Source organism: Cornus florida, unplaced genomic scaffold (assembly GCF_030987335.1).
Source record: "Cornus florida cultivar Cherokee Brave unplaced genomic scaffold, ASM3098733v1 CherokeeBrave_3.0.0_Hap2_Chr03, whole genome shotgun sequence".
Classification (NCBI taxonomy): Eukaryota; Viridiplantae; Streptophyta; class Magnoliopsida; order Cornales; family Cornaceae; genus Cornus; species Cornus florida.
This window is the reverse complement of record NW_026775573.1, coordinates 9,911,480-9,970,446: the sequence shown is the minus strand read 5'-3', so window position 1 is coordinate 9,970,446 and position 58,967 is coordinate 9,911,480. Positions and strand designations below refer to the sequence as shown.

The window sequence follows — 58,967 nt, the reverse complement described above, 5'->3', positions numbered from 1 at the left end:
AACAATAAAGAAATAAAGGGTAAAGTAAATCAACACCCTTGAAGTTTATAAAAAAAACACACCGATACAACTTATTCCATTTTCATCCCTATCCTTAATACTGGTCTGGCTTGATGACTCACCAACTTTTTCTATATATAAAGTGTGGTAACAAATTAAAATTTAAGTGACGACCTTTTATTTTTGCAGATGTGAATAAAAAAAAATTTACCCGGGATAATACTTGGTCTGGCTTTATGACTCACGAACTTTTTATTTTCGTTTCTGTTTTTTTGTTTTTGTCCCACTCAGCAAGGACCCACTTGAGGAGACTAGCCTTTATTAATCCTTCAATTATTTGGTGTGTTGCACATGGTCTTGCGTTTTTTTTTTTCCGTCCTTGATTTGTCAGTTTCCATCACTAGACTATGAAACATTGAGTAGACTTGTCCAACGTCTCAACAAAAAAAAAAATTTATTTATCATCTACTCCATCTCTTAAAAGAATGATTGAAAAAATTCCCTGTAAGTAAATTATTACAAGCTCCTGAATTATTGGTTTTGGTAAGATCAACACTTGACACGTGTAAACAAAATGTATAAGAATGGCATAAGTTTTATTTAGATTTTATTTATGATAAAAGTTTTTTTTTTTTTTTTTTTTTTTTTTTTTTTTTTTTTTTTTTCTTGTTAGTACTCTCACACACGTTTTTTATAAGACTTGAACCCGACCTTCTTTTGAAAGGTAAGAGGCTGATTGTGCTGACATGTTGGTAAAGTATGTGTGTTTATTTTATAAGAGAATGTACCGGTAAAATTAGATCGAAGCCCTTTTTGGTTAGAAATGCTCTTGGGAGATGGGGAATTGGGCACATAAACCCCAAAAGTGCATGCAATCATAAAGAGATATGAAGATCACAAAGAGATATAAAGAGAGGGAGAAGGTAGTTAGGTTATTTTGTAATAAATTTTCATGTCGTCGTAAGTTTTTATAAAATTTTATTTATTTGAAAAATTAAAGTTTGACATTACCTTTTTGACCTTTTACTCATAAAATTTTATTTTTTTGAAATTATCCCATAGAAAAATTCATCATAAAAATAGTCAGGGAGTAGAACGGGGATTGATCACCACCACATTTTCATCCCTATGGTCTGGCTTTATGACTCACCAACTTTTTCTTTTCGTTTCTGTATTTTTGTGTTTTTCCCACTCACCAAGGACCCACTTGAGGAGACTAGTCTTTATTAATCCTTCAATTATTTGGGGAGTTGCACATGGTCTTGCCTTTTTTTCGTCCTTGAATGGTCTGTTTCCATCACTAGATTATGAAACATTGAGAAGGACTTGTCCAATATCTCAACCAAAAAAAAGTTATTTACCATCTACTCCATCTCTTACAGAACAATGGTCGAAAAAATTCCATGCAAGTAAATTATTATTAATTTTTTTTTTTTTTCCTTGTTAACACTCTCACACACGTTTCTTATAAGACTTGAACCCGAACTTTTCTTTAAAAGGTAAGAGACTCATACCACTGACCTATTGATAAAGTTGTATATTTATTTTATAAGAGACTGTAACTGTAGAATCAGATCGGAGCCCCTTTTGGTCAGAAATGCTATTGGGAGACGGGGAATTGGCATAAACCCCCAAAGTTCATGCAATCATAAAATAAAAAGTTATTTACCATCTACTCCATCTCTTAAAGAAGAATGGTCGAAACAATTCCATGCAAGTAAATTTTTTTTTTTTTTTTATTGCGTATTTGAACCCTGTAAGTAAATTATTACAAGAGCAAATTTTTGGAGACGCGTCTTACTAAGAGAGAACTTTAAAAAGGGATATAGATGATAAGGGCAATTTTGGCTTTTTCTAAATTAAAAAATAAAAAAGTAAGAACAAGGTGTTTGAAATATGAAATGAAAAATAAAAAAAATACTAATATATATTTTTTTACCAGACAATGTCAGATGAGTAGAGTTGACAGTCAGAGGTGAAAGGTTGAAGGCTTGAAGCAAGAAATGATGGACACCAAATAGAGACCACTCATTTTTTTTCGAAAATTTTCAAGCGTTTGAAACTTTCGATAGAGAGATCCGGCATATCAACCACGTTTCATTGTCATCAAAACTACAATGGTAGTTTGGGCTGTATTATGTTTCACACAATTACAAGTCAGTGAGGATTTTGCAATCAGTGAGGCAGTGGGGGTGGGGGAATAGCGATCAATTATTTGAAAAGTTTTATGTTGTTGTGAGGCCACTTGTGATTGTGGGAACTATTTATCAATTATTTGAAGAGTTTTACGTGATTGTGAGGCTACTTGTGGAGACTAGTCATCTATTATTTGAAGAGTTTCACGTGGTTGTGGGGACTAGTCATCAATTATTTGAATAGTTTTAGGTGATTTCGAGGCCATTTGTGGTGACTAGTTATAAATTATTTGAAGAGTTTTACGTGATTGTGAGGCCACTTGTGAAGACTTGCCATCAATTATTTGAAGAGTTTCACGTAGTTGTGTGTAAGGACGGATCCATATATATATATATTTTTTATAGCATTCTACCCTTACAATTTATTCATTTTCAATAATATAACCATGAAATATTATATTTGCCTCCCCTAAAATTATAAAAAAATGCACTAATGCCCTCCAAAAATTATTTTTGCCCTCCCTCACCGTACATCTTCGCTTTGTCCCGGGTTGTGTGGCCCAATTCTTATTACCTTTATTTCCATCACACTGCCTTATCTAAGAGTTTAAATTTTATACAAATAATAAATAAATAAAGAATAAAGTACGACTACACTTTGTAAAAAGAACACACAAGAATAACTTATCCCATTGTCATCCCCATCCTTAATACTGGTCTGGCTTGATGACTCACCAACTTTTTCTATATATAAAGTGTGGTAACAAATTTAAATTTAAGAGACAACCTTTTATTTTTGCAGACATGGTGGCGGGAATGTGAATAAAAAAAATTTACCCGATATAATACTTGGTCTGGCTTTATGACTCACCAACTTTTTATTTTCGTTTCTGTTTTTTTGTTTTTTTCCCACTCAGCAAGGACCCACTTGAGGAGACTAGACTTTATTAAGCATAGTGTCTGCTTATAAATTTCTCTTTCATAGTGTCTGCTTATAAATTTCTCTTTCAAAAATAATTTAATAAAATAGATTCCACTATTTCTCCGTCTCATTGGAGCTTTGTCCTTGTATAGTGTCGGCAATTTCTCCTGTATTGCAAGTCATAAGCAGACACTATGCTTAAGTGTAGCATTTTCTGAACCACACTGTAGGGAATAAGACTTGGGAGGAGATGGGGTCCATTGGATTAGATCATTGACATCCAGGTCTGGTAGAGCCATCATGGTACCCCCACTAGGCAAGTAATATTACAAATAAGTGAGACAAGGTTTTTGATTAGTTGGTACCATGAAGCAGGTTGTGCATTGAATAAGAGCTTAGAGACTTTAATGTGTTATTTTGACATTCCAATCCTGTGCATGATTAGAGTGAGTAGACAATACCATAGAGAGCCTCAAGGCAACCAATTGTCATAAAAATCTCATCACTGTACCAGTAAAAATGAATGATTGACATGACTCTCAATAAAAGTTGACATCCATAGCCGCCAACCTAGACCTATCATACCGGATGCCCTAATAGAAGCCATCTCCGGTTGCCAAGAAATCAGGTCTGTCCACCAGACGCAACTGCAGTTGTGTAAGTACTTCAACTGCTTAATTCGCCACTAAGCAGTAAAATTTAGTATATATATAGACTTGAGAGAGAGTGTGTGTTATTATTTCTAAGAATTGCAGATCAAGATCAAATGGCAGCAGATCATTTACAATTTCTCAAGGACAGATTCATCCGTGAATTCCAAGAAGCAGAGGACGAATTCCGTGGTGAATTTCCCCTCCTTCCTAAGTTCCATGATATCCAGAAGTTTTTGCAAGAGAGGACTATCAAGCCCTCGACGCCTATTGTAATGAAGAATGGGCTGTATGACCTGATACACGAGTTGAAGGAGTGCATCATGTTAGCTGAGAAGGAGAGGGACAGCCAGAAGGAGAGGACCCAAAGAATCCAGAACATGAAAAGTAGTTTTCATGTCCATACATACGAGATTCAGACAAGGATTATGATGACGATGACGAATGTGAAGAAGTGTTGGTTTATTTATACAACCGGAAAGAAACTGCTTCGAATCCAACGTAACTTAGAATTGGTGAAAGATGATGTTGCTGCTGCTGAAATCTCTTTGCTATCAGACTCTATCAAAGTGTGGAATCCTTCATGGTTACGACGACAAGCTGCAGGCGAGATTCATGGGTTCGATGACGAGTTGAGGAAGATCAAAGCATTGCTCCTCGAACAGGCTGACAATGATGGTATTAAGACAATTGGAATTGTGGGAATGAGTGGTGTTGGTAAAACCACTCTCGCCCGAATGGTTGTCAATGACCAATACTGTTGTAGATTGTTCTCACCCATAATTTGGGTCACACACTCTCAAAATTTGAGTCCGTCAGAATTTATGAGGCAATTGTTGGAAACTTTTTCTGCCAACGGCAATGATGCACAAATTATCAATATAATTCCTGATTCTCTCCCAGAGCAGCTCATAGAATTGCAGAATAGGCTATGCGGTAAAAAGTATTTGATTGTGCTAGACAACGTATGGCACCAGAATGATTGGTATTCTGATCTGGGTTCTAGTCTGCGCACGGATATGAACCGTCTATGCCACGGTTTGCCAAAGGGAGGTGGAGGGGTCGTAATTGTCACTAGTGGACTCGAAGAAGTAGCAACAAGCATGGTGGGTGAGAATAACTTATTCAGACTCCAGCCACTATTCAATCAAGAGGCACTGATCTGGTCAATGTTCATGGATTCAATTCGACGAAAGGAATTTTTAACTGATGATCATTATCAAAGGTTGGAAAGAATGAAGGATGAGATTATTCACAGGTGTGATGGCCTGCCTTTAGCAGCAAAGACACTGGCAGAGATTATTTCGATTCAAATTGGCAAGAAAGAGTAAATTTCTGGGCCTAATCTTCCTCTTTTCAGTTCATATTGACAAAACTTGGTTTATTACTAGCAGAATTTTTATCATCCATTTGCAATTTTTCTTTTTCTTTTTTTAAAATTTTCATTTCCAATGTTTTATGTCATATGCAATTAAAGATTTTCTCTCTCTTTATTACTAACTTTATTTATGCAAATAAATCCTCAGGTACTGGTCAAGTGTAGATGTACTCAAGGTTTGATTTTCTCACCTTCGTCCAAATTTTGTTACCAGGCTGGTTTTATCATCATCTTCAATTACATGTTCTATCTAGAATTAATTTGTTGTATCTTTTATCATTTTATTCAGTTTAGCTATTAAAAAAATTGACTCAAGAGTTTGAATCACTACTTTTTGGGTGTTCTGGTTTTCTCTCATTTTTCTTACAGAAGTTTTGCTTAAGACTTGATCACCTTGATAATATTTTTCATGAAGAAACCTTTACGATAGTCAGGACTCTTCCAGGTATCAAGTCAAACCTACTTAGTAGTATATATGCCTCAAGCTTGTATAAAAATGGATGTAAATTTTTCTAAATTCCGTAGGAGTTGAGGATGTTAGTGCTGGTTCTGGTGCTGATGAAATAACAGTAACTGGACGGTGCCTTCCTGTAGACATAGCAAGGGAGCTCGGAAAATTGTGGCACACAGAGCTCATCTCCGTAGAACAAATTGATTCATTTTCAAAGAAGGTTTCATTTTCACACTTCTCTCCAAACTTGCATGTTCATATGTACACATAGCCTTTTTTTTTATTTGTACACATAGAACAAATGCCGTAGAACAAATTGATGAAATACTGGTCTGGCTTGATGACTCACCAACTTTTTCTATATATAAAGTGTGGTAACAAATTAAAATTTAAGAGACAACTTTTTATTTTTGCAGACATGGTGGCGGGAATGTGAATAAAAAAAATTTACCCGATATAATACTTGGTCTGGCTTTATGACTCACCAACTTTTTATTTTCGTTTCTGTTTTTTTGTTTTTTTCCCACTCAGCAAGGACCCACTTGAGGAGACTAGACTTTATTAATCCTTCAATTATTTGGGTGGTTGCACATGGTCTTGCCTTTTTTTTTCGTCCTTTGAATTGCCTGTTTCCATTATGAAACATTGAGTAGACTTGTCCAACATTTCAAAAAAAAAAAAAAGTAATAAATAAAAAAATAATAAAAATAAAAATAAAAATTTATTGACCATCTACTCCATCTCTTAATAAAACAATTCCCTGTAAGTAAATTATTACAAGAGCAATTTTTAGAGAGATGTCTTACTAAGCAAGAGAACTTTAAAAAGAGGTATAGACGATAAGGGCAAGAATGACTTTTTCCTAAAAAAAGTATCCTTTTGCTTCACCGGTTTATAAGATCATCTTACAGGCCTACTGCAACAACTGCACAAACAAAAAACTACACAAAGAAATCACTGATATCATCATCATCTCCTTACAAGAAAATGGCTGAATCACTTATTTATAACACTGTCACTGAAATCCTAAAGAAGTTGGGTTCGTTGGTTGTCCAGGAGATCCGGCTTGTATCAGGGGTCGGCAATGAACTTGACAAACTCAAAGACACAGTTTCCACAATTAGAGCCGTGCTTCTTGATGCAGAGGAGCACAAAGCCACAAATCATGAGGTTGAAGACTGGCTCGAAAAGGCCAACGATGCATTTTATGATGCCGATGACTTGCTCGACGACTTCTCCACTGAACTTCTCCGTCGCCAGGTTACGACTCAGAACAAAAGGCTAGAGAAGGTACGCAATTTCTTGTCATGCTCAAACCAGCTTGCATACAGTAGTAAGATGGCTCGTGATATTAAGGCCGTCAGGGAGAGACTAGATGAGATTGCAGAAGATAGGAGAAATTTTCACCTCACTGAACGGACTATAGAGAATACTATAGTTCAGAGGGAGGAGACTGGCTCTTTTGTTCAGGCAGAATCTGTTATTGGGAGGGATGGTGATAAAATGAAAGTTATCCAACTTTTATTGGACAGTAATGTTCATGAGAACAGTAATGTTCAAGATAATGTGTCAGTTGTTGCAGTGGTTGGGATGGGGGGGCTAGGAAAGACCACACTTGCACAACTAGTATATAAGGATGAGAGGGTCACTAAACATTTTGAGCTTAAGATGTGGGTGTGTGTGTCTGATGACTTTGATGTGAAACTCATTGTAGAAAAGATCATAGAGTCTGCAAGATCCAAAAAGCTTGAAAAAGACCTTTCCATGGATAACTTGCAAGAAACCCTTAGGAAAGAAATTGACAGAAAGAAATTTTTGCTTGTGTTGGACGATGTGTGGAATCAGTACCGTGAAAGATGGTTAAAACTAAGAGATTTGTTGCAAGGTGGTTCAAAGGGAAGTAAGATATTAGTAACAACTCGTAGTGAATTAGTTGCAAATATTACAAGTGCAGATTCACCATATGTCTTAGAAGGCTTGTCTAAGGAAGAGTCGTGGTCTTTATTTAAGCAAATGGCATTCAAACACGTGGAGGAGTCGGAGAATCCATTTCGAGTAACAATAGGGAAGGAACTTGTACAGAAGTGTAAGGGGGTTCCTCTTGCCATAAGAGCTATAGGAAGCCTTCTATACTATAAAAATACAGAGGCTGAATGGATGCTTTTCAAAAATAATGATTTGTTGAAAATAGCTCAAGCAGAGGATGTTATTTTGCCAATACTAAAGCTAAGTTACAATTACCTCCCTCCGGATTTGAAAGGATGCTTTGCATTTTGTTCTTTATATTTGAAAGATGAAGAAATTTGTAAGGAAGAATTAATCCAAATGTGGATTGCAGAGGGATTGGTTCAATCAGTGTATGAGAATCAACAATTGGAAGATGCAGGTGATTTGTATTTTATGAATTTACTAAGGAGGTCATTTTTTCAAGACGTCCAAAGAGATAAATGGGGTGAGATAAAAAGTTGCAAAATGCATGATCTTGTGCATGACCTTGCTACAGACTGTGCAAGGCATGAGTACTCCACTTTGAATTCAGGTGCAGAAAGTATTACCGAAAGAACCCGTCATGTGTCAGTTGGTTTTCGTGTAGATTCAGAATGGGAAATTCCAACACGGTTGGTCAAAGCTAAAAAGTTGAGAACATTTATTTTGAAGGATCAAGATTTAGAACAAACAGCTTTGAAAAGAATTGTTTCAACTTATAAATGTTTACGTGTGCTGAATCTGAAGGATGGGCGAGGTTCCAGAAACAAGCTGAACACAGTGCCAAATTGTATAGCCGAGTTGAAACATTTAAGGTATCTTGATCTTAGTGGCAGTAATATCAAGATTCTTCCAAATTCCATAACCAAGTTGCAAAATTTGCAGACTCTAAAACTCAATGAATGTACAGATCTTGTAGAATTGCCCAGAGAGATTAAAAAATTGGTGAACCTTAGGCATCTTGAGCTTGACGGGTGCTTGGAATTGACTGGCATGCCATGTGGATTGGGTAAGTTGACGTCTCTTTTGACATTAACAAGATTTGAAGTGGACTCATTCAGCGGGTTGAGTGAATTACAAAGCCTAAACAATTTAAGGGGAAAGTTATGTATCCGTATACGTCGACGCGAGGACTCAAGTAGTAGCGGGTATGTGAAAAAGGTAACAGCAGCAGCAGGGGGAAGAATGCAGGGAACAAACTACTTGGAGGCCAAACAATACCTGAAGAGGCTGGAATTAGAATTTGATAGGGATGAAGAAAATGAGGCATTGTTGGAATCCCTACGTCCACACCGGAATCTGAAGGAGCTGACAATTGAGTACTATGGGGGAGTGAGTTTCCCAAGTTGGATGATGGTTGATAAAATTGGCTTATTCTCTTCATTTCTCCCAAATCTAGTCAGAATTGATATGTTCGGGTGTGAGAGATGCAAACATCTTCCACTATTTGGGCAACTTCCTTCTCTCCAATTTCTGAGTCTTCGGCATATGTTTTCCTTGGAGTACATGGAGGACAGGAGTAGTAGTGGGAGTGGTAGTGAGGATTCTCTGTGCTCTTCATCTTCATCCAGTGGAGGAGCAGCACCAACACCAACATTCTTCCCATCCCTCAAAACACTTGAACTCTATACATTGCCTAAATTGAAGGGATGGTGGAGGAGCCAAGCAGAAGAAGAAGCAACAACAACTTTACAGGACCAACAACAACAACATTTGAACAAGCTCCCATCATTTCCTTCTCTTTCCCAATTATCCATCTTAGTTTGCCCTAATCTGGCATCAATGCCTATTCTGCAACCATGTGTTGAACAACTAAAACTCTGGAACGTCAGCAAGAAGGTAGTAGAAGAAGAGTTAAAGATGACATTGGTGTCCCCAACCCCACCAACAGATACACTCGCAACCTCTTCTTCATCTTCTTCTTTGCTTTTTCCTCCTCTTTCCAATTTAAAGTCTCTGGATTTATTTGTTATTGACGATCTAGTTACTCTCCCAGAGGAGTCGTTTCTAAGCCTCACTTCTCTCCAGAATCTTGAAATTCGTTCTTGTCGAAGACTAACCTCTCTGTCCGGTGTGCTGCGGCCTCTCACCGCCCTCCTTTCTTTGAGTATTTGGGATTGCGACGAGCTTGATCTGTCAGATGATGACAACGGCATGCAATATCTTAGGAACCTAACGGATCTGTCTATCCAAAGTATTCCAAAGTTGGTATCTCTTCCCGTGGGGCTTCAACATCTTACCACGCTTCGAACTCTACGGATTCACAACTGTCACAATTTGATGCCTTTACCGGAGTGGTTAGATGGGCTCACTTCGTTACACGTTGTGCGGACGTGATAAATGATAAATGCCAGAGAGGAACAGGGGAAGATTGGCCAAAGATTGCTCACATCCCAAATGTTCATATTTCAGTGAATTGGTGACATACGAGGTAAATTCATCCTTTATGATTTGGATTTGTCGAACACCATATCTTATGCTTCTCTCTGTTCATTTCTAGAAATTATTGAATTGATTTGTTCAGATTAAGGCCCTTGTATCATATTAATTAGCTTCAAGTTTCTGCAATTTACAGGAAGAAAAGGGGCCAAGATTCTGTTTAATGGAGGTGAGTTGGTGACATACAAGGTAAATCCATCATTTAGGATCTGAATTTGTTGAACACTGTAAAACATCATCTTATTTTTCTCTCTTGTTTATTTTCTCTCTTTTTCTTTTTTTTTTTTAAGTTCAATTGGAATTTCTTTTTCTTTTTTGTATATATTTTACTTTATTTTTTATGGGACAGTTACACAAGACTGGATGGACGAATCAGTGCTAGAAACAGAAAATATTGCACATTTCATTCTACGAATTGCATCTACCTTATAGTATTATTTTAGATTTTATACTCTTTTTAAGTATTATTTTAGAGTAAAAATGTGTTGTAAAACCACATTTTCCTTTTTATTTTTATATAGATATATATGTTTTTTGCTTGTGCAGCTTCCATGAATGTAAATATAGAAAGGAGATGATTCTTTTAAAATTGGCCTTTACCCTTATTTTTTCATTTTCACCTTTTCAGGAAATGTCAAAGGTTCAATTTGTACCAGTAAACATCAAACTTGATTGATGCAAATCAAAATGCAGGTATTTGTAATTTTTGCCAGAAATCACATATGAGTCAAGAATGGGAATGCTGTTTTGTGGAGCTCGAATCTTCGAAGGTATGCTCTCAGCAACTTTTCCTTGTTTCTTTTATTCACAAGGTGCTCTTAAACTCCAGATTTTGTTAATGGTAACAATAATCCTTAAATAGCCTTCATTTTTTACTGTCATTTTACAATTTTGGGGAATTTTTTTTTTACGCAATTGATGCATAGGTAACTCGACTTAGACCAGTGCACTGCCATTGGGTAACTTGTTCACTTCACAATTTGTTGCAGGAACAATGGTGGGAGAAGAGCTGAGGGGTGGTGAAAGTCCTCCATGTGGTCTGTGATAGAGAAGCATGTACTTGAGCTTACACGAGATGCGAAACTTTTGAGAGAGGGCTCGGCAAATCAACCATCAAAAATTACTGGAAGACCAGTATGGTAGACAATCTGGAAGTTTATTTGGTGTAAATATTTCTCACTATTGTTTATTGGGGAACAAAATTCTAAGATAGAAAATAGATAGAAGTGAAACGTTTTTACAACTATTCTGTAACCGTCTATCGAACTTTGTCATCATGTTATTATAGGCTCATAATGCAATGACCTCCCCATTCAAGGTGCAATCATTATATTTCTTGATTTTTGGTAGTATTTTGATTAAATGGACAATGACTTGAAAGTGAAATCAATGGCACTTCGCATTTTAGATTGAGGTAGCACTCATTTTAGTTCTTTATACCCTATTTTCTCGGTCAAAAGTTTTTGAGAACCGTGTTACATAAAAACATGAATATAACACTAATTCAAAATGTAAAGAACCCTCGTCTTGCATATGATCCAATCTAATATTTTAATATATTATCTAAAACTAACCAGACAAGTCTTGACGCACTAGAATGTTGTTCCATTGTGACCTGAAAGTTACGGAAGAGGAAACAACCCTCTCCACATGGAGAGACCCCTGCAATGGCAAGAGGCTCGTGCATTGTTTTATTTATTTATTTTTTTTTACCCTTTTATCTAAAAATAAAAAATAAACGTATGAAGATATACACTCCAATTGAAAATGTCAAGAACCTCCAGTTTTGCATACAATCAATTTTCTTTTTCTTTTTTACAATATTTCCATGTATCATCTAAAAACAAGCACAAGAAAATACTCATGGCAGGAAATGAGATCGACATAAACCCCCCATTGGCTTATAAGCTTTTGGTCATAAAATATCAATTCTCATGCCTTTTGATCCCAAACCTCACTGTGTCAACTCAGATGACAACAATGCTATGGTCAAGTAAGGGCTTGGCTTGAACTTGATTGCTCCCTCAATGGCATCAAATGATCATCATTATGGGTTTCTCAGTTGTACAGAACTCCAGATGAGCAGTCCCAATCAGACTACTCTTCCATCTTGTCTTCTTCAGGTGCCATGCCCTTTTTGTCATCCACAAGGGCCGACTCATTTGCTTCCCCATTTGGATGGCTCTCAAGTGGCATATCTCCATTTTGATTTACAAGAGTTTCCATTTGAGTAGGTTCGGCTGACACGTCCTCATTTGCGACACCATCAACATTTTCCTGAGATTCCCCCGTTGATGGAACTTCTTGTCCCGGATGAGCTGAAAACTGATCAAACTGATGATGGGCCACCAATCGTGCCTGACAATAAGAATAAAATGCATCAAAACTTTAATTTGCCACCAACTAAATAAACATTGACACGTAGGGATAGGACCCGATAAATAGATGCATTTTTATTCATGTCACAAGATATAATTGATTAATAATTCGATAACAAAACTACATGATACTCCCTGTGCAAAGGAAGATGCCTCATAATTCGGTAATTTATGTAATCAAAGCTAACTCAGAATGGGAGAAAGCAAGGCATGGGCAGTGAAAAAGCCTTAACCTCCAAAAAGGGTCAGGCCTCAGACTTGGCCTTGAGATTTGCTAATTTGAAAAGGTATAGCTATATACAAGGCCAATATGATTTAGTTAGGTAACACAAACAGCCAAGTCCTTTATCCCCTAACCTCTACAGAACATAAGTCTCACAACTATTAAAGGCATTAAAAAAACAAGAATACAAAAATCTTCCAATACTAAAGTATGGCTGTGTTGCCTGAGTGGTGAAGGACCAGGCCTTAAGTGTCCCCCACCCTATACTCCTAGGTTTGAATCCCCTTCCCCCACTAACTAGTAACTCTCTCATCATTGCCCGGTAATAATTAAAAAATGGCAGGAAATAATTAGAAAAAACAAAAACCTTCTAATACTTGGAAGATACATGCAACAAATTGTCAACCCCCAACCAAAACCACCCCGCCCCTCCAAATAATAACAAATCTCAAAGAGATGAAAAGGCTAGCGTCCAAGGTATCCAAATATCGAAGGAAATTTCTTAAAAGAATTTGATGAAGACTAAAATGTGAAAAGGCAAAGGTGAATAATTGGTAAGCTACGTACTTTGATTGGGAAATACATCTAAAGCACACATATGTAAAATAAAACACTGCCACTCAAATGTCAAGGAGAATGATTTTTAGACTATTGTGGAGGGAAAAAACCCCACCAGTCACAACACACCACGTGGTGGCGAAAAGCAGCCCACGACCAAACTAAGATAACTACAAGCCCACAATCAGTTGGAGGCCCAACAGAAGAAGCCATATGCACGTACCAGTTCAGCCCAATTAAAGTGAAGAAAGTTCCACTTAACATAAAAGCTGAGTGGATGGCCCAGTCTTGACAAATCCCAAATTCCATAACGTTTGCCATAATGATGTATGCACGATCAGTAGACATAATTACCCACGTTTGGGAATAAAAGCCAAGAAACGGCTCCATGTAAATCTCTGAGAAAAGCTTATAAATAGAGCCTGAATGAGAATGAAGAGGCATCGAATTCCCATCATTGTTCTTCTGTTCAGAAATTGTTTTTACTTTACTAATATTCTGTGCACTCCATTTCAATTTATTTCTTTAAGTGCTCGGGGGTAAAAATTTGCACCTACAGCTATGAACTTTGATTGGGAAAAAAACATTTAAAGCAAATTTCTAAGCTCTGTACATTGATTGGTAAATGACTTTAAAGCAAACAAATGTAATCAAACACTGCCTCTAAGATGTGACTTATTGAAGGAGAATGAGAAGTCTGAGGCCACTAAAGGGAATTCAAAAGGCTGAGAAACAATGGTATATCTCACCTACCCTTTTCTCATAAAAGATAATTTGGTTCTAGGAGAGAGTGATGAGAGTAATTACAGGGCGGCATGGAAAGAGAAATGAGGGGGGGAAATAGGGAGGTAAAAAAAAAATAATGACTAGCTTACTAAGTCGTTGATCAATAAAAATAATCCACAAAATGAAATGGCGTCTAACTCACAAATCCTGAAAGGCTCAAATGCCATCAAACATGGGTGTAAGGGTGTTACATCCTACTTGTTTGGTCAATATTCCAGATGTACTGAACCAAAGGCAGACGCCAAGGTCTATTGACTACAAAGAGTCAAGTGCCTTGTCTGAGCCCCAGTCTAAGCTAACCACACATTTCAGCTCGGCTGAATCCTAACTGCAGGTGAACAGTAAGAGTTCTCCTAGTACCATTGAAATCAAGCGTCAACAAAGCATAAAACGATAGCAATTAGAGAAAAGCTAATTTCAATATCTAAAAGAGAGATGACAGGATACCTGATACACCAGATTTATTTTATAATTGACAATGCTAGCCATCTCTTCAATGCCATTGACAAGTGTAATTGGTTCAATGTCTTCGACATGGCGATGTGTAAATGGTGTGACCTCATTCAAATTTAGGGCAAGATGATCAGGTCTCTGTAGCAGGAGTTGAAATGTAGGCTGCAGTTCATAGCATTGTTCAAACAGAGAACGACGACAAAAAACATAAAGCCCCAGTCGAGCACGAGACATGGCAACAATCAATCTTCTAACATCACGAAGATGGCCCACAAAGTGAGTACGCACAAGAGACAGTAAAATAAAATCATTTTGCTGACCTTGAAACTTATCAACTGTGGTAACCTACAAATCACACATCAAAAAAAGAAATTTTTAGATGATTATGGTAACAAAGAACAAAATTTAGAAAGAATGCATAAATCAGGAAGCCTACACATTAGACCTGTAAACGTGTCGGATTCGGACAATGATATACTCGATCCGATCCGATAATCCGACGGATATTTTGTGAATCAATCCATATCCGATTTGTTAATAATCCGGTCCGATCCGATCCGATAAGGGTGTGTGTGTAATTTTTTTTTTTTTTGTAAAAAGAAATAAATTTCAACAGAGAATAAAAATAATAAAAAAACAAAGATAAATAAAATATACAAAAAGAGAATTAGATATTTTACTCATTGTTAATGAATAAAAACTTGCGAATAAGAAAAAATAGAGAGAGTAAAGAAGGAGAGGAGAAAATAATAATAAGAATTTTTGATAATATAAAAAATATTATTTACCATAAAATTAGATTATATACTATAGGGTAAAATGCAAAAAAAACCCTAAACTATTGGCCTTTTGCAACAAACCCCCCTGAACTACAACAAACCCCCCAGAACTATTAATTTGTTGCAGTTAAGGGCATTCTAGCAACTGACTTGGTCGGAAAAATGAAAAGACACCATTACCCTTATTTAAACTACGTAGTTTTGATGGTGTTTGAGTGACGTAGATGATGTGGAAAGGTGTAATCTTGTGGACCAATGAAAATTTGACAGCACATACAATCTTATCACCAGATACACCAAACAAACACATTCGTCTGGACTGTCTAACAAAGTCTGCTTTTTCATGGTAAAATACAATAAAACAAACGATTTGCTTCATGGTAAAATACTAGAAAACAAACACTTTCAAACCTATTTACTTGGGAACCGCTCTCCGTGATGTGTCTGCCGTTAATATCAGTACTGAGTTGAGGTCTGCTGATCAGACCGGAATTCATGATCAGAAAAACAAGAATTCCATTGCAAAGGAGCCGACTTCACGGCCCAGTCAATCAAATACCACGTCGCAACTAGTGCATATAACACACACATAATTGTCGTTGTGGCTTTTGTGTATATATTGTGTGAATGGTGAGTGAAGACTGAAAATTGGGGCTTTTTGTATTTCAGTACATGAATGTGTATATATGGCTCTTTCGTGTGAGTGAAGCCTGAAGAAGATGGGAATTGTTTTTTTGTATTGTTTCTTTCATGTATGTTGTTTACAATCCAACAATTGTCGCGTGAAGGGTTCGCACCTTCATAGAGATGTTAAAGGCTGGTGAGTTTTTGATGGACTCAAATTGGGACAGGAAAGCTTAATTGTTCTTTGCCTTTCATTTATGATTCAGGGGAAGCAGATTTGCGAATCAGATTCGCGGTGGTCTCACCAACTTGCTGGTCGCCGATTTCAATTTGGCCGGTATCATTGGATTCATCTCACCTCCACCTTGCTATCATGAAGATCACAAATCCTTTTCACTTCTTTGATAATGGGAAGATCACCAAGACGAGCACACAGAGAGAGAAAAAGACGAATACAAAACGCTTAACAAAATTTTTTCAGTTCAGTCAATTTATGGCTAGGGATTTTGGGAAGTTGGTTTTTTTTTGGAAGTTAGGAGAGGTGGTGTTTAGGACGTGTTTGGTTCTAACGACAATAATGAAGGGCAGCATTGTCCTTTCATGTAAATAAGGGCACACTGGTCTTGAAATATCAAAATACGCATCACATGATAGCACATGTTGTTTTTAATGATCATATTCAACCGGCGCCTGAACGAATGGGGTAATCTGCAACAAAATGCATAATTTAGGGTAGTTCAGGGGGGTTAGTTGCAGAAATACCAATAGCTCGGGGGGGGGGGGGGGGGGGGGGGGGGGGGGGGGGGGGGTTAAAATATTATTTCGGATCGGATCAACCATAAACAATATCCAATTTGTTTAGCTAAAGCCTAACGGATTATCAGATTCATATCATTAACGGCTTATCGGATTAAATCTTCAATCCATATCTAAGTTATTGGATCGGACTCGGACTCAAAATCCAATCCATTGACAGGTCTACTACACATTCTACTGCCCTGCTTAATAGCACAAAAAATTATGGACCATCTGATGGACCCCACCAGAGTTCATCTTTGGCCGCCTTCAAAGATATCAGTGGATTTTGCCATCTGACCAAGATGGTATACATTATTTGACATTCCCTAATATTTAATCCTATAAATGATCATCTAACAAGGTCAAAAACGTATCAAGGACATCCCACATGCGCGACCATCATTTGGCATATTCAAATGACTTTCTGAAATTTTTACAGAACTTTTTGGGAAGATTTGAAAGTGTGGCCATTACAACCTATTGCAGAATTTAACGTGGAAAGAGGATAGTAATATATCTTACCTTGTTTGGTGGACCAATGAAGTCATATGGGACGCACCTTCTGCTAATAACATCACGGATCAGAAATTTTTGTCCATTATAAGTTGTCAAGATGGATATCTTATTTGCAGGGTACCCCAATAAACGCATGTATATATAGACACTGACAATATATTCAGCCTCCCCCTCATTTTGATAGAAATAAGGAGACGGGGCAGTCTCACCTCTCCCATGGTAATCAGGAACGTCCACCAACTGATAGTCATAGGAGAATCCAGCATTTGCTCTATGGAAGATAGATCCTTCCTTTACATATGGAAGGTCTCCAAGACCTCTGTACCTCCAATTGTAAAGCCTGGCTATACTTGGCCGGGCTCTACCCTGGGCATTGAGCTCAATGTAAGGAATTCCCAAGCGAACAAACCTTGTGAATAGGCTCTGATCCATGTGACTGTATTTCTGGAAAGCCATATTCTTCACAACAGGAGGCAACTGGTGATGATCACCAATTAATATGCAGCGTTTAAGCCGAGCATAGCCATCTTCCTGCCTCTGGAGTAACATTGGGATGAAAGTTTCAATCTCCAAAATCTGAGCACTTTCTTCCATCAACAAGTTGTCATACTTGAATCCTACCTGAAGAAAATCCTTCCTTTTTAGAGCTGCATGGGTGCAAGTCATTGCAACAATCTTTGCCTGTTTGGTCATTAAGTAATTCGATCGATCGACCGTTGATTTGAGCAATTCAAATGCCCTACACTCTTCAAGCTCTTGGAATGTATTTTTAAGATGTCGAAAGCAGCCCTTGGCTGCTCGCATATCTTTCTCAAAGGACTGGCCCGTAAAAACTGGCTGAGGTGTGTTAGAAAAGAACTCCTTAAAGGGAAAACGGTCCTGAACAAAAGTTGGTTTATCTTGATTCTTACCACAAGTAGCTATGAATTGCTCCCATCGCGAGTAAACATGAAGCAACCAAAAGTACCCAGCAGTTTCACAAGTATAACCTACATCCTCGGGAAGTTGGAGAGATCTTGCAAGCCTCTCTACTTCACCAAGCAGTTCTAACCGTCGAACAAGCATTGCATTCACTCGCCCCTGACGGCTGAAGTCGAGATCAGTGGCTAGCTCTTGCTCCCCTTGGCCAAGCCGAAGAAGATATCGAGCAGGAACATCCCTCTGCACAGTGAGAAATACCATAAACTTGCAAAGCACGCCACCACAAATAAACAAATAAATAACATGATTGCTGGAGTTTTCCCCTGAAAAAAATAAAAATAAAAATAAAAATAAAAATAAAAAAAAACACTAACAAACAAACCAACAAAACCTCATACCTCCATTATCTTCTCAAAAAGGTCATTCAAAGCCTGATTTGAATGAGTAATTATTAATGTTCTCTGAGAAGGACAATTATGATAAAGTACATTCAACACTTGCACAGCTGTATCAGTCTTTCCTGTGCCAGGTGGACCCACAACCATAGTTAATCCTGGCTGAATACCAGAGATGATTGCTCCAATCTGTATTGTGGTAAAATTTAAAGGTATTTAGTCAAATTTCACAGGTCAAAATAGCACTAGTAACATTTGATTTTCATGCAGAATAGAATTTTATATTAACCACGCATAAAGATTAACAAATGTCACCAATGGGCCATTGCCCAGCGGTACCAAGCCCCTACTTTCCAAAGGGAGGTCAGGAATTCAAGCCTCAGTGGAGGGATGTGTGTGAGAGTACCAACTAGGAAAAAAAATTGTCAACTGGTGATATTGTAATACCCCGATATTGTAAAAAGGATTTTTTAATTAAATTAATTTATATTATATTATTATTATTATTTTTAAGTGATTGGTTTTATTTAATTAGGTGCTTGATAGTTGTGATTTGTTTTATTTAATTAAGTGCGTAGGTAAATTGTATTGTTTTAATTAAATTATATATTTTGTAATTTTATTTGTTAAATTTATACGGTGTTTGATTTGTGGAATGCTAGTTAGTGAAGTGTTTATTTGATTTGCGTGATTTTATGTTGGTGTACCTTTATTGTTAATTATTGGTAGCTATTAAATTTAATTTCATTATTTTAGGTATTTAAGTTATTTGTATTGGGATTAAAGGAAGTTGGACCAACGGATGTGGTATTGGGCTTGAAGGAAGCCTTGTTGGGTTAATTGGTAAAGGCCCGTGGTTGTGAGGATATTTAATAATTATCTTTGCATAATTATACCTATATAATTACATGTGTATATTAATTCATTATTAAATCATGTGGAGGGGTATATATGTCAATATAATTATATATTGATATATATAGGTATATATAATTTATTTAACTAATGGTTATATATGGAAGGTAATATATATATGTTTATAGTAAAATATATGTATGTATATATATTATTTAAAAGATAAATATTATTTATTTTATATGATAATCCTAATGGGAAAAGGATTTAGTTTTTGTATGTATATAAATAGACACATAAGACTCTAGGGTTAGGAGTTTTCCACGTTAGAAAAATAAGAGAATTAGAGAGAGAAGAAGAAGGGCTAACGAAGAGGAGGCCGGATCAAAAAACGTAAGAGGAGACCGGATTTGGAAAAGAAAAGGCGAGTTCCTCTCTACTTCTCCTCTTAGAACTCATAAACTTATCACCTTGATTATCGAAATTATAATTTTATTTTATTAAATTAAATTATTATTCAGATTGGAGGAGCATATTTATTCTTTACAAAATTATAGAATTAAACATGTGAATATATGTATGCATTGCTCTGATAATTTAGATCTTGTAGGTGAGGTTAGGTTAATTAAATTTTATTTTTCTAAAATTTTTATATTTTGCGTTAACCTTGTGTAGCACGATTAATTAAATTAAATGGATTTTAATTTAATTGTATATGTTCATTTATGCCCAAAATAATAAATAGAGCTTTTGGGATTTTTCTGAGATTTTCTGAACAATTTCTGAAATTAATTTATATTTTTAATGTTAATTTAGAAATTGTTATATATATATATATATATATATATATATATATATGTTAAATTGTTTAACAAACACACTGGAGGCGGCTAGTATTTGCGCATCAATAGGATTTTTATCCAGTGTGGTCGCGTACGTAGGAAAAGGGTGCACTCGTTGATCTAGGCCATAGGATTAATTTTATTTAGTTGGATTGGTCTGGTGTGATGCGGTCCATTGTAAGTTGATACACATGCAGCATCAATGGTTAGATGTAGTTGATTAAGGGAGAGGATCCAGTGCATCGCGGCTTACCAAGAGCACCAAACAACAACCAATTAGGAGCTGCCAACACGCGCCGAGAGTGGCTCAGGCGCGTGAGGGCGCGTGGACGCGCCTGCCGGTAAGGGGAAGCGCGTGGAGGCGCGTGGGAGTAGTCTAGGGCTATGTGGCGGCGCGTGAAGGCGCGTGGGGATGCGTGTGAGGTCCTGGAAAGTTGCTTGAGACTCCGGTGAAGTTCCAGTATTTATCTTAAGCTTGTTAGGGTTAAAATTAATCATTAGAGGATGTGTTCTTGATATTTTGAGAGCCTCAGAGTGTTACTAAGATACCTAGTAGCATTTAGTGGTATAAATATAATTAATTAAATATTTTTGCAATGAAAGGAGGTGTATATATGTGTATATATATGTAGATATGATTTTAAATAGTCAACGATTGGTATGGAATGTATGATACACACATATATATATATTACAAAATATATGTGTATATATATATTATTTAAGATTATTAAATATTATAAATCTTGTTTGGTATGACTTGATTCGTGTATGGTATGGTTGATTTAAAATCGTAATAGATACACGGTTATTAAATTAAGGACATGCTTATTATATGCATGTGAAGTCTATGTATAATTATACCTAGAGTTAAGTTTAAAATTAATACATGGTTGAATTGTAGGCATGGATGAGTTGCTAAAGGCTTTGATATACTGCCTTATTGGTTATGAATAAATTTCATATATGGGAAGCATGGTTGAATTGCTAATTAATTGTAAAAGTAAATATATTGAAGGAAGCATGGTTGAATTGCTAGTATATAAATAAATATATTTATAAATGGTATGGTTGATTTGCCGGTGCATATTTAAATTGCTATATGTGTAGATGACTAAATTACTGTTTAGGATGGAGTTAAGGTAAGTGGGGTTTACTTTATGAGAAAATTATAAAAGGGGGGGCTTGGTCTAGGTATGACTAATAATTAATTATTGGTGAGTGGTTTTGACAATTTAATGCCCTATTAACTGGTAGGATTCTTGCACTATATATATAAGTATTTATATATATTTGTAGCATCGTATATTAAAGTTAAAGCTTAATTAGGGATGGTTTTGGTAAAGATGATCTGTTTATTGGTTTTCAGAGGCTTGGTAGAGAGAACTTGCTCGTAGGGTTTAACCCGCGATTTATTTTTCAGGTTGTAAAAGGTCAAGTCTCAAGGTTGAGGATCCGCAGCTGGAGGACTTATCCATTCCTTCTATTTACTTAAAAGTAGGATATTAGTTTTGTTTCAGTTGATATTAGTACTTAATTGGTTGAAATTCTAAATAGTAACTTTTGGTTAAGGGGTCCTTGAGTTACGGGATTCCCGAGTTGTAACCATTTGGAAGTTATTAATGGATTTCCTATTAATTGGATTTCTTCAGCGTTTTATTTTATTCTTTATTTCATTTTGTAATCCGTGCTTGTTTAAATACTTTAATTGGTTTGATATCCCCTGATTTTGTGCGCGGACTTGATCAACCCGTGTTCCGAAATTAGGGGGTATCACAGATATTGAACTAAATTCTAACAAAAGGCTCCAATTTAATTACAGATATAAGTATTAGAAAAATGAAAATGAACTATGGTAAAAAAAAAAAAAAAAATTATCAAAAATAGAAATGAAATGGATTAAAATTATACTTCCAATTGGACGAGTATCAGAAAAGTGAAAAAACCTTTTGAAAAAAAAAATAGAAAAGTGAAAATTCCAGATCAAATTAAGTACAGATATAAGTAACAGTGCCAGAAAAACTTCTGATTGGGCCTGGTAAAATGGTACATGCAATAGCAATCCAATTTTAACCACTAATCTGGAACAATGCTGTCACAGTATTGGAAGCATCTTCAAAGCGTACAAACTGTGCACCATATCATTATCATCCATGCATGATATCAGAATGTAAAGTAGCTTCTAGAAGAGGAATTGAATTCTAAGGCGTAGGTCATCATAAAGGTGAAATGAATTGTTCCATGAAATTGAAATGTCACTCAAATTATTTTATTCTTTATAATTTGGACTGTAATTTAACTTATTGCCAAGTTTAGAACACGAGTTTTAACAGGTTTCAGTATCTCAATAGCACATTAACTTTTAATTCCCATTTTTGCGAAAGGGATAAGCTAATATTAAAGTATATACCTAATGAAGTATGATCCTATAATCCTCCAAAAACCACAGGAAAAAACAATCCAGCTGCACAAAGATCAGTTCCCCCTAGTTCAATAAGAAAATCCATCGCATTAGCTGCTGTTGATGGATTTATTCCAGTTTACTAGACAAGAACAAATGTACAATACCAACCAAGACTCCCATTTTTTTACTTCTGAATTTTTTTGGAAGTTCTGAATCTAGTGGATTTGATTACCTCAACTATGGCAAGGTAATAAAACTATTAGAGTATTCAAACATATTCATCTCCAGAATCCAGTACTGCATTCCCATTCATATATTACTCATTTGAGCACAAAATATACCAATGTACAACTTTCTGGTTGCATAAATCTAGTAGTTCATTATTCAGAACGTTGAAATTAAGATAAACAACCAGCTATGAAGCATGAATATAAAGAAGCCACGCCTGTGTAGTATACTTGTAAAATACTCGAAACACTAAATGTACGAAACATATTTTTTCAGTTTCAAACATGCACCCAATACTTGTAGGATACTTCAAGAGACAGCATATACGGGATTGAAACAATATTGTTACAAATAAGGTGATGAGACTGATATATTTTGCTACAGCACTTCCCGTGCTACACAAATAAGACAGACTTCTAAAGAAATAGCGTCAATGCAAACTTAGTCCCAAAAAGATTATATGCAACTATTTTCACATATTTCCCTTCAATTACACAATTCTCTTGTAATTTTGACAATTTAGTGCGGAATTGACTAAAAAGGTTACTACTTTATTTTTGACAATTAAGTACAGCACGTGACAAAATGGCTACTACAAGTGCTGGAAGGGAACACAACTTGGTGAAAGCATTAGGCTATTCAACTCACAAAGAACTTGTCACAAGTATTTTATGCGAGTACATGAACTATATTTTGCTATTATACTGCCGGAAGGCATAAAATTTTTTTTTAATATCACAATCCACGTTAATTTTGGGAATTTCCTTCCCTGTTCTCGATGTGCAACGTGAGGAAGATGACCATGTCACTCTTTCTCACTTGTCGGTACGTTTATTGGTCCTAGCACACATGACAAGAACATCCAAATCAATTTCATTTTTACTGGATGCCACTTCCACTGTCTCACGAATGCATCTGTCCCTAATTTTATTATTTCTTATCATATCACACATTTATCACAACATACTCATTTTATTTAATAATTTTATGAATAGTGTTTCTTACCCAGCCAAAATTCTATCCCATAAAGGATAGAAAATGTTATAGGACTTCAAGTTTCAGGGGTACACTTTGATCGCATAAGTGCTATACTAGCATTTATCTACTTAACTAATCCTAGTTCAATTTTCTGAGTAACATCAACTACAGTATCACCCCCCTCATGAATAACAGAGAAAATGCAGCGAATCTACTAATTGTTCGGGTACATCATGACCCTTAATTTTCACAACATCCCTCCTTGTATTCCTACTTTTTCTAAATTTATATTCCATGAATTCAATTTTGATTTACATAGGCTCATACTAGAATATATATATATAAGATGGAACTATACAATTTAATGTCAAATTATTCTTAGATCCCATATAGTTGGAATAAGGGCCCTAAAACTGAAACTTGACCGTCTATGAAAAGTGAGGAAAATAAATTGTGTATGAAATGACTCCAGATGTAATAAATGATGGCAAAGAAAATAAAACCTTTTACTAACTTCTGCAATATTAATAATGAATAAAGAGTTGCTTGGCACCTGTGTGGGAGTAAATCTAACTGAGTTCTGTTTTGGTTGATCCTGGGGATATGGACCTGGGTCAGGAGGGATATAGGCCTCAACAATAAGTTCTTTATCAGAACTGGCACCCATAGTACTGTCGTTATCCATTGAAGCTAAGGTAGACTTCTTATTCCCAGGAAGAGCATGAGTGTTGCCTTTCAGATTCCTGGGAAGCTTAATTTGAAAAGGTGGCCTCGGCTGCAAGTTTTCTGTGCCATCTGAATTAATAAAGCTAACCTAAAAAACAAAGAGAAAAGGATTAATCCATGTAGTATTCACAATGCACTGGCTGTGATATATAAACCTAACCACCAAAAATTTCATATCATGAGGAGAAGAGACAACCAACCTGATAATCTGAAAAGCTCTCTCTGACATGATCAGCATCAAGAAAGGTATCTTTAAAATCTACCGTCTCCAGAAGATCAGGCATGTTAGTCCATTGTGCAGCAGAAGGATTCCCATAGCCCAAAAATATGTCATGCAGCCAATCAGGAACAATACAAGTTTCATTCATTAAATCTCTTATGGATTCTAAAATTGCTTTGAAATTGTTTTCCTTAGGTTTCCTCCTCATTAATATATTAAATGTGCGATAGACATCATCAGCACCTTTCTCTGCAATATCACTGACATCCATATGATATTGTGCAGTATCTAGAGCAACAGTCACGGTTCTCAGATCACCTTTTGGAGGCTTCCACTCATCTCGTTTGATTCTACCCGTAAAGTCATTCATTAGAGTTCCCTCTTCATCACGCATCTCAATAACTTCACATCCACGTACATATTGAAGACCAAGATTTTGGGGTACAGTTGCTTTTGTGGCTTCCTCTGCACTTAGAGGCTCAAAGGAAGGACGAATAGAAAGTAAAAACAAAACATCGTGCTCTTTCAGAGCATTCCATTCTGATCTTATTTGTGCTTTATAACTGGAAATACTGAAAGTAGCTTCAGCTGTGACAGATGACGGTTTGACTTCTCCAATGTTTGGTTGCTTTACTTCTGTAATTTTAAATTCCTTAATTGGCACAGCCATTCTTGACCAACCACGAAAAGCAGTTTCTCCCTCATTATTAACGCAAGCAAGAAGGTGAGGCACAGCTTCCCGGATATCCTCGCGAATTTCATATGTCGATTCAAGACGGAAGAGGTTGAAATTTCTAAGAAGATAATCATGAAGTGTTAGAAATTGTAAATTAAGTTTCGGGAGCGCCAAACATCCTTCCCCAGAATAGTTGATGCTTGGAACAAGGCTTTCATCCCACATAATCTGCTCATTTGGGTAAAGTGGAAGAGCATTTATGGCTTCCTTCTGAGACTGTTGTTTCTGAAAAAAGGAAACCATCACTTCAACAAGAAAATCAACTCTTTCTGACCATGGATCGTTCTTCGGTGCCAGCTTGAGCTGGAGGAAGAGACAAAGAAGTGTCAGCCGAAAAAGGATCAATCGTATTGTACTCAAAGAAAATATTCTAAACACCCACAAACACATACAGAGAGCATTAAGATACAGAGACAAGTTATGGAACAATGCATTAAGAAGAAATAGCCTAACATTTCACATAAAAGACAACAATGCATCATATTAACAAAAGATCCCATTATGTTAATACATGCGCTTTATTGAAGAACCAACCAACAAGGTCCTAATGGTGAATTCATATAAACTCCAATGAATTATAAAAATAAATAAAATAAGGTTAATATTTTTATAGTAGTAACTATACCAATCATTAATAAACAGCCTTTAAGATTCCCCAACTATTATTAAGGTCCATATCACAAACAAACAAAAAAAAAAAATATATATATATATATATATATAAAGAAAAAGAAAAAGAAGAAGACATTGCAGTCCCGATAAGGCACAGAAGAGTGGTCCAGTATTCTGGCAGCCAACAACCTCTGCACATCAGTAATAACGTTTTAGAAAACAACATATGCAACCCAGATCCCATGCACCAGTTACAAAATTTAAGAAGTACAAAAACCAATTGCTCATAGAAATCTCATATATTTAGGCAAACATAACCACAGGCAAAACCCCGTCTTTTTTTTAATAATGGGGATAACTGTCCGTGACTACTTTTGACATTGAGTTAAATCTCGAAAAAGTAGTACAACTTATTATTTTTAGGAATAAAGTATCTTTGCCTTTAAAAACTGTCCAACAGTCAGGGCTCTAACAATATATGAGTATGCAATTAAAGCTTAATGGGTGTATATTCTTATCTATTGAGGGGGGAGGAAAGATTGTGGTGCAAAATAATAATTGAATAAATTGACAGAGTAATATAGAAAATTTTCACTTCAAATGTAGTAAATCCTGAAAAGAAACCAAACAGCCATTTTACAAACCTTACAGCAGACCAAATCCCTCAACTCTTCGAGGGAAAGTACAGACAGTTTCTTTGAGAGATCAGTGCGCTTGTGAATTGCACCAACATTAGCCAATGCAAGTTCTCGCAACTATCCGAACCATAAAACAAAAAGGAGGGAAAAGTTAGGATATTAATTTCGTACAAAATTACCTCAACAATAATGAGTAAGTTTTTTAATAAGAGAAGCAGTATTTTGAAACTATCTGAAAAATAAGACCACTTATAAGCATACCTTTGGAATCTTCTTAAACGCAAGTAGCTGGAAGGACTGGAGGCGGTCATAATGAGATTGGAGCACCTCATCATCAGTCAATTGCCTCCCAAAATTTTCATTAATCTCAAAACCTTCATAGAACTGTAGCAAGTCAACCAGTTGGGCGAACAGTTTCCCCTTCTCATGGATATAAAGAGCACTTAAATGGCACTTAGAAATAACAGCTACATCAGCAACAAGAGGCCTTACAAATCTGTGACAGCCCCACCCAAAGTAAAAACACAGCATGAGATAACCAATTAAAAGAATGTCCAATTTTAATGAGTTCAAAATGCATATAATTGACATTTGGCAAAAATGCTATTTGGCCCTTGTGTAGCCTTTTGCAGGATGCATTCCCCGTTTGAGCGTGTGTTTTCTAATGATACTTATAAAAATAAAATAAAATAATGCCTGCCGACAGTACTGCATAAAACACCTAAAATTTGTGATCCACGTGTTCCTTCTGTTTCAACAGAAGGCACAATCATTCCCCAAGTGATTTCAAGTCTAGAGCAACACTATAAGACTTAAGGGTGATAAATCTTTCTTCTACTTTTTACCCCCTTGATAAGAAACAAGGAACAAAATTATTGATGAAGGAAAAAACACAAGAAAGAAGGATGAGCATCATTACAAAAATGAAAAGGAGAAGGCCCACCAACAAAACACTGGAACTAGAAAAACCCATAGGATACACAAATTCAAAACTACAAAAACAGCTGCCGAACTTATTAAAGAGGTAAGAGAATAAGTCAAATCCAAAATCTCTCTCAAAGATGACTACACTGCCAAGGGCCACGAGTTCGAGATATAACGCATCCTAGCACCACATCAGAATCACCCTGGATGAGACAATGATACAAGTTCAAGGTAGACAACTTTCTAAGACCTTACAAAGGAGCTGATGAAATTCAACTGAGTCAAATGGACCATTAATGAAATTACTTTTTCTTGAGAAATTCTTCCAGGACCTAATATCATTAGTTACAAACAGAGACACAAATCAACTCTGACATTTCACCAGAAACAAGTATTACAAGACAAATACAGCAGAAGCATCACAGATCTAAATGGTACATTTGCACAAATTCTTCCGCATCCCGGTGGTCCCCAGTGCTCACAAAGAACAAGTCCTTCTCCACATTTCATGTGTAACTCTCAAAACTTCACATTTCTGCAACTTGCTCAAGAAACATTTTTTTTTTTTGGACCCCTCCAGAACCTTCCCTGGTATGAAATTTGATAACATGACTGATAATAGCCTGATTTTTAATTAAAAGAACTATAAATTTTGAATATATTCTACCAAATTAACTAGATCATATTACAGAAAATTAAATAAAATCACAGATAAATAATGTTCTGAAAAAGAAAGCTTATATCCAATCAGTAAAACTTAACTAATGGAAAACAAATTAATTGTAGGATGGGATGATACCTTCTCGTTGGCAGTTGGCTCAGCAGATCAATAAGAAACTCCATAAACCTCTCACAGTACAAGATGCAAGCATCATCAACTTGTTCAAAACCATTTACACCAGCTCCTTCATCATCCTCATCGTGAGGAAAAATCTTGGAATCAAGAACCTGGATTAGAAAATAACATAAAAAATAAATACCATAATTTCCTTGGTACTCAAGATTATATATCAGAATAGCTGGTACTTTAACTTAGTAAAACAGCACCTCCAGAAACTCCTCAATGAGATTTCTCAAGAACTTTACTTCAAGCATGGTTGAGGGATCGAAAGACTCTCCCCGTTTCATTGCCTTGGCCTCTTTCTTTGTCACCCTTTTCCATTTCCTGATCAGATCTGGATTAAGACAAAGCTCCATCTACAGGTAAAGGAAGCAAACCGGAAACCAAATTATAAAGAGGTGGAGGAAAAAAAACCTCCTAAAAAAGAACTAAAATATAGCACATAAAGTTTACCTGAAAACGACCATAAGATAGACTATGCCAGCACTGCAGACTTGCTAATCTCATAACAGTTTCGCTAACTATCTCATCTTCCAAGCTCTATCAAATAAAATTGTTTGGCCAAACAATAAGATATCATGCTGAAATGTTGATCATTGAAAGGAAAATGAAAGTAGATGATGCCAAGAATTATTATGTAAACAATGATGGACAATGACACTAAAATTTTGTCTTCTTTTGCCAATGAATAGAGTACAAACATATGGCTACATGCTTTTACAGTGTCTTTTAAACCATCAGTACAAGCTGTATGTACAAGCAACATGATGTTGCATTCCATAAGAAGCTCAAGCAAACAGATTTCAAAAAGAGAAAAATATTGAAAATTGGTTCAATTTTAAAAGCAAGGCCCACTCGGACATGGACTGAGTTGAGATACTGATCATTTTATTAGCAATATTTTGGATCAAGTTATAGGTTCAATCTGTTTTATAAGTCAGAGTCGCCGTTTTTTAAAAATATAGATCCTAAGACCTAAAAGAGTAAGAATTAACTTTAACTAGAAGTTTATTTATAACAAATTTTTTTTTTCTATTGGGTAATTAACTACAAAATTCTTTCAGTTAAATCTCGAACAGGTTTAAGGAATTTTAGAAGCTATTGAAGCTATTTTGACATTAAGTGATACAGCTCTAGCCCTATATGTGATCACAAGTGAATTAGGCAGAACGGATGGATTCTTCTTCCGACTTTTCTTCTTCCTTTCCCCTCAATTTTCAGCACCATTTTTGAGGCTTAAAAACCATTTAAAATCCCACAAACAGATTTGTTTTAACCATTATTTAACCCTCACGAACCTATTTGGAAAACTTATTTCTTTTCCCTTTCAATCATTCAACCCTAGAGCCCTAAGATTACAAAGTTAGCCTAGTTACTGTTCATAGACACTCCAGTAGCCCCTAAGCAGTCTTTAACATTCCCTTTTTCCTTGCTTAATTAAACCACCAAACTCATTATTTAACCCTCACGAACCTGTTTGGAAAACTTGCTTCTTTTCCCTTTCAATCATTCAACCCTAGAGCCCTAAGATTACAAAGTCAGCCTAGTTAGTGTTCATACACACTCCCATAGCCCCTAAGCAGTCTTTAACATTCCGTTTTTCCTTGCTTAATTAAACCAACCAACTCATTACTCCTTTCCCACACCTTTTGCATATCCTAGACCTCCATCACTTTTTTGAAGGCCGCATAAAGCTAATAACTCTTTCAACTGTCCTAAATCAATTTCGGTAGCAAAGCTTCTAGGAAAGTACCTTGCCATTCCAACTTCTTTAGACACCAAGTACGAGCACACACAAATTCCATTATGATACTCCAGCCATCGCATGTGCAACCAGTAACATATCCTTGCAAGGTTTTAGGGACCGTTTCATTATCATCAGGCATGTCGATTATGTAAACCAACTACTCACAAATCGAGTAGTTGGTTACTTATCTTGAAAATTATTAATTTTCTGTCGAGGTAAGAATCTAGTTTTGTTTCCATTCTATTTCGAAAATAAAAACTTGAATTTTTTTTTTTTTAATCTGCTTCCATATCCACCATAAACATTTCTTTTAGAGACTTTTTCGGAGGACCAGAAGTGGAGATCTCAGAGTTGGATCATAAAGGAGGGGGTGGAGGCGTTAGATGATGTGGATGGTTGTAGAAGGGAGGAGTGCAAGGCCGAGTTTTGAAAATGTATATGGTAGAGAGGTGAATGCATCCAGGTCATTCCTGGGGTGGCACGACTGCCACAACTCCTGATTGAAAGCGACACCACGAGGTTACCAGTGGAGAGAGGACTTTATCCCAGGTTGGATGAGAGGAGAGCAAGAAAACGGAAGAAGTTTTCGCAGAGTTTCCTAATACGGAAGTTCGACAGAGAAGTGGGGATTCCGGCACACATTACCCAATGGCTAGTGAGGGTGTGGAAGGTGTCAGGAGGCGTCAGAGTGCCCCCTTTGCCAGAATTGCTGCTCCTGTTTCAGCTGCCGTCATGGCAAGAAGCCAGGAGGGTGCTCAAGGAGGGAAGGAGGGATTGGGGGAATGCATTCCTGAAGTTAGATGTGTGATTCAGCAGCAGTTCGAAAGGTTGACCTATTCGGGAATCTCCGGATCTATGCTTATTTTCAACTCCCCGAAGCATTTTGACGCTTACTACGCCCTTCCTGGTCTTTGGGTGCCTAGGTATCCACCGTAAGCCTTTCCTCATTTGAACCTCGCCCTTAACTTACTTTAAGGCTATGCCATCCTAAGGTGCTGCTAAATGGAAGGATCTTATCAACGAACATGAATGATAAATCATAGATCGAACCGCCGAATCGGAAAATTTGGGTGCTATCATATAGCTTTGTATCAGCTAAGTTCACGAGTTGGAACTAGCATATTGGAAGATCAAACGGCCAAAATAACCATGAGCAGCTATGATATTATAAGTTTCTTCCTCTTGACCGAATCTGTAACCTTCATTAGCAGATTCGTTTTCTGTGGTTTCCCTGATCAAACTAGAAGTTACCAAGGAACCATGCATAGCACTGAATAGGGAGCCACTGAATACACCAGCTACGCCTAACATGTGAAATGGGTGCATAAGGATGTTGTGTTCAGAGGAAGTCTATGGGAAAGGAAGGAGCGAAGAATCCTCGTATCAAAGAGCCTTAGATTAAACCTTTTTTGCAACTTGTACTTGTGGCTAATAATTTACCAGTCCAGTTTTTCACATTCCCATATATATTGTCGCAATGAATTTCAGTGTTGAAGTTGGTTATCCCTACGAGTACTTGGGTCATGTCCTTTATGCAGCTCATACTTGCAAGGTACAGTTCCAGAAATCAATTCATTATCTTTACAGAGTAATGCTTACTCGTGGTGTTTATACCAGCTGCAGTGAGGGTTATCATGAATACAGAAAGGTCTTTAAAAGAAAGAAAAAAATACATGATTATTACCTAATGTTGTTCTACCAAATCAGATTGCCAGGATGATTAGGGAACAAAATGGTTTTCAGGAATGGTAGATTGGGGACAAACCTACACTCCAACTTTACACTGAAACCACATTCTCCCGAACGAGCTTATATAATTGCACCAAGCAATGGCCTTGAGCAAGGTATTTAAAACATGTAAAAGACAGAGGAGGAGGGAGGAATCGCTCAAACAGTCAAATGTGTAGAAGATTTAATAATTTTTAGCAATGGAGTCCAAAAAAACAAGCAATGAAGATAGAACTGCTCTGGGAACTATTCAACAAAACCAAACATAAAAGTTTTTTTATATATTAGAAATAGCATATTATTGTTCAGTATCCCTTATTTATATATACACATACATATATAATCTAACATCGCTAGTTAATTATCAAAAAATAATAATCTAACATCACTAGTTAATTATCAAAAAAAAAAAAAATCTAACATCACTAGTTCAATGTTCAAGAAATGTAATATATACAAACAATCACAATTTCGCTGAAAAGTCAATCTAGCATCATAAGTTTGGCAAATGATCAGGGCATTAATGTGTATATTGTAAAATGTAGGCTGATTATTTAATTGCTATTGGTAACCAATCATAAAAAGAACAAATGACTCACGGTTGGCTACATACAACACTACTATATTTTACAAAACCAGTGTACCTGGAAAGCATTTATCATGAAAAGCAGGTAACTGGTCTTCTCTGCAATACTTAAGCTTCTTTCCTGCACCCACATTATAAACTGTCAGGAATTTAATCAAATTTTGGTAAATCTATAAAATTCAACAAACACCATATTTTATCTTCAGTAGTTGAAATCAAATAGTGGAAGATATTTTTGGATTGAAGCGTATTTGTGTATTAAAATATAGCAGAAGCTTATAAAAGAGTTAAATTGCTAAAATAAAATTAAAAAATTTAGTATCAAGTATTGGATTTACATAATTACAGATCCACAAAATCTTCTTAAAAATGAATGCATGAGAGAGTTTTTAACAAAGGGAGATAAATAAGTGCAATCCTTTAGAGGAAAACAGAAAACCTCATAAATAAACAGGACTATGTTTAACATATCCTCAACTGTTCACAAGTTATATAAGGTCTTCACAAATTCATTCAGCATAACAAGAAGCTTAGGACCACACTTAAGTGTTCAAAAAAAAAATAGAGTTCCTGCAAATTTAACAAAAACGGATTGACATAAAATAGATCAATAAGTCAGCAGCACAACGACATGCTACCAAAGTTATCAATATAATACAAAAACAATATGATACCTAAGAAGTATGAATACTTCTACAAGAGTGACGTGCCAGCATAGTATCCGTGTCAATACTCCTAGGATATTCAAGGATATGTGTCTGATACTTCCTAAATATATCCATAATTTTAAAAAATTAATTAATTAATTAATTTTTAACACAAATCGATATTTTGCAGATACTTCAACCGCATAGTTGATACTTCTCTAATATTTCAGAACAGCTATTTAACAATTTTTTAACATTAAAATGTAACTTTTTCAACGATAATATCATAGTATGATTGTTTAAGAAAAGTTCAAAATTATTCAAAAAATAAGTATTATATCATTATTTAGTATAAAATTTATCCATGCAATATAACTTTCAAATCTAATTTTATTGACTAATCATAATATTAATAAAGAAATGCTAATAACAATATATATCACATAAACAGTTATTATTTAAATTTATCCAGGGATACACATATATTGATTTTTATACATATTTATGTTTTTGTAGATATATATATATATATATATATTGTTGTATTCTTGCATACCCGTATCCTATTTTTTTAGAATTTGCCGTATCGTCAAATCCATATTGTGACATATCCGTATCCCATGCCCATATCCATGCTTCATGGTGATATACACATTCACAAATCATTACAATAACAAAGGGGAAAAAATAATAATAACTATAATTCTTTGCAAATACCCATAACATTGCCCAAAAAAAAGGTGGAGACCATCAAAAGCATGCAAATGGATTTGATAAATAAGTTGAAGATGAAAGATAAAGATAAGGGGAGAAAAAGAAGATTATTTTTATAGAATAATTAAAGATTGTTATATAATTGCACATAAAACTCTTCTATTGTGTTACTTGAGTTGTATTACTGCGTTTAAAAAATTCAAACATTATTTAATCTAGGATATAAATTAAAAATATCTAACAAAAAATTCAAACATTATGTGTGGAGGTTTGGAGATTTCATGAAACTGACACTCATAGCTACATGTACTCAAGTCCATGTAACAAATTTGCCCCTCCCCCCCGGGGGGAAGAAATGGAAAGGCTAAAAAAGACTCCAATAAAGGGCATTATTGTAAAATTAGAACAACAGTGTGTTACACAATATTGTTACCAAACAAACTAAAAAGTACTTTAATTATGAAAAGTATGTTGGCATTAAGTTTATGGCAACTCTACTAATAAAAGTGGTTTTTTCATTACAACAGCAACGCCAAACAAGCTCTTAATTTTTCTTCTAGTAGCTAACTAGAAATTTAAGCAAGTTCATAAATGTAATGCCATGTGAAAATTTCTACTAAAAACTAATATGCAACTATTTCAATCACATGGAAATCATTATACTACTGAAACAAAATCAATAAAATACCTCTTTTAGACGAAGAATCTTTTCAATAAATGCCTTGAACATATCTTTCTTGTCATAGAAACACATCCAAGCTGCCACATTCTCTCGAAACTGTAGGGATCAAATTCATAAACTATAAGTTCCTAATTCCTTGGAATCACATTAAATCTTCATAATATGACGTTCGGATAAAATAAACCTTTAAATTTCCCCTTTTTAAGGCCTATTTAATACAACCTTACTTATCAAAAATAAAATATAAAATAAAAGTTTAAATTGCCATGGAGATGTGAAAATTTGACCGATACAAGTCTCCACAAAATCTTTGTTTGTTGGACTAAACAGCAAAAATTGCAAGACAAAATTTATTTTTTTTGGATTTCATGGCAAGTAAAGGACTTAAAGAGTGGAAGCAACTTACTTAATAGAGGTTCAGAATATTGTATTAACTCCTAATTTAGAAAAGATAATAACAATATATAATTGTCATGCAACCAACAACTCCCACAATGATTAAATTTGCCACCGTTCAAAATATCACTACTTATGTGAAAGGAAGCCAGTTTTGTACATAAAGCAAAGGGTTGAAGAACATTTTAATGAGCATTGATTTCAGATGAAGTTTGTATCTTCAGTTATGACAAGGTATGATCTCTTTTAGATTATGCACCATAACATGTTCAATACTTGTGTCTTTTGCTTATATTAAGTTCCATTTGTTACTAAAAAGCAGTAAGGAAAGAACAGATATCAGTTTTAATATTTTTATTTTATTATTTAGAAACCGATTAAGCAAGTATCCCATCTACCAAGGTCAGCAATGTAGCATAACGTGAGTTCCTCATCTTTTAAAAAACCAAAATGTGTGTGTGTATATGCTAGTTCCTCCTTCCTTGATTTTCTCAGCTACCGAACTAGAGAAGTGTCAAATTTTAAACCATTGGATTAACATGAGTTTTCCAATTTCCACATAAAATGCAAGACTTACTTCTTTCACATTATCTTGAGATCTTCCTCTGCAACTATTACAACCAGTTTCCTTTATTCTTTCTAAAACCAAACTAATTCGTTATACTGAAAATCTATTCTCCTTTCTTTTCGACATTAACCTTAACTTAACAACAAAAATAAAATCTCAAAATAAATAAACAAATTGCAAACCTTCTCATTGACCATGAGTACCATCGACATCACATGCTCGAACGTAGCGGTCTCCGGATCAAAATTCGGCCACAGGTAGTTCTCCAAGTAGTGACTCACTTCCAAAATCATCACCCTCTGCAACGGCACCGTCTTTTGCCCCTCTTTCACCAACAACTCCGTCTCGTATATCTCCTTCACCAGCTCCGGACTAAAGGCCTTCTTCGCCGCATCGACCCCCGCTTTCAACCAATTCGCCGCCGCGATCTTCGTCAGCTGGTCGCGCTGAATCTCGCTTAGGGTTATCGAGCTCGGCAAATTGGAACCGGATTTCGACTCGGGAACCGGTTGTTCGACAAGTGAGTCGACTGGGTACTCAGCGACTCGGTGGCGCTTGAAGTCGTAGGCTCCAGTTCCGTACACCTTCGTCATTTGTCGCTCTAACTGGAACTTGGGTTTATGTGTTTCTCACACTGGCATTGAAATTAGGGCTATGAGTATTAGAGAGACGATGGGTGAGAGGTTCGATTTCGTGTGTTGGAGAGATAGTGAGTGAGAGGTTTGATTTCGTGTGTTGGAGAGATAGTGAGTGAGAGGTTTGATTTCTGATTTCAGTTTGCGTTTTGCTCAATTTGATAAACCCTAGATGGCTAGGTTTGGAAACGCGCGCGTTTAGGTTGGGGCTATTTTGGTTTTAACTTTTAAGATGACCGTTGCTCTTGGGTAGGCAAAGACGGTGGTGAGCCGACGCAGGGAGAGTGAGGATCCACCGTTAGGTTGTGCCACTTGTCAAAATCTTAATGGCTAAATTTTTAGGAATTTCACTAGATTTTTTTTTTTTTTTTTATGTGTAGGACAAGTTATTTCTATTTTTTATTAAAAATAAACCCACCATTCACACATATACAATTTATTTTTGCCGCGTTTTTGTCTTGGTAGTTCCGTTGCTTAGTTTTGACTCTTGTTTTTTTACAAATCTGAAACATGCTCGTCATTTTTTCTTATTTTGTTTCAAGATTTGTATATTTTTTTTTATTTAACTTTTTTGCCTCTGTATCGCGGTGGCTGGGCCTTTGTGTCATTGAAATGGTATAAAAATAAAAAAAAAAATTATTTTTGCTTTTTTAAAAATTTGAACCTTTACAGTTTATTTTGAAAGTTAGGGAGATCTTTATTTTGCTTTTTTTTTTATTAACATAATACGAAATATGTGAAAAATATATATGTGCATTAACTATGTAATTTTCTATTCTCGTCTTTAGGATACATTCAATTAGTTAGTTCTTATCAAAAGTTGTTCTTTGCGTACTATTATATTCACAGTATGAGTCTGAATGATGTATTATGAAATACTATATGTGCTTTTCATATTATTCAAAACATTTATGCATAACACATTTTATGAGCTTTCATATTAAGGACTATTCAAAATATATATGCATGACAAGCACAATTACTTTATTTAATATAATTTTTTTGTCGTAGTACTTCAATAGGTGAGAATATGAGTAAAATTACACAAAAGTATACTCATGCTATTTAGAGGATTCTCTGCATTTATTTTGTGCATTGATGTAATACAACCAAACATACTTGTATCACAAAATACAACACTGATGCAACAACTTTTTAAAAATTATGCAATACATTAATATTGAAAATACAATATTAATCCAACATATTATATCATTTTATTATAATACTATTAAATTAAAAATTTAACAACTCTTCACAGTTCGATAGGTTAAGGGAAAGACCTACTGTACATATTAATGGTGAGAGAGTTGCTGGGTAAGTTTAACCAAGGAAAGGCCCACTTGATTATTCTTTCCCAGTAGAGAACTGGAGATGCACTTTGGCACCCTGAGCAAAACTCTCTCTCTCTCTCTCTCTCTCTCTCTCTCTATACATATATATATTTATATATATCCATCCTTTATTAAATCCAATTCACTAGAGAATCCCTTCTACTGACCACGTGCACCCTTGATTGTCACGTGACTCTAGGAAACTGTAAACTCACATCAACATCCCGAGTTCCACATTTGTGAGTAATTTACTTTATTTTATTTTTTCAAATGTATGAGTAACATAAATCACGAGCTCCCCATTTTTAATAACAAAACTGTTTTTCGGAGTTTTTAAAAAGTAAATAATTAATTTAATTTTTGTTCTTTTCAATTCAGCAGTTTAGTAAATAAAACTAGTAATGAATGACATGATAAGAATCTTCTTGTACACAAGAGTATTCAAAAAATTCGGTAAACTGAAAAATCGGATTGGACCGTACTAAATTGGGTGATTTGGGTTAGTTGTAAAGCGATTTGGTCCGGTCCTTGGTCCAAAATTATGGAATCGTAATTTTTCGGTCCGGTTCTGATTTAGAGTCGTGCTAAACCAGACCAGCCCAGACTGAACATAAAAAAGAAATCAATTAAAACAGACAAACCGAACCAAACCAAATCGATTTTTTGCGGTTTGGTTTGGTTTGGTTTGGTTCCATGGACATTATGGTTCGGTTTGGTTTCAAAAATAGTGAAACTGTTATAAAAAATTTGGTCCCAAAATACTCTTAATCCAGTTCAAACCGGACCGTATGCACCCCTACTTGTACCTTCACTTACAAATTTTTTGGAATACTATAACATTACAAAGTGTAGTATTTTTTTGTTTTTGTTTTGTTTTGTTTTTTCTCCTCGTACATCATTTAAGTCCGGACTACTATTCGAAAGCTAGATCTACGTGACTTACCTTTGTTATGTCATGAAGCGCAAGCTTAGTATTGAAACATTGTTAAATCTAAAAAAATAAATTAATGATAAATACTCTCATTTATGATAATTATAAGAAAAATATATAAAATAGAGAACTAAATGTAGTAAGTGTGAATTATGATGTATTATTTTAAGAAATTATTATAAGATCCCATCATTTATCAATTGACACACAAATAAAAATGAAATAAAGCTTACCCACTTATTTATAATAAGTTATTGTATATGAGATACTGGTCGGAAAAAAGAACAAAACACATGGAGACAAAAAAAAACTGTCACATAAGTTATTGTATTGTCAATTTAACGTTGCGTGTGTATTACATTCTCGATTAATCGAACTGAAACCACATAACAAAAAGATCCATTTCAGAGAGATTTTCTGTCTAATTTGTGTTATCCACAGCGAGAGATAGAGAGTCAAGGCTTAAGCGAGCGATCTGTGTCGTAGAGAGAGAGGATCAAAGCGGAAGCTCAAGCCATGGCAACGACCAGCTCTGGTGATCCTTCTCTTCCCACCCAACGGTAATCTATGCATACAATTGTTCTATATATGTTTACTTACATGAACAGTTATATATATATATATATATATATGATGGTTTTACACTCAAGTCTGATGCCAATTAAATTGGTACTCTGTCCTGGTTTAAGAATATGAAAAAATTGAATTTGTTGAAACTGGGATGAGTGTGCTTGATTCAATTCTGACCACTTTCAAGTTGTTTCATTTGATTTCTGAAATGGGTTATAGTTCATGAATTAAACATTTTCTGCGTTGCTGAATTACTTCTTGAATTTTTAGTCCATCGGAGTTTCTCAAATTTTTGCTGTTAGTGAATTTATACTTTGAATCTCACCGTAAATTTGTGGGGTTGGATATTTTTCTTGAATTCATCCAAAATGCACATAATTTCTTAATGAAAAACTTGAATTTGTTGTAACTGGGATGAGTGCACTTGATTCGATTCTGACCACTTCCAAGTTGTTTCATTTGATTTCTGAAATGGGTTGTAGCTCATGAATTAAATTTTATCTGTTTTGTTGAATTACTGCTTGAATTTAATATTTTTATCCTTTTTAGTCCATCCGAGTTTCCCAATGCTTTGAATCTCCCAGTAAATTTTAGGGTTCGGATATTTTTCTTGAATTCATCCAAAATGTACACCATTTCTTAATTTAAGGCCACTCTTTCTCATGGACCATTTGTCCGAATTTGATTTGAGTGGTATGCTTGAATCTAGACTTGGCCCGATCTCACTCAGGCACAGCTAAGAGAATTTTGTTCAAGCAGCTCAATTTGTGTCAGTTTTGATTATATGGATCATTTTTTATTTTTTTATTTTTTCCTGTATTCAGCCCGAAATTCATAATTCTACTTGGCTTTAAAAAAATAAAATAAAATTTATGTGGCCATTTTATTCATTTTTTCCTTTCCATTTTTTAATTTGCATCCATTTCTTGACCAAAATTTCAAAACTATTCTCAATAATGTTTTAGCCTATTTGTCTATGCTATAATGTGGCATGTAGTTGAAATGAATTTAGAAAACTTTGGATATTAATTGCCAAATCCAATAGCTGCGGATCCGTGACACAACAATGAAGTCTCACTTTTCAGTGTTTCTTAATGGTATTCTTCCTTTATGCTCCTTTTGGTTGTTCAAAGGGTCGGGGGAACTGTAACTAAATTTCGGAGACTATAGATCTTGTGTTTGTAGACAATTTTTTTTTTTTTTTGATAAGTAAGATTTCATTAGAAGGCGCGCGAACCCAAAAGAACAAATGGACAGGAGTTCCTTTTGTTCGTAATGGAATCTAATTGACAAGCAAGACACTCATTCCCGACTTGGAGCCAAACTCATATTTGTTAAATCTACCACCTCTTTTTGCTCGATTTGATTGTTGATATGGCAGAGAAAGGCAAGTCAGAATCCTACAGCTGTTTGGGATAATACTGATTGTTAATTGAAAATATTATTATCTCTGGCCTTTCTCATTGTCTATGAACAGTGCATCAGGTTATGGTTTAACTGGGGTTGTTACAAAAGAGAAGTTATTGATAACTGACATGGCCCATTGAATTGGAAGTTAAAGATAATTGATGAATTTTGACCTATCCAATTATAATAGACTTCAATATAAGAAGTAAATTTGAGAAGGCCTTTTTTTAAAAGGGGGAAAAAAATACTTGATTAGAATGGTTATTATTTAATACTGTATTGAGTTTGCTTATGTCAAGTTGAATTTAGATCTTCTTTTAGATTCTACCGAGTTTCATGTCAAATCGACGTGCTATCTTTTGTTAGCTTGTTCAAAGTTTTAGTGCCCCCTTTGTGCCTGTTAGGAGGAGTAAAAAAAAAAATAATGAGTGGAGATAAAACTGAGTCAAAATTGTTATAGGCATGTCTGCTAAGTGCGGCACATTTTTTATCATGTCCTTTTTTTCTTTTCTTTTTTGTTTCTGGGTTGAAATCTCTTTTAGAATAATGTTGAATCTCAAAGATAGTTCCTATCCCCCATCTTACACATTAAATTGAATTTACAGATTTCTTCAGTCATGTAATCAATTATTTATTTGCCTTTTTCAGATTATTAGGGAAAGTTGCATTAGTCACTGGTGGTGCCACTGGCATTGGAGAGAGCATTGTCCGTCTATTCCATAGACACGGTGCAAAAGTTTGTGTTGTTGACATCAAAGACGAACTCGGTCAGCGTCTATGTGAAGCCCTTGATGGCAACCTGAATACGTGTTTTTTCCACTGCGATGTCACCATAGAGGATGACGTCCGCCGTGCAGTTGACTTTGCAGTTGACAAATTTGGCACACTTGATATCATGGTTAACAATGCTGGGATGGCAGGACCCCCATCTCCAGACATCCGCAATGTGGACATGACAATGTTTGAGAAGATTTTCGATATTAATGTGAAGGGGGTCTTCCTTGGAATGAAGCACGCAGCTCGCATAATGATCCCGATGAAGAAAGGCGCAATTGTTTCTCTCTGTAGTGTAGCAAGTGCCATAGGAGGCCTAGGGCCACATGCATACACAGGTTCCAAGCATGCGGTTTTGGGGCTTACCAAGAGCGTTGCAGCTGAGCTTGGAATCCATGGGATACGTGTGAACTGTGTTTCCCCTTATGCAGTTGCAACAAGCTTGGCTTTGGCTCATTTGCCTGAGGAGGAGAGGACTGATGATGCCTTGGAAGGTTTTCGTGCTTTTATTGGCAAGAACGCCAACTTGAATGGCGTGGAACTTACTGTTGATGATGTGGCTAATGCTGTTGTCTTCTTGGCTAGCGATGAAGCAAGGTATATTAGTGGGGCTAATCTCATGGTTGACGGTGGCTTCACATGCTCGAATCACTCACTTCGGGTATTCAGATGAAGAATAATGTTCTTCATGAAGCCATGCTCGAATCACTCACCGGTATCAGACGAACAATAATGTTTTTCATGTGAGGTTTCGGGATAAAGTTGGATAAAGTTGCTGAGTACTTTCTGGTTGTAAAATTATAGATCTTTATTTTTGTTGCTGATCTGCACAATGTTAGAATGCTTGCAATTTGTGTACTTGGTCAGTTATAGAAACTGAATTTGAATATTTGTGGATAAATTTAATGGTACATTTGAATTTGTTTTTGAAGTGGATGAACATTGTCATTGTGTTGATGATCTTATTCCAGCACCTGATTCAGTGACAAAATATTGTTTTTCTTGCTTCGTGTGATTTGAAGTTCATGATAAGTAATGCTTAGTCGAAACATTTTCATTTTCGGACAGGGTGCTTCAATCAAATTGGAATTGAAATTAATTTTGAAATCATACATGTAAATTAGCTCACAGGACCAACAGGCTTGTGACCTAGCAGTATAAGGCTCCTACTTTCCAAAGGGAAGTCTAGGGTTCGAACCTCAATGGAGACGGTATGTGTAAGTTCCAACTAGGAAAAAAAATAATAATAATTAGCTCACAGGCAACACGACATTAAAATACATGTAGGAAATCCAAGTTTTTGTGTGAATGTTGTGGAAATTGGAAGCCAAAAGGCTCAGAGTTGCCAATGTAAAATTTAAGGGCTTGTTTGGACGTGGTCATGTGCACAACTTACGTATAGCTGTTCAGGGCATGTTTGGTTGTGCAGAAATCAACAGCTCCATATACTTTTTAAAATAGCATTTCGAATTTTTGATGTTGGAACTTGGAAGTTTATGGTAAAATGTTAAGGAAATTGTGAAAACCACCATACAAATTCAATAAATGAGCAAACAATGCATATGAATATTGATAAGACATATTCAAAATATTGGATGTTCAATGTCTCGTATTTAGTAAAACTCTATTGTCTTGTTTGTATACGCACAAATATTAAATATTTAACGAAAAAGCAAAGTAACCATGTGAAAAGTTTGAACTCCCTAGTTCACTGGGCATTCATATTATTTACATTTTTCACCAGGATAAAATAAAATAGAACAAAATAAATAAATAAATAAAAATACTAATATTTTGAATATGGCTTTAAAATGAAGTTTCATTTAAAATAGGGTAAAATTTTAAGCAGATAGACCATTATTCAAAAGTTAAAACTAAAAAAAATATCAAATAATATTCTAAACTCATGTTATCATAAACAACGCAACATGAGGAGATTACAAAACGGACTGAACAAAAATAAGAAACTGGTAGAAGAAAAATAAGAATTAAATACAAAACATAAAGATTTACGTTGGTTGGCTTAAAGCCTATGTCTAAAGTTAAACTTGGATAAAAAAATATTTAAAAATTGAAAATTACAAATTTCACCTCTCATCTTTCTCTCACATTTTAAATTTTTTTTAAATTTTTTCTACAACCCTAAAATCAATTGTATAATAGATTATAATTCAGTCTTATTGGTGAAACAAAATTCCAACCACAACTACACAAATAGGTCCTCAAGCCTAAAACAAAACTCATGCCAAACAGCCCTAAGTGTTGAAATTAAATTATTAAAATTTTTAATGTTTTTAATTTTATCGAACAATCAAAAATCAAGAAAATCAAAATTCAATTATTAAAGTTTTTAATTTTATCTAACTTAGACACAGTCTTATCTAACGGCAACCAATAAACTGTGGCCTCAGAGAGAGCCTTCTCAAGAACCCGTCTTCACACACCAAAGTCCAAACCATGGCCACTGTTCCCCAATCATCATGGCTTTGTTCTCTCAGGCCCATCAAAGGCGGTGGCTCTTCAACATCAGGAAATCCCAGACACTGCACATTCAAGACGCTCAAAGTCTCATCATCTTCCAATGCCGAATCTTCGTCACCCAATTCGTCAAACTCCCCAGAAAATTATCCGGAAGACGAACCAGCCGAGACCGACCCCGTGAAGATTGCATTAGCGAAAGCTAAGGCGTATAAGAAATCGAAACCGACTTCCAGAGTTGATCAAAACGCAGTTCCAGAGACAGCTGAAATAGCGAATCGAATTGATGGTTCGTCTTCTGAAGGTGGGAATGGTGGAAATCAGGAACTCCCAGTTGCTGTTAAACTTGCAATGGAGAAAGCAAAAGAGTATAAGAAGAACAAAGGTATTATGGGTGGCACTAAAAGTGTGGAGAGGACTGAAACAATTTCAGGTACTGCTTTTTGGTAAAATGTGAGTTTCTATTCATTGTTATAATTTTTTAGCCCATTTTGTTGTTGTTGTTTCAAGATTTGTATAATAACTTGTTAATCATAAATATATATATATAAAATGTGAGTTTCTATATATATATATATATATGATTAACAAGTTATTATACAAATCTTGAAACAACAACAACAAAATGGGCTAAAAAATTATAACAATGAATAGTGTATATATATATATATATAGTTATAGCATAATTAGAATATATATACATACCTACATGTCAAGAATTTTATTGATTGGAATTTGAATGAGCATGATATAATTTTGAAATCTAATGCCCATTCAACAAAATATGTAGTCTATAATATGGTACTAAAGGGCGAGCCTTGGCGCAACAGTAAGATTGCTCCGTTGTGAATTGGCGCAATGGCGAAAGGCACTGGGCTTGCACTTTTGTAAGACAGTACTAGGGATTGGCTATATGAATTTTTTTGGCCAAGGATTAGGGTTTACCTTGCCATCCAAATTTGAAATGGGACGTGGTCTGAAATGATGCTTGGAAAATGTAGATACTATAATCACTTTGATTTGGATTCTAAACTGACAGTCATGCTTAGGGAAAGAAAACCCTTTCATTGATTATCTATGATTTCTGCTTGATTCGAAATTACATACTATGTCAGTAGAATCTGATCCTTTAGTAGGGTTTGATTGTTAAATGAAGATGAGACAATTTACCGTCTATGTGCACGGATTACCAGGATTGAACGGAGGGAATGGGGGGAATTCAGGAAATGAATTTGGTGAGAAGAGGGTTGTTAAGAAGGAAGAACCAAAGATTTCAAGCATTGATTTTATGGGGCTTGGCTTCTCGGATAAGAAGCAGAGCAGGGGACTTCCAGCTGGGTTGGTTCCAGTAGCAGACCCTTTTTCAGTAGGAGACTTGCCTGAGGTGGAGATCATTGTTGGTGACACTAGCAAGTTCGACGATGCAACGGTGTCAGAGCCAAAGCCAACACAGGAAGACAACTCAGATCTATACAAGCCCAAGGTTTCTACATGGGGAGTTTTCCCCAGACCTAGCAACATTTCCAAATCGGTATATTCCATTGCATATTACTGTTCTGTTTAGAAGCTCAATTATCATTTATGTATTTTTCTGTTGATGGTGCTGATGTGCTCCGTCGCTAATCCTTGGAGACAGGTGGGGGATAGTGTGTTTTAGTTTGATAAATTGTAAGTGGTTAACTATGTAAAATGGAAATTACTTTTGGCGAAGAAAATATTGATGCCAATTTTGACGCAAAGAAACAAATTTATTACCTAAAATCTGTTGGTAGTCCAAGTTAATATATGAGTTTTCAGAATATAGTCAGAAAAAGTTTAGTAAAAGGACAAATGTTGAATTATATTTGGCATCATGCTGCACACAGGATCCATTGATTGGTTTGATTCTGAAAACTCGGGGTGACGAGTGTGGTGACATAGGTTATCCAAAATAACCAAAATAATACCTAAGGGTTTGGTTCGTTTCCAGTCTTTTTCTCTGCCCAACACCTCATATAAGTGTTATCATGTTGGGAATGGTGTTTTCTTTTAAAATTTTATCCCGGTGGGCCTTGGGCCCTTGGCACAATGGTAAGTTGCTCCGTTGTGACCTGAAGGTCACTGGTTTGAAACATGAAACAACCGTTCTGCATGCAAAAATAAGGTTGCGTACCTCTGACCATCCTCAAAGGTCATAGTGGTGGGAACTTCGTGCACTGGGTTATCCCATATCCCTATCCCCTATATGATGGGCAAGGGCACTGGCTTTTGTGGCTGTGTAGACTAATTCTGCTATATTTGGCATCATCAAGTGTTATTCACTTGTTTACTCCAACTTGACATTTTAGATTCTATGATTTTTATTAAATCCAAATGATTAGGATATCAAGCATGAACTACTACTGCTAATAACAAGAAGAGTGATCTCATTGATGGCGGTTGGCCTATTATAAGGGAAAAGCTGGGATAAAGGAAAGGCACAATAAGGCATCCATAAAAAAAAAAAAAAAAAAAAAAGATCTCTGTATCCCCACCTTCACTTTCTGCTGATTCATATCCATTGGCCATGCTCGTACAAAAGGAATCAAAATACGCGTTGACTTTTACTTTTTGTGGTTACTTCTCAAACAAGTTTATTTGACGAGTGGACCCCAAATTTGGGAGGTGACAATAGTTACTTTACTATTATGTTACATTTTAGAACTGCTCTGCTACTAATTCCATCTTGTTATATTAACATCCTTAGAGAGTGTTTTCTTATTTCAAAATTTTCTGACACAAACTTCTGGTGTTCAGTATGGTGGTGGAAGAGTCATTTGTCCTGGGGAAGTGCTTGAAAAAGCAGAAGATAAAGCTGCCAAAGATGAACGTACAAGGAAATTAGTTGCTGCCTACAAAAGCCAAATTGGCTTGAATATTGATCCAAAACTAAAAACTGAATGTGAGAAGGTATGATAAAACAGTATATTACCTTCTTTATATATGTTTTGGAAGCAAAGCAAAAGAAAACTGTGACTTTTTCCTTTTCTCATCATCCATCGAAATGCAATCCATCAAGTGTTATAAGAAGTGCATAGTAATATTAGAGAATCCTTCTTAAAGTTTGTTAGTGAGGGTTGTAATTGGATTATTCTCTTTCTATCAAGGTCAAGAGTCCATATTATGCATTTATTCTGCTTAACTCGTTTCTACCTCATTGATGATAGATTCAAAGTTTCCACTACATTAGATAGATAATTCATTTTCTACTCTTTAAAATTTGTAGTATTTGTGTTGTTTGCATAATTGCATTGCTATGTCTGTGGGTTTGCTTTTGGACACAGCCTAAGTATTTGCACAAGTGTTGCCCTTATTATTAACCCATGTACTGTTAGGAAGTCTGAATCTGAATATTGCAAGTGAACTAAAGACCCATGCTGATATGCACATTTATTGCTTGATATGTAATAATGTTATATTATTATGAAAAGAAGTGCACTTGATTAATGTTATACTGATTTCATTCAGAGTTTTACTTGACAAGTTTTGATAATTTGAAACTTTGCATAATAACAACATCATGTCTCTGCCTTGGAGAGAGATTGAGAGAGTCAAAGAGAAGAGATCGATGGCTAAAATGGAGGAGGTGATCTTGCTGTGGGTCATGGGAAAGTGAAGCAGAGAGAGTTTGTGAGAGAAAAGAGAGAGACTGAGAAGAGAGAGAACTAGGAACAATTAAGACTTTGACAATTTTGAGAGGGGTCATGTTTACAAAAAAAAAAAAAAGAAAAGAAATACAAATTTTAAATGACAGAAAAAGTTGAATAGTGACAGCTGTCCTCAGTGGCCCATATGTGGCTCCCCCACCCCCCTTGCGGCCCAAAAAATGGAAAAATAACATAATAATGTCAAAGCCATTGCAAAACGATGGTAAAAGTGCTGTAATGTTATGAGGGAAGGGGTGGGTTGCTTTCGAATTTTATGTCCTGTCAGCCGATCTGGAAATTTTGTCGTAAAATCGGGAATTTTGGTGAAAAATGTAAATTTGAGCCAGATATTGCACATGTTCAAAACATGTGGATGTTTGAAATTCTTTGGTTAGCTGTGTTGTATTTTCTCTACTTTCATATGCATATGTTGTTGTGCATTTCTTGATCAAGATGAATAACACAACTTAATCTTAATTATAGTGCTTTTATACATAGGCAATGAAGGATGGTGATTATCTGATGGATCTTGGAAAGCTTAAGGAAGCATTACCCTACTATGAGGAAGTTATGGCTAAGTTGCCGTTTAAGGTAGTCTGCTTCTGATATCTGAATAGTCTCAGATGCCTGTTTGTTGAAATTGTAAATCGTCTGAAATAACGATTTAGGGTCTGAAATAACCCAACCTAGGCCCTACATGCCAACCAATATATAAATATATTTATAGACAATGCTCGTACATGTGTGTGGCTGGTCCCATCTAACATTTGGCATTATTTTGCACAAGTGGCTGCTCTTAGATTCAAACCCGTGTCTTCATGCATACCCCACCTTTGACCATCACGTCAAGCGATGGCCCCTTCATCCTTTTCTATTGATATAATGCTTTAATTTATGAGCCACTGATACAGTATCATTGGTTTATTTATTTTTTTTTAAAGCAAAAACATTATCATTGTTAAAATTATCAACATGTTAACTTTGTTACCATATTTGCGTATTTGACTCTCGTTGAAACTTTCCTTTATTATATACTTGTAGAGCAAGAATACTTGTACAACAAGTCTTTTCTATTCTTGTAGAGCAAGAGGTGATTATTATAAACAAGATCAAGAGAGTGTAATAAAAGTGATGTAGCCCTTTGGGCTTTGTGTGCCGTGATGTAAGCCTTAGTGGCCAAACCATGTATATCCTTGTGTTGTTTCATCCTTAACTTCTCTCTTTAATTTTGACAATCATATTTTATCTCACGGAGGACAAAAACACTTTATTTTTACTCTATAATATTTGGCAAAGAAAGGCTGACTCTATTTGCCAGTACTCTAGAACAATCTTGTAAACTACATCACACAGGATATTGCACAATGCAATGATACATACTTGGCAAGGGTCCACTTTGGAAACGAGTGAAATATTTGTGGGGTTTAGACTCGTTAGCAAATGAACATGTAAAAAAACCGTCTAACTAGGTCTTATTTGATTATATTCCAATAGTTTGATAAAAGGGTTCTGACCTTTCCCAGGGACAATGGTGCTAGAGGGACACCAGTGGCTGGTATTACACATAGGCTTTCAGCTTGATTCTTGAATGTATAAATCCTATGTGGCATAACTTAAAGGTTAAAACTCATGTGCTAGCTGAGTGTAATACCAATGTGCTGTCAGCATGTTATGTGCATATCGTCGGTGCTTGTCTCGGGTTTATACATGCTCATGGGGCTGTGCGGCATGGTTGTGGGGAAATTCCATTCATGAACATGTGCTGCGCCTATCAAGTTGGCTTGTGGGTGCAATGCATGGCTTGTTAACCTTGTCGGTGCTTCACTAGTACTGCGGGTCTTATCTTGCCATGCTTACGTCAATGTGCAAGCATGGGATGTATCATGAGTTATGCCGGGGTCTCGTGCTTGTGTTGGTGATCACGATTTGTTGAAGTTTTGGTGCGTCACTGTTATTTGTTTGCTTGATATTTGTTGTACCACCAAAGTTGCATTCCTTGCCTGTTGTTAATTGTTGGAATGGTTGTGACCAAACTTATAGAACTAATTACTTCTTACTTTTTTTGTTTATGATATATTATTGCTTGATATGTTTTTTTTTTTTTTTTCATACATTCATTTGAAACTTGTCATTTGGACGTCAAAGAACCGTGTATTTTGACTGTCATTCTTTCCATGCTATGTATGACATCATTATCTGCCCACACAATTCTTTTACTGATGTAACCTGTCATGCACAAACAATTGACAGTTGTTAATTTCCTAACATCTGTTTTCGAATAATGAAACGGCCGTGTAATTTTTTGGGGGGACAGCGTAAGTGAGCGAATGTGTGGGGTCGGTTCGAGGCCCCCTTATCCAGTCGACTGTCCTCGTATTAACCCCCAAGCTTGCAAGCTTTTCTGCTTTATAGGAGTTGTTGTGCCATCCAATTTATTCATTTTATTATTTAGCTATCTTGTTTTTTTTTCCCCTGGAAAAGGAAACTAAGTAAATGACAATCTGCCATTTTCATTATTGATAAGAACATCTTTTGTGGACTTCTTTTACTTATTTATTTTTATAAACTTTAGGGGATTTAGTTGTACATGCGCTGAATGAAATTGATATTGAGGTTATCATTATCAAGTCTAGAGGGATTCATACTTGATCTCTTTCTTCTTCTGAGCTGTATTGTAGTTTCCTAACATATTCTTTGTGCAGAGTGAAATTCACGGGTTAGCTGCTTTGCAGTGGTCTATTTGTCAAGACTCACTCAGTAGGTATGTGTGTGTGTGTCATATTTGTCAAGACTCCCTCGGTATATTTGACTAGACTCACTTTATGAACCTCATACTCCGTAGTATATAAAACTAATGCAATATTTAATATATTTTCAAATGATTGGAATCTGGTATAATTAAGATTTTATTAAAAATATATATATTTGGTACAGTTTTGGGAATTTCATCTCAAAATAGTATATTTCTGTTATTTGCTTGCCGGAGAGAAATTCAACAGTTGCAATGGTTTGCAGGGCCAACGAGGCTCAAGTTATGTATGAGAGGCTTCAGTCTCATCCAAATGTTAAAGTGAGCAAGAAAGCAAGACAATTCATGTTTGGATTCCAGGTAACTTATAATAAGATGGAGAGTTTTTTGCATATATGGGCCTAGCGCTCAAGAGTGGTAAAATAAATTTAGAATTTCTTATCTGACTTGGCGGCCTTGAAACAAATTGAGCCATGGCATGCATGACAGTACTTGAAATTTGAAAGTTGAAACAAGTCTAATATGCATGCATGCTGGTGCATATAGTGCTGCAGTACCAACATTTTAGTTCTACTATGGGATCTCCTTGTTACAAAAGTTTAAACTATCATGATGACCGGTGAAAAAAAAAAAAAGGCACCATTTGATTGCAACTTTTGAAGTAGAGTATGCCCACTTTAAGAAAAATAGTGTTGCTTTTTTCCGATAAAGACAAATAAGTACTTTTTTATTAGCACAAGTGCCTTAGCTTGTGTGTGCTGCCAATTGCTACGCCTAATGGTGGTTTTCCAATTAAGATTTGATAATTCTTACAACATTATAGTTTACATTTAGAAATAGTGCCATATTGATTTAGGGGTCTTTGTACTCAATATTGAATTTTAAGATGGACTTTCTCTGTGAATTCTTTACTTTCAATTGAAAACCATTTTGTTGATGGCAGGCCATGGAAATGATGAAGGTGAGGGACTCGTATCTTTCTCCATTGAAGATGGGTTACCAAAACTTTTTTGAAGCTTTTCTTGAAGATAAATCCAACTACCCTTTGAAAGAGCCTGAGGTTAAAGAAGGTGAACTGGATCAAGCCCTTCCATATATCATATTTCTCGCTTCTCCCATTCTTATTATACTACTTATTGCTGTGCGAAAAGGGATATAATTTGGAGATATAACACTTCCATCAACAGGCTGTGCCCTCCAAAATGTACATTAATAGTTTTCTTGTCGTGATAATATCGATCAAGTGGTAGATTGAGTAGATGAAAGATTCTCCATTAATTATTATTTTTGTTGGTAATTAAAGAAAAAATATTCTCCATTAATTATTAATTTTAGTATTGTACAAATAAGACCTAATGCTAGCAATTCTACTATATGATGGATAAATTGATTAGTTGCTGGAGAGAGAGATTGGCCAAAATTGAAAAGAACCTTTGCATAATATCATATTCTTAGACCTTTGACCTAAGGAGGGAAATGGTCCATCCAAAGAGATATGTATAGAATAAATTCTAGAGGTGAGTGACTGAAGTTGAAATGTGTTCAGGGGAGCCAAATAGTATGATGGTCAAGTTAAAAAGGAAAATTATAGAAGAGCTTTAAGATTCAAATCAGTTATGCTGTGTGGCAAAAGATGTTGGGCGATAAAGAAAATTGTTTGTCGGACAAATGCAGTGAAGAAATGAGAGTGAGTGATAAGATGATGGTGCAGGATTACATTAGGGAAAAAGCACATCAAAAGGAATTTCAGAGTAGTCTTTATAGGAACGATAGAGTTGAACCCGTTGAAATTATCTCATCACATATTATCTGGTTCAGTGATAGTATTATCGAGTCGTGCTTAATTTGGTTTGTTGCAGATTATAGGAAGATGAGGAGAACCAAATTGATATGACTTTCAGTACTGAGATGAATGTGAAATATCTATGCTGTAATGGTCATTTTGGTTGATATAGTCATAAGAATGACACAGTAAATCCTTTTCCGGTCCAGTCAAAAGAATTGACAGAAGATAGTAAGAGCAGTAATGGCAGCCACAATGACAATGATTTTAGGAACTTGTGATTGATTCAAAGTTCAAGGTAATGAAGCAAAGTCCTTTGATACCATTAATAATAATGCTAATTGGCACAAGAGTCAGTAAAAATGCTTAAGGCTCTCTAGTCTCTAGGGCTGGCAAAAATTTCACCAGGATTCTAACAAGATTGTGGAGTTATCAATTCCATGCTTATTGTTGTAACTGCCTCCCCACCATAAATCATGGTTAAGTATACCTAATATCTAACATTAACAAAAGAGATGTACTTCAACCAATCCAATTTCTAGAAAGTTCATGACTCCTCTTCTAGTCACATGCTCTTGAACCACCAATCTTAGTTTATTAGTTGATCATGATCAGCAAAATAGTTTAAAATTTGAAGGTAATGATCTTTCCCCTATTACCCTTGTATAATATATATATATATATATATATATATATTGATCAGGGAAGTACTCACACATACATTGCCCACGCTGGGACTCGAACCCCTCCTCTCGTAGGGAGGATATACCATTGGGCTAATGGCCCATTGGTTACCCTTGTTAATCTTTTATCAGATGGTGTTTTCCGTGAATCTGACTGGATGGCTAAGTTGATGCAGCTTTTTGTATGCATAAGAGCAGACTAAGAAAAAAAATTCCAATTATTCTGTGTCTTGTCCATGTGTGTTATCTCAAAAGAAAGTCCTTAATTTTGGGATGCAAGAAACAAAAAGTAGATTCCCACCAAGTTGTGTATCATCTTTTTATTAGTTAGCATGAAGATGCTACAGCATTATTAAAAATTCCACATCACTTTCTTTTCATAAAAAAAGGCTGACTTAAAGCCTGCAACAAAATAGCATAATCTTGCTGAGGCTTTCATTTCTTATTCATCATTATTTATCCCCAAGCTATTGTGAAAAAAGTTTTCATCAATTATTATCTTTTACAAAACACATGTACCATTTTCTTGGGATTTAATTTACCATTTATGAGTCTGTGAAGTGCAAAATTATTCATCATTAAATCCAGAATGTGTGTGTGTGTGTATAATCATACAGTCATACTATGCATCTCTTTTGTTGAATCAAATGAAATTTCAATTCATTACACATGTTATTGGTGGCAATTCCATTATATACTACAATTTCCATTCATGTGATATTTGCTGCCAATAGCTGTTTTATGGTAAAAAAAAATTCCATAAAATGATCAAATTTTCATTTGTCAAGTGAATGTCAAAGCCTAGAATTCCCAGTTTTGTATTACTACTACTGCTACTGCTACTACTATTATTAGTTTTAAATGCTATTATTATTATTATTATTTTAAATGAGTAGTAATGTTTTAAGTCTCAAATGATCATGTTATTACCAAAACAGCCACTCAAAAGCTTTGTGAGCCCAAACCTGTCTTTTTCTAATCAAATTCATAATGTGATAATGACATCGCAACTAGCGGGAAAATATTAATATAGTCAGTGAGAGCGTATAAACTGAATTTGACTAAAACATTTGGGAACCATTCAGATATTATTTTTTTGGTAATTATTTTAGTATTCATGAGTTCTAACCAACTTTTCCTTAATACATGTATATATATATTTTTTTCAAATTTTTTATTTTTATAAAAAAAAGTTCCAAGAGTAGACTGTGACTTATTAAATACTACTCTACTAAATGATTACGATCAATCATGAGCAATTTAATACGCATTTTTTGCCTTTCTACTCATTCATCGCAACATTCTTATTCCGGTAAACGAAAACTGTGTTGTGACCCTTCATAATCAGGTCTAGCCATTTGGTTAACATTTTTAGCATTTCCTAATCTGATTTTCAGAATCCCTAAACTTTTTGAACTTCTTAGCCAATAAACTTATGCTGTGAAAAATAATGGTATATTTCCAGTTATAAAATGCTTTTCCAAGTTCTGTTTAAAATGTTAGGAAAATAATCACTGATTGATTGCAAACTCACAAGGTCATATATTGAAAGAAAACCACTATAGAGTGAACACACACACACACACACACAAACACTAACTATGCTTTCTAAGTGGGAAAAAAGCAACTAATTTGTGCTTGAAAAGACAAATTAGTACTTTTATTACTCCAGTGAAATAGTGTTTACTATTATACAAAGCTTTCTTAGTGGAAAAATAAAAGCAACTAATTTCTTTTTGAAAAGGCAAACAAGAACTTTTATTACTACAGTGAAATAGTGTTTACGACTATTATATATGCTTATAATTTGTTTATTTAGATAGTTTCTTATTAATCATTCTGAGATTGGTGTGAATGAAACAGAAAACATATTCTTTCTACACACCTCACTTTTCTGCCATGGAAAAGGAAAGGAAAGGAAAGAAAAGAAAAGAAGAGAAAAGAAAGTAGATATATATTCCCTATATATATATGTTCTTTGTCATCTTTAATTTTCCACCATGATTACCAAAGCATTCATACCCTAAAGACGATTCGAATCCTGAAAAGTTGCTCACCACACTCTTTTACTTTTGGTTAATTTTAGATTATGTGGTAATCCTCTATCACACTGAAATCAGTCTAGCTTTATGCTTCATTCTTCAATGATTAGCCTTAGTTTCATTCTTCTTCCTTTTATTATTTTTTATTTATTTCAAGTAACAAAAAAATTATTTTTTTAATGCGGTGACTCTCATTATAGGCTATATATATATATATATATATATATTAAATTTAATGCATACTCACTCTAATTTTTATGTGGATCATTTTATACAAGTATAATGCACATTGAATTGCATTCGTGATAAAATTTTAGTAATAGAAAGAGATGGTCTCTTCTACTTCTCTCATGCATTTTTCTTCTTCTGTTCATATGTGTGATTCCTTTATAGAATAACTATAATTACGTATCTATCTAACTTATTTAATTTGTAAACGTAATAAATTACATTATGATGTGTTTGGGAGTACTGAAATGGTGTCTTGGATTGAGAGTTGGAAAAAATTTAGTTCAAAATTATAATTAAGATTTCTCCAATTTCAAATACATTATGCAGATTCGATGCTCCTAAACATAGTATTATGTTATGATTTTTTGTGCAGCCATATAAGTTTGTGGGACGTGTGTAATGTGTATATTATATATATATATATATATATATATATATATAGTGCTAATACTTTATTATTGTATTCATAATTTACTTGGATCCACATTATCTGGATGAAAGATCAATAGTGTAAGATGTAGCATCCCATCATCAACAAGATAAGGCAGCCCTCATAGCCACTCTGTTCTAGTAATGGAATGTAGGGAACAACATACCGGCATTATAGGATGATGCATGGACCATAAACATATATTATACATATATAGATACACATATATAGACACACACTATATGGGAACAAGATCAAGATGATGATGATATATATATGGGAACAAGATAAATGGATAGACCATATATATAGAGGAGAAACATATATGGGATGTTGCATCCAACACTTTGTGTGAATGTAAGAGCTGTCTTTCTTGCTACCCATGTGATGTGTGTGTGTGTGACTGTGTGTGTTTAATTGTATTTTGTGTCATCTTTATTACTGCATTTTGCATTCTGTATTGGCCCAGCGTGCAAGGAAAAGCACACTTCGGTTCTGTTTGGAATTGGAATGGATTTTCAATAATCTTCTTTCGGCTTGTGGAGTACAAAAATCTTTTCACATAGGTTCCGTTTGTTTGGACGTATTTATTTTTTAATATTTGGTTGTCGTAAAATATTTACGAAGAAAAATAATATTAAAATTTAACAAAAATAATTTATTCATAAATTTTCAGTAAGTTATTTTACATGTCTCGCCCGATGGACTCAACCTCAATGTAGACCTTTGTCAAATACAGACAAAGTAAAAATAAAAGAATATTTTATCCCAAAAAAAAAAATATTTTTCAAAAAGAATATTCCACGTCGAAATCAATGAAGCTTATGTTTCATATTTTTATGTCTAGGTAATTTTTAATTTTTTTTTAAAATTTATTTTTATATAACGGGTAATTATTCCAACCTGCAGACCACTTTGAACTCGTTGTTACAATGTAAATCTCGAATATTTGCAATCATTTTGCAATTATAAACATCACTTAGCTTACCAACCAAGCAACCAAGGCAGACTAAAATAAATTAATAAATATTGAAAGGGTACACATTAATTTAGACATATTTTTCACAATCCATTGGAGTTTTTTATTCCTGAACTTTCAAACCATGATTTAAATAATTAATAAATGAGAAGTTGATTAATAATATACACTCCCTCAGTTTCATAATAAATATCATTTATGGGGGAGTAGAATTTTTTAAGGGGACATGTAATTATTGCATTGTCTCCTTTAAAAATTACAAAATTACCCTTTCAAGTTTAAATATATATATATATAATCAAGTTTGAAATATATTGTTTAAACTCAAGTTTAAATATATATATATATAATCAAGTTTGAAATATATTGTTTAAACTTGGTAAGTGGACAAATATTTTAGGACAGTAAAAAAAAACAGATAATAACTATTATGGAACGAAGGGAATATATTTTTTATTCTTTACGAGTAGTTTAAACGATTTTATGTTTTGTGGTCTACATCCATTCACAGCATGTGAGAAATGTGGTATGATTGATTAGCCAGACACATTTAATTTTCTTGATTAAATTAAAATTTCAAGCCCATAATCACATGAGATCACGATTGTTGAATACCATGTGATTAAGAAATGTCAAGGCAGTTGATTTGTACCAATTGTTGTGGGCCAACCATTGATCTTGATCATGCCGAACCCTAGAATAAGAAAATGATTCTAATATTCAACTTGGTTGTATCAAAATGGAATAGGTTTTGTAGGTCATTTGGTTTGACAAATATGGGGGATTGAGTGCCGTTGGAATTTTAAAAAGTCACAGCCACCACACCGAAAGGCATGAAATTGAATATCTTTGTTAGTTGGAGTCTATAAGAAGTAAGGTATACCTTTGTTCAACAATGGAAAATTTTGTGATTTGTTTATATTATATTAATTAACAATTAAACGTATGATGTATTTTTTTCGCTTTTCAACAATGTCTATTCTTCCAATTTATCTAGATGAGAGATACCAAAAAAAAATAATAATAAAAAAAATAATAAAAAGAAGAAAAAATATATGTTATGTTTGGGAGCACCAGCGCCTTAGAATTGGATATTAATTCGGTATTCCAAAAATAACATAATATGTTTATGAGGATTAGCAAAAACTAGAAATATGGAATTTTTGAAAAAGTAAAAAGTGTATTTTTTTTTTTTTATCTTAAATAAATTTTCATTGGATAAATGCCCTTTTTTTTTTCCCCATAATTTAAATGACAAAATACCTCAAATACTTGATTTTGTTATTTATGAGTTAAATATGCTAAAGTAAATGCATTTATCAAAAATCAAGTGCATTCAACATATACCTCCTTTATACACACGTGTGTACACACACACACACATATAAAACTAGAAATCTTTCTAACCAAAAGCCTTTTGTACGTGGGACCATAACACAAATTTTAAATATATGCAAAATCAACTAAGAGTTCGAACTCAAAGCAATTTGTGCAAAAAAAAAATAAAAAATAAAAAATAAAAAAAAAATAAAAATAATAAATTTACATGATGGTTCTGTTTGTTTCGACATAAAATATTTTTTCTTTTCAAGTAAAATATTTTTTTATTTTTTATTTTTCGGTATTTGACAAAAATTTACGTCGAGATTGAGGTCGAATTCATCGGGCAAAGTATACAAAATAACTTGTTAAAAATTAATGAGTAAGTTATTTTTGTTAAATTTTAATATATATTTTTTTGTAAATATTTTACGACAATCAAAAATTAAAAAATATTTTTTAAAAAATATTTTACATTTAAATAAACGGATCTAAACAAACGGAGCTTATATGTTCCATTGATCATGCATAATAACGTGTTATAACAACCATCAATTAATGAGATGCAAAATATTTGGAAGTTATAAAAAATAGAAATATTTGTTGGAAGAAAGTGTGGGATGAGGTAGAAAATTCTGAAAAGAAAACACATTTAGTGGACCTTTTTTACTTTCTGAATTGTGGCATAAATGAATTCAAGCCATTTAAAGAGAGGAGCGTCTGTCTACTGCCCCTTGCGCTCCGAAAGGGTCCCACCGGTGGACCCTTTTCGCCGACCACTACCTTGTTTTTTATCAAAGTGTAACCGCCCACTTCCAATGGTCGGCTTTGGTCAATATTAGGTATGGAACCCAAAAATATTGTCATTTGTGTGTGTATTTGTTATGTGCACAGAGATATATATATATATTACACACACACACACACACACACACACACACACACACACACAGTCGCATAACAATGGCAAAGTTACAATTATACCCTTTCTCTCTTTGTACGTAATATTTGACATCCATATGTACGATATTCTAAATGCAAAATTAACAACAATGTGGATATTCGAAGGGAATAGTTCCCCTGTGATAGAGGATGAGACACATTTCTCTTTTATGTGTGTGTGTATATATATATGTATATAAGATTACATCCCTATATTTTCTCTCTCTAGGTGACATAGGTGGAGAAAACTATTTGGTCCCTCAACGAGTATGTAAAAAAATTCAAAATTCTTCACATAACAAAAGCAAACCGGTAAGAAGTCTGAACACTTCAACATGAGAGGTAGGATACAGTATGTTTAGGGGTGCATAAAGAATCGGGTAGAATTGAACCAGAATCAATGCTTCAATTCCAATTCTTAACGGTTCCGGTTTCGATTTTAATTTTTAAGAATCGTTGGGAACTATTCTGGTTCCGGTTCTAGACTCTGGAACCGTTAAAGAATTATAAATATTATGTTTTTAATTATATAATTATTACTACCACTGTC

General features: G+C 34.9%; 4 protein-coding genes across 11 annotated transcripts; 3 read left to right on the top strand and 1 right to left on the bottom strand.

Moving 5' to 3' along the window:
* The first annotated feature begins 3,433 nt into the window (after window positions 1-3,433).
* Window positions 3,434-11,313, top strand: LOC132299397 (putative disease resistance protein RGA1). 6 transcript variants are annotated; one of them, XR_009480104.1, is made up of 8 exons: window positions 3,434-5,034; window positions 5,234-5,261; window positions 5,455-5,530; window positions 5,611-5,756; window positions 6,593-9,953; window positions 10,098-10,130; window positions 10,655-10,731; window positions 10,951-11,313. XR_009480104.1 is itself a non-coding variant. In XM_059795962.1 (5 exons), the coding sequence occupies exons 1-5, from the start codon at window positions 3,824-3,826 to the stop codon at window positions 9,857-9,859; spliced, it is 4,728 nt and encodes a 1,575-aa protein (XP_059651945.1). In that variant the 5' UTR covers window positions 3,434-3,823; the 3' UTR covers window positions 9,860-9,954. The 6 variants fall into 6 exon arrangements, 1 of the variants encoding a protein (XP_059651945.1); XR_009480101.1 differs by having other exon boundaries at window positions 10,590-10,731; XR_009480103.1 differs by having other exon boundaries at window positions 10,098-10,150.
* Window positions 11,314-11,696: 383 nt separating this feature from the next.
* Window positions 11,697-36,334, bottom strand: LOC132299398 (uncharacterized). The gene is made up of 14 exons (XM_059795963.1): window positions 35,647-36,334; window positions 34,507-34,596; window positions 32,516-32,578; window positions 28,850-28,936; window positions 28,603-28,752; window positions 28,355-28,503; window positions 26,893-27,127; window positions 26,638-26,748; window positions 24,626-25,684; window positions 24,253-24,513; window positions 18,396-18,581; window positions 17,083-18,237; window positions 14,354-14,704; window positions 11,697-12,319 (listed from the first exon to the last, which is right to left on the bottom strand). The coding sequence occupies exons 1-14, from the start codon at window positions 36,055-36,057 to the stop codon at window positions 12,059-12,061; spliced, it is 4,569 nt and encodes a 1,522-aa protein (XP_059651946.1). The 5' UTR covers window positions 36,058-36,334; the 3' UTR covers window positions 11,697-12,058.
* A 2,399-nt stretch (window positions 36,335-38,733) lies between these two features.
* LOC132299401 ((+)-borneol dehydrogenase 2) lies at window positions 38,734-42,046 on the top strand. Its single transcript, XM_059795968.1, has 2 exons — window positions 38,734-38,924; window positions 40,990-42,046. The coding sequence occupies exons 1-2, from the start codon at window positions 38,881-38,883 to the stop codon at window positions 41,786-41,788; spliced, it is 843 nt and encodes a 280-aa protein (XP_059651951.1). The 5' UTR covers window positions 38,734-38,880; the 3' UTR covers window positions 41,789-42,046.
* A 1,459-nt stretch (window positions 42,047-43,505) lies between these two features.
* On the top strand, window positions 43,506-51,336 carry LOC132299400 (uncharacterized). 3 transcript variants are annotated; one of them, XM_059795966.1, is made up of 7 exons: window positions 43,506-44,026; window positions 44,787-45,124; window positions 46,369-46,521; window positions 47,757-47,849; window positions 49,961-50,019; window positions 50,274-50,367; window positions 50,951-51,336. In XM_059795966.1, exons 1-7 carry the CDS (start codon window positions 43,573-43,575, stop codon window positions 51,164-51,166), a joined length of 1,407 nt encoding a protein of 468 aa, XP_059651949.1. In that variant the 5' UTR covers window positions 43,506-43,572; the 3' UTR covers window positions 51,167-51,336. The 3 variants fall into 3 exon arrangements, 2 of the variants coding, with proteins under 2 accessions (XP_059651949.1, XP_059651950.1); XR_009480105.1 differs by lacking the exon at window positions 49,961-50,019 and having other exon boundaries at window positions 50,951-51,088; XM_059795967.1 differs by lacking the exon at window positions 47,757-47,849.
* The last annotated feature ends 7,631 nt before the right edge of the window (window positions 51,337-58,967 follow it).

Coding starts and splice junctions, on each gene's coding strand:
- LOC132299398 (XM_059795963.1), bottom strand. CDS start 36,057: ATGACGAAGGTGTACGGAACTGGAGCCTACGACTTCAAGCGCCACCGA. Junction 24,514..24,625: donor AGAGCTTTTCAGATTATCAG/GTTGGTTGTCTC, acceptor TTTGTTTTTTAG/GTTAGCTTTATTAATTCAGA. Junction 12,320..14,353: donor AAATAAATCTGGTGTATCAG/GTATCCTGTCAT, acceptor TCTTATTGTCAG/GCACGATTGGTGGCCCATCA.
- LOC132299400 (XM_059795966.1), top strand. CDS start 43,573: ATGGCCACTGTTCCCCAATCATCATGGCTTTGTTCTCTCAGGCCCATC. Junction 45,125..46,368: donor CTAGCAACATTTCCAAATCG/GTATATTCCATT, acceptor TCTGGTGTTCAG/TATGGTGGTGGAAGAGTCAT. Junction 50,020..50,273: donor TGTCAAGACTCACTCAGTAG/GTATGTGTGTGT, acceptor AATGGTTTGCAG/GGCCAACGAGGCTCAAGTTA.
- LOC132299397 (XM_059795962.1), top strand. CDS start 3,824: ATGGCAGCAGATCATTTACAATTTCTCAAGGACAGATTCATCCGTGAA. Junction 5,035..5,233: donor ATTCAAATTGGCAAGAAAGA/GTAAATTTCTGG, acceptor ATAAATCCTCAG/GTACTGGTCAAGTGTAGATG. Junction 5,262..5,454: donor CAAGTGTAGATGTACTCAAG/GTTTGATTTTCT, acceptor TTTTTCTTACAG/AAGTTTTGCTTAAGACTTGA.
- LOC132299401 (XM_059795968.1), top strand. CDS start 38,881: ATGGCAACGACCAGCTCTGGTGATCCTTCTCTTCCCACCCAACG. Junction 38,925..40,989: donor CCTTCTCTTCCCACCCAACG/GTAATCTATGCA, acceptor TGCCTTTTTCAG/ATTATTAGGGAAAGTTGCAT.